Source organism: Magnolia sinica, chromosome 15, assembly GCF_029962835.1.
Source record: "Magnolia sinica isolate HGM2019 chromosome 15, MsV1, whole genome shotgun sequence".
In the NCBI taxonomy this organism is placed as follows: domain Eukaryota; kingdom Viridiplantae; phylum Streptophyta; class Magnoliopsida; order Magnoliales; family Magnoliaceae; genus Magnolia; species Magnolia sinica.
This window is the reverse complement of record NC_080587.1, coordinates 27,326,166-27,398,254: the sequence shown is the minus strand read 5'-3', so window position 1 is coordinate 27,398,254 and position 72,089 is coordinate 27,326,166. Positions and strand designations below refer to the sequence as shown.

At 39.8% G+C, this 72,089-nt stretch overlaps 1 protein-coding gene across 1 annotated transcript; it reads left to right on the top strand.

Annotated features, from left to right (window-relative positions):
* The first annotated feature begins 25,720 nt into the window (after nucleotides 1–25,720).
* LOC131226678 (acetylornithine aminotransferase, mitochondrial) lies at nucleotides 25,721–54,896 on the top strand. The gene is made up of 3 exons (XM_058222306.1): nucleotides 25,721–26,405; nucleotides 47,774–48,208; nucleotides 54,157–54,896. Exons 1-3 carry the CDS (start codon nucleotides 25,977–25,979, stop codon nucleotides 54,694–54,696), a joined length of 1,404 nt encoding a protein of 467 aa, XP_058078289.1. The 5' UTR covers nucleotides 25,721–25,976; the 3' UTR covers nucleotides 54,697–54,896.
* The last annotated feature ends 17,193 nt before the right edge of the window (nucleotides 54,897–72,089 follow it).

Sequence of the window (72,089 nt, the reverse complement as noted above, 5' to 3'; positions counted from 1 at the left end):
ATCCATGCCCTTCATCTATTTTTACAGATCATTTTAGTGCTTGATACCAAAAATGAGGGGGATATAAATCTCAGGTGGACCACATCACGGGAAAACAATAATGATTGGATATCCACCATTAAAATCCTCCTAAGGCCCATTGTACTGTTTATTCAACATCCATTCTGTTGATTACATCATACAGACCTAGATGATGAAAAAAAAAAAAAAAAGATCAGCTTGATCCAATACTTTTATGGCCCTTAAAAAGTTTTTAATAGTCGACGTTGAATCAACACTGTTTTGTGTAATGTAGTCCACTTGATATTAGGATATACCTTATTTTGGGGTCATATCGTAAAATTATCTAGAAAAATAGATAGATAGCATGGATTAAACATATACATCATGGTGGGGCGCACAGAGCACCGACCACCAGCCATTGGCCAGTGGCAAGGGAGTAGCCAAACCGTTTCCCTGATTAAAGGGCTGGTCAAAGATACATGCCATGGTGGCTCGACAGACAAAACTACGGTTGATTTCCCATCTCCGTTGCAGATAACTTTTGAATTAAGCTATTTTTGGACCTTGGGCTTAAAATCAATGATAGAACCTGATGGACGGCGTGTTACCACACTCTGCTCTCCATTGTGGGTTACACAGGATGTGGAGTGTTCCGGTCCATGTCATGATCAGCAACCGGAATATCATCAGTCACCGACCATCTGATTTTCCGCCGTCAATCCGTCGCCCAAGAGGACACACAGGAGGCGGATTGCATAAGCGTACTGTGTAAACTCTGTGTGGCCCACCGTGATGTATGTATCTTATTCATGCCATCCATCCACCTTGCCAGATCATTTTCGCACATGAACCTAAAATTTTAGTATATCTAAAGCTTAAGTGAACCACGTCATAGGGAACGGTGGGAACTGAATGCCTGCCGTTGAAAACCTATTGGTGGCCATAGAAGTTTTGGATCGAGCAAATATTTGGTTATTCCCCTTCATCCATGCCCGTGTGACCTTATTAACAGGTTGGATGACAAATAAACATCCTTGTGGGCCTTAGAAAGATTTCAATAGTGGACATTACTATCCCACTGTTCCCTCTTGTGTGGTCCACTTGAACTTTGTTTATACTTATATTTTGTTATCATGCCCAAAAATGAACGGGAAAAAAGGGAAGTACATCATAGATAAGGAGCATACCTGACAGTGGACACCCGGAGTTTACTTAGTACGCAACCGCGTTGCGCACACGGATGTACTGTGCGATTCATACAAACGCGGATTACTGCTGACATGTTTTGATTAGCGAGGCTTGCTATTAAAGTGACGCTACAAGTTCCATGGGACCACCATGATATATGTGTTGTTGAAGAAAATTACAGATGTATTTTCTATAAAATATGAAAACTGAATATTCAAGATGGAATATAATAAGGACAGGTTGAAGCACGTTTGGAACGCTGTCCTTAAAGCATTATTTGCCCCCACTCAAGGGAATTGAGTATGCTGAAAGATTATAGGCAAACTGCTTATAGGATACGACGAGCCTAATACGGGTTTGCGTTCAGCAAACACGAAGGCCCACTAATGGAACTTTGTTACACAGTCTGGCAGAAATAAAGAAAAGAAAAAATACCCAGAAAAAGAGAGAAGAAGAATTCTGATATTAGACTACTGCATTGGTCTGTACTTCAGATATTAGTTCAGATGAACCGTTCTTAGACCACTCTTTTGGTCTGATCTTCAGGCAATGGTTCAGAAGAATCTTGTTGTATTGCTGGAGTATATGGTCAGTGGGCTCTGATTCGTATGGGTCTGCTGGAGTGAGTTGAGATGTTTGGAAACCCATCCAGACTCTCTATTTATAGGGTATGGTGGCTGGGAGGTTATGGTCCAGAGACATAAATTTCATTAAGCCATTTCTATCTGTTGGAAAACTGCTATTTTCTGACTGTTGTGCATGGCTCATAACAGCAGCTGCATGCTGATTGTTGTGAGAGCTGGCTAGCCGTTTTCTAGCTGCAGCAGTTACAGCATGGCTCTGCAATGAATTACATAGCTGTTACACATCTGCTGTAACAGTCATTTCCAGCCTCTCTATATATACTAAGGGATCTCTCTCTCTCAGTCATCTAGTCTCTCTGTCAACTAGCCACATGCCTTAACCACTTAGCCGCACCGCGACTCGCACACGGCTCACGTAAGGTCGCGAAAGAGCGACCCTTTGTGACACGATGTGGACGTGCGAAGTACGTCTCTACAGCCACACTGTCTCACATGCCCACGCTCTCACACCGAGCCCGTGACCGAGACCAAGATCGAGCCCTGCCTCACATGCCCACGCCCTCGCACCTAACCCATGATCGAGACCGAGCCCGTGCCCGTGCCTGTGCCTGTGCCTGAGCGCGAGTGCGCCCGCGGGTGTTTCAGTGCGTACGCAAGGTCCATAGTCCTTGGACTAGGTGAGCAAATATTATAGTACTCGACACTTTTCATTTAAACCTCAAAATCTTCTCCTCTTTTTCCAATGTAGGACTATTCCCAAAACCCATAAAAAGTGTTTTTTCAACAATTTATATAATATATATATATATATATATATATATATATTATATTTTATTATTAAAATATATTTTAAAATCAATATTATGCAACAATCCTGCACTTGATTTTAAAAATGTATTTTTCTCGATTAAACATTTCTACCAGAATAATCAGCTTAAATGCAAAAAAGAAAGATATCTTTCGATTTAATCTTCCCTTAGTGTAAGTATTCTCAAAACTCTATCGAAATGACTAGTAGCCGAAGCGTTGATCCAGTTATTCCTAGATAACAGAGCCGGAGAAACTACACACATATTTGCTATATGTTATTTAGAGTTCTCACAATCTTGTTCAACACATTTAATGACCATGTGCTTTATCCTAATTCATAAACGATCTCGAGAGAAGACTCCTAACTCTCATGAGAGACGGCACCATCTCTACGTTCATATAAGTGAAATTCTTCTAGTGTCTTCTTTACTATAAGACACTTCTACCTTAGACTGGATTTCATTAAAAGTTCTAAGACTCAACCATCTTTCTAAACGCTCAGCACTTATCTATTATGGATGAGGTTTTATAATTTAGTACTGAAAACTTTCCAAATATCAATGACTTATTCTTACCCATTAAACCCGAAATTAGACATTTTCTGACTTTAGGTTGAGTTACCATCACTGGTGAAACTTTGGTTGAAGAGTTTTAACCCCATCCCTCTACATGTAGCCTTTACTACCTCTCTCGGTAGAGGTTTAGTAAAAGGGTCTATCAGTTATTTCTTGATTTCACATATGAAATAGCAATGATTCCATCTCGAATCAATTGTCTGACATAATCATGTCTAAGACTGATATGTCTAGACTTACCATTATATGTGTCACTATAGGCTATAGCTAATGTGGCTTCACTATCACAATGTAGTGAGAAAACCGATATAGGCTTTACACAGAAAGGGATTTCTAATAGAAGATCCCTTAGCCACTCAACCTCTTTGCCTGTTGTAGCCAGGGCTATGAATTCAGACTTCATAGTCGAGTGCGTTATGCAAGTCTGTTTCTTGGATCCCCAATATACAGGTGCACCTCCTAGAGTGAATACCCACCCTGTAGTAGACTTGTTGTCCACTGCACTTGATATCTAGCTCGCATCAGTATATCCTTCCAATATTGAAGGAAACTCTGAATAAAATAGTCCTAAGGCTTTCGTTGCTTTTAAGTAACAAAGGACTCTACTGATTGCATTCCAGTGTTCAGTACTAGGGTTACTAGTAAACCTACTAAGTTTACTCACAACATATGCTATATCAGGTCCAGTGTATTGCATAGCATATATAAGACTCCCTATAGCACTCGCATATTCTAATTGTGCAACTGTTCTTCCGGTATTCTCTTTTAGTTTGATACTTAGATCAAATGGGTTTTTTGCTTCTTTTACATTTAGATGGTTAAACTTGTTTAGTATTTTCTCAATATAATCAAACTAACATAAAGCATAACCCCTACAATATTTTTTTAACTTTGATACCTAGGATGGTATCAACTTGTCCAAGATCGTTCATTTTGAATACGGAAGATAGAAACCTTTTAGTTTCAGTCACACCTTCCATTTTATTACTTATTATTAACATGTCATCAACATACAGACAAATAATAATCATGCAACTACCATCTACTTTAAAATATATGCATTTATCAGCTACATTATGCATGAAATCATGATATAGTATTTTGGAATCAAACTTCTCATGTCATTGTTTTGGTGCTTGTTTTAATCCATACAGTAATTGATTAATCTACATACTTTATTTTTATTTCTCGGTAGAACGAATCCTTCAAGTTGTTCTATGTATACCTCCTCATTGAGGTCACCATTCAGAAATGCGGTCTTTACATCCATTTGGTGGATGTGAAGATGATATATGGAAGCTAGTGCAAATAATATTCTAATGGTCTTTACATCCATTTGGTGGATGTGAAGATGATATATGGAAGCTAGTGCAAATAATATTCTAATGGATGTTATCCTAGCTATAGGAGAATATGTGTCAAAGTAATCTATCCTTTCTTTTTGTCTAAAACATTTACCTACTAGTCGAGCTTAAAAGGTTCGGATAGTCCTATCAATATGATATTTCTTTCTAAACACCCACTTGCAACCTATGGGTCTAGAACCTGGAGGTAAGTTTACTAGTTCCCACGTTTGATTTGACATTATAAATTCCATTTCATCATTTATAACTTTTTTCCAGAAAGCTGAGTCTCTAGATGATACAGCTGAAAAGGCCGAGCTAAGAGTCCTAGAGGAGGGGGTGAATAGGACTATACCAAATTAAAAATTAAATGCGGAATTTAAATAAATATAAATAAAGATAGCAATTAAACAATCCCACAATGCAGAAATGAATAACAACCTCAAGTGTACAAGTATTGAAAGGTTGATACAGATGTTGTTCTAAGGACAACTTTACACTAAAACCTAATGGCTTATGGTAGGACAACCTGATTCCTAGAACGGTCTATGTATCAAAATCTCAAACCGATGCAGATGAATAAAGAATAAATAACAAATAAAGAAATTAAACTATTACAACATTCTCACACTTGCATAAAAAGAATTACAACATTCTCCACCAATGTATAAAGGGAAATTACAACATCCACACAATGCCACATTCAAATAATCACCACAAGACCAGAAGTTATAGTGGTTCGCTTGTGTGTACACCAACTGTTTAGAAAAACAGTCACACAACTGCTCCACTCCCAATATCCTCACACAGTGGATATCGGCGTTCACTATGAAATAGGTTTTTCAAGGTTCACCTAAAACCCTCATAATTGTGTCTTTCAAGTGGACTTACACAATTCAAAAACCCCACACTATGAGTTTTCTAGATCACCTCAGACAAATTAAAAGAAAGATATTTTTCTAGCACAATCTCAAAGAAACCAAAAGAATAATTGATTTACAAAACTGTAAAATACTTATCTGGATATTCTCCTTTGTTATAGCCCGGTAGAACCAATTCGGAGTAAAAGTTCAACGTAGATGTTCAATGTTCACACTCACTTATGAAATAGTTCAAAGTTCTAAATTAATTTTAAATTAAATCACCTTGGGCTAGCTTGATTTGATTTTGATTCCAAGAAATGGAAAAACTTCAATCCCTTTTTTCAAATAAGATTGGAATGTATAATGCAAAATCAAATGCAAAAAGCTAATTAAAGATAATATAAAATGAGCACTAAATAGCTTAAGAATATCACTAACTTATCTCTCAGAGCGGTGTCTTGATTTTGCTTGAATTGGATATCAAAATCTGAAAATCGTGCTCTATTTATAAGTGCAGAAATCGTTCCTTCGACTGGCCTAGAGGACAGCTCGACTGGTCGAAGGACCAACAAACTTTTGAAAATTTGGGCGCGATAAGATCAAGTCGTTCCACGATTGGTCGAAGGACCTGCTCTACCGATCGAGTGGCCTCCACGACCAGCGAGTCCTGTCCACGACTGGTCGTGTGAGACTCATTTTAGTTGCCAGACTTTGAGTCGAGCCTGCTGGACTGGTCGAGCAATGTTCACTCGACCGGTCGAGCAATCTCCAGGATTGGTCGAGGTAATAACAAAAAATCCTGAAAATTAGTAAGAAACTTAGGACTGGTCGATGATTTCTTGGACTGGTCGAACCAGTACTAGGACTAATTGAACATAATCTAAGACTAGTCGAAAAACAGACTATGCACTTATAAAGTAACCCAATTAAATTATATATTCAAAATGACTTATCCTATGGTCAATCTAAGGTCAGTCATACCTTATAAGTGATATATGAACATTGAATCTTCTTTTGCTTCAGTTGATAATTGTTCTTTGAAGTTCACGAAGCTTGAGATCTTGACATATGATGAAGCTTGAACTTGAGACATTTTGAAGCTTGAATTTGAAATACATTGAAGCTTGAGCTTAAGGTACTCGAGTTGTATTTCAACTTGAGCTTTGAGTATCAAAGTAAAGACTATTGTCTTGCCTTAGATGAAGCTTTGAAACCTTGAACTTTGAAGCTTGAAGGAGTGAACTATCTCATGGTATTATACTTGAGCATGTATATCTCTTGATCTTGCATTTGAAGTTCTTGAGGTAAAGACCTTTGAACTTGTACATAAGATGCACAGTCTTGAATATGTAGATGAGCTACACAAGACACAGATTCCAAGAGGTTTTGGCACTATAAAATTTGACAATCATAGGAGCTAGAAAATATAGCACTAACAATCTCCCCCTTTGTCAAATTTGTGACAAAATATACTTCATTAAAATAAGATAAGCATAACACGCATAATAAAGAATCATGCACCATATGTGCATAATTGAAAAGGCCAAGCTATATTTCCTAGAGGGGGGGGGGGTGGGTGAATAGGACTATGCCAAATTTAAGCTTTAATAGCGGAATAAAAGAATATGATAGCCAATTAAAAGAAATCAATTCACAATGCTAAAAATGAAAAGCAACCTCAATAATCAAGAATTGAGAGGTTGATACAAATGTTGTTCTAAGGACAACCTTACACCATAAAAACCAAGGGTTTATGGCAGGACAACCTTATTTCTAGAACGTTCTTTGTATCAAGAACTCAAACAGAAAAGGAATGAATAAATAGCAATGAATTGAAATAAATTGCAAGAATTTAAATCTAAATTATTACAACATTCCCCACTGTACTTGAAATGTAAATATTACAACATTCACATCCACACAAACATTCCACAATTTTGAATGATAAAAGATAGGAAAAATTAAACGAACATTCAAACCACAAGACACAAGAAATTATAGTGGTTCGCCTGTGTGTACACCAACTGTTAAACAACAGCCACACAACTACTCCACTCCTAATATCCTCACACAGGGGATATCAGCGTTCACTATCAAAATAGGTTTCACAGGTTCACCTAAAACCTTCACAATTGTGTCTTTTAAATGGGCTTACACAATTCAAAAACTCCCACTTTTTGAGTTTTCTGGCTCTCCTCAGATAACCAACACAATGAGATTTTTCTGACTTAACCTCAAACAAAACCAAAATAATGGAATTTACAATAAATGTAAAATACTTGGATTTCTCCTTTGTAGCAGCCCAGAAGAACCAATTGGAGTAGAACTTCAAATGTAGAAGTTCAATGTCCAATACTCACTTTGAAATGGTTTTAGGTTCTAATTGATTTTAAATTAAACCAGTTGAGCTAGCTATATTTGATTTTGATTCAAAGAAGAAGGAATACAACAATTCCTCTTTTTAATTTAGATTGGAATATAGAAACAAAATCAAATTAAATAAGCTAACAAAAGAGAATTTTAAATATGTACAATGTAGCTTAAAATAAACACAAACTTATCTCAGAGTGATGCCTTGATTTTCCTTGAATTGAATTATCAAACTCTGAAATTCGTTGTCTATTTATAGATGCAAAAATCACGTCTATGACTGGTCTTGGGAACCCTTCGACTGGTCGTAGATGAAACGGATTTTTGAATTTTTAAACGGGATTAAATCAGACAATTACACGACTAGTCTTAGGGTGTCTACGATTGGTCGTAGGACTCAAAGATTGGTTGTTGTAGTTTGAGTCGAAGAACTGGGACTGGTCGAATGACTAGTCGACACTGTTCACGCGACCAGTCGAACAGAGTCTAGGACTAGTCGTAGATGAATCGAAAATTCTGAACAATTGCAACAAACTTAGGACTGGTCCTGGATTTTCTAAGACTGGTCGAGCCAGTGCTAGGACTAGTTGAACAAGGTCTAGGACTAGTCTTAGAACAGACCAAATACTTATAAAGTGATTCAATTTGAATTATGTATTCAAAATGACCTACCCTAAGGTCAATCTAAGGTTTTTCATACCTGGAACATGGAGTATAGACATTGAAATACCATTTCTTCAGATGATAGATGACCTTGGAAGATTATGAAGCTTGAGATCTCTATTCTTGATGTAACATTGAACTTGAGATCTTTTAGGGCTTATATTACACTTAATCTTGAGTTGTACTTCCTGTAGCTTGAATTTCACTTGACTTGGGTCTTGAACAAGATCACCTCTTTGTAGCTTGTACTTGCATTTCTTGAAATGGATTGAAGTAGTTCTTCGTTCTTGACTTGAAGCAAAGTGTTTAGAGCGGTGATCCAATGTCTTGATCATATATATCAATGAGCTACACAAGACATAGATTGATGTTTTGGTACCACAAAATTTGACAACCAAAGGAGCATAAAACCATAGCACTTACAAGAATAAAGAATTATGCACTGGTTACAACAACCAGATTAAACCAATATGCATCAGCATCAATACTCCACATCAATATTTTCCCCCTTACTTACTCCCCCTTACAATAAAAAAATGTGGAAATAAATGGTTAGCTATCCACAATTCCAATTCCACTTACCTATCCACAATTCCAATTCCACATTTCACAAGCATGATAAAATTCTCCCCCTTTTAGTCAGTACATGACAAAGGAAAGAAATAATAAATGATAATGAAAGTAGATAAATAAGGAAGTAAATAGAAGAGTAATGAAAATGAAGTGCATATAAGATCAAGATTACCAAGTAACTAAAACCATAAGAAAGTATGTTCAAGCATGTCCAAGCTCATAAAACAAGAAAAAGTCAAGTATCTCAAAAGTTATTACAAACCACATAATGAAATACTAATCTGAACCCGATGAAGGAGCATGTATGGTAGAATCAATTTGATGAAGTCCCTTGTTAATGCGCTTCAGATACTTGGGTATATATTTAAATTGCAAGTCATGGGACACATTCATACTTTCAACATTCTCCTCAAGAGAACGCAAACGCGCATCAAAGTCAGATGGCTAATAATCAGGATCATCTGTAGAATCGGATTCGATTTCGTGAAAAATATCATCCATATTGATCATCTTTATTTGCGGCATCAGCTCCACCAGTACCCACATTAACTTGGCCTGGGGCCAACTTCAAATTCATCTTGTTAATATTGGAGTTGTTGAAGGTTAAGTGGTGAATGGGAGCTTCCCCAACAGGCATAGCCACTAAACTATGGGTGGCCAACACAGTCATAAGATAAGCGGAGGGAATGTCACTGTGTCCAGGATGGAGACGGAATTGAATGATGCATTGACAAATTAGAGAAGGAAGATATACAGAGGTCCCAGAAATGATGGAATGAAGAATACGAACCATGAACGTGGTAAGTTCAGTTTTGTCACCAAAACGAGGATAAACATTTGAAATGAAAATCATGTGAAGGATTCTGTATCTGGGTAACAAAAACTTGGAGGCAAGCGCATTTCCAGTAGTATTCCATTCCGCATCTATATTACATAAATCTCTAGTGAACATTCGCTTCTCAGTTTCAGATCGTTTTGCCATTAGAGTACTAATGGGAATACCTTCGCCATTGACAAGTACATCCATTAATCCAGAGATAAGATGATGGTTTACATCAATTGGACCTTCTCTGGTCACAATGGTAAATGTCAGATTTTCAGTAGAAAAATTAGTAATGCAAGCATACATAGCCTACACAATGGAGCGGTATGCCGGCCCACCCCAATATAGTATGTTATCCCATCCTACAGACTAAAGGAGAGGAAAGATACTAAACGGAGCCAAATGACCAACATTAACGGGTCGTTCTACTATAACATTGAACAGCCAAATATCCCACACATTAGTGGGATCATCTTCGGGCGACCGAAGGTGGCGCACTATGATAGGAGTCGACCGAGATGTAAAGGAACCACGAGATCCTTTCTTCTTAGTTCTACCTTCCATTCGCAACAAGTATATCAAGAAAAATGGAAATTGCAAAAGAAGTAAAGTGGGTTTCTAGTAGATCAGATTTTTGAGTAGAAAACCCCAAAAACTAACATAAAACATGAAATAATTCACATAAATGATGAAAAGGAAGTGCAAAGGACTAGAATCTACAAGAAAATCGAAAACAACGCACTAACCACAAAGGAATTGAAGATGGGTTCGACCAGTCGACGTTGGGGCTCGTTGGAGAAGACAATCCAAATGAGGAAAAAGTGATTTTTCTCCCAAATAAAGCATCAAACCCGCGGTTCACGGCTGGTCGAGTACATGCTCGACCGGTCGTGCCACTACTGGTCGAGTATGTACTCGACTGGTCTTGCACAGCCCAAAATGTACAATTTTACACAAAATTTAAAATTTAAAATTTTAAAATAATCAAATATATACATTACGATACAGAAATACATGAATCAACAATTCATATTGCACATATCAAGATCAAATTTCAATTTAACAAACCTACTTTTGTTGAGCGGTTTTGTGAATATGTCAGCAAGTTAAGTCTCGGTTGGAATATATTCCAAAGAAATTGTCTTTACTTCCACTAATTCATGAATGTTGTGATATCTAATGTCAATGTACTTGCTTCGTGAATGCTGGATTGGATTTTTAGATATATTAATTGCACTGGAATTATCACAATATAAAAACATAGAATCTTACGCAATTCCGTAATCACTTAGCATTATTTTCATCCATACAAGCTGAGTACATGCATTACCTGCCGCAATGTATTTAGCCTCAGCAGTTGAGAGCGATACGGAACTTTGTTTCTTACTTTGCCAAGAAACTAAATAGTTTCCTACATAGAAACAACCACCACTGGTTGATTTTTTATCATCAATGTTACCAGCCCAATCAGCATCCCATGTAACTAGCTAATTGCACACTACTATCATGTGGATACCAGAGACCAAGATTTGCTGAACTAGCGACATATCTCATAATCCACTTAAAACAATTAAATGTGACTCTTTAGGGTCAGATTGATATCTAGCGCATATTCCTACGCTAAATGCAATGTCAGGTTGGCTCGTAGTTAAATAAAGCAAACTTCCTATCATGCTGTGATACAGCTTAGGATCCACACTCTCACATGTAGAGTCCTTTGAGAGTTTTAAAATATTACTCATTAGAGTATCAAAAATTTTCCCACTGTCAAATCCAAACTATTTAACTAAGTTCAGAGCATATTTAGTTTGAGAGATAAAAAAACCATCAGGTAACTGTTTTACTTGCAACCCTAGGAAATAATTCAATTCTCCAACCATGCTCATTTCGAACTTAGACTTCATAAGATCCGCAAACTCAATAGTCATGTTAGCACAGGTAGATCCATAAATAATATCATCAGCATAAATTTGCACTATTAAAATGTAATCATTATGTTTCTTTACAAACAATGTCTTATCAACACTTCCCATTATAAAGTTATGACTTAGTAGAAACTTAGTCAACTTTTCGTACCACGCCCTGGGAGCTTGTTTCAAACTGTGGAGTGCCTTTTTCAGGCGGCAGACATGATTAGCATTCTTAGGGTCTTCAAAATGCGTTGGTTGTTCAACATACACTTCTTCATGCAAATCGTCATTTAAGAATGCACTCTTTACATCCATTTGGTATATTTTGAACTTTCTAAAGCATGCAATGGATATAAATAATCTAATTGATTCAAGACGAGCTACTGGGGCAAAGGTCTCATCATAATCAATGTCTTCAATTTGAGTGTACCCTTGTACAACCAGCCTTGCCTTGTTTCTAATAATATTACCAAATTCATCAGACTTATTTTTGAAAATCCATTTTATTCTGATAATATGTTTATCTTTCGGTCTTGGAACTAAGTACCAAACATCATTTCTGACAAATTGATTGAGCTCTTCTTGCATCGTAACAATCCAGTTTTCATTAAAAAGGGTTTCTTTTACGTTAGCCGGTTCTATCTGAGATGTAAAGCACACGTAATTACACATATCTTCTAGTTATTTACGAGTGCGCACACCAGTGAGAGGGTTTCCAAGAAACTAATTAGTTGGATGGTCTTTAACAGTCCTCAGTTCAAAGTTATTTTGACTTGATGAAGTATTTGGTTTATCAATTAGAAGAACTTCATCATTTTCTGAACTTGCGATAGGTGTATTCAAGTGATTGTCAATAACCACATTAATGGCCTCTTGGATTACGTCGGTCCTCTTATTAAGAACCCGATACGCTCGACTATTCAGAGCATACCCTAAAAATATCCCTTCATCACTTTTGGTGTCAAACTTACCCAGATTTTCTCGGTCACGTAAAATGTAGCACTTGCTGCAAAAAACACGAAAGTATTTGACAGTAGGCTTCTTATCAAACCACATTTCATAAGCCGTTTTACCATTTGATTTTCTAGTATAAACACGGTTAATTATATAATAAGCAGTATTTATGGCTTCGGCCCAAAGATTTTTAGGGAGCTTCATACTATTTGTCATTTCTTGAAGCACTCTATTTTTTTTTCAACTATACCATTTTGTTGTGGTGTTTTGGGCGCAGAGAATTCATGTGATATTCCCTGATCACTGCAAAATTTCTCAAAACTGTTATTCTCAAATTTTGATCCATGATCAGTACGGATCTTATAGATCATTTTTCCATTTGGATACGTTTAAGTACCCTTTTTACTTCATCTAGAGTTTTTGATTTGTCCCTTAAGAAGACTACCCATGTATATCTGGTAAAGTCATCAACGATTACCAAAATATACTTCTTGCCACCTCGACTCTCCGTTCTAGTTGGTCCAATAAGATCCATGTGGAGAAGTTCTAGTGGTTTAGATGTGGCATTGGAGTTCACCTTTTTTGTGAGTACTCCTGGTTTATTTACCAATCTGGCATTTGCCACATATTTTGTCTACTTTCTATAATTTAGGTAGACCTCTTACCAACTCTCTTTTGCTCAATCTATACAAGTTACGATAGTGTACATGTCCAAGATGTTTATGCCATAATTCGGTCTCATCGGTATGGACCATGTAACACGATAGATTAGATGAGCTTAAATCACTCACAATATAGCAGTTTTCGGAAGTTCTGCAACCAGTTAATATTACAGAACCATTTTTATTTAGGATTTCACAACCTTAGTTAGTAAATTTTACACTATGATTATTATCGCATATTTGAGAGATGCTTAATAAATTGTGTTTTAACCATTCTACATATAAAACATTCTCAAATAGAGGGATGTTAAAGAGTTGAACCGTACCTTGGCCAACAATTCTGCAGCTGCTACCATCACCGAATGTGACTGAACCATCAGTCATGTCTTTAAGATTGGTGAACAGACCCTTGTCGCCTATCATATATGTGGAGCAACCACTATCTAGAGAACCACTTTGAATGGGTCGAAGCTTTGAAAGCAGTGTGGGCAACCAAGCAAGTAACCTTAGGGACCCATTTCATTACAGTCTTGGGTTTAGGAGTATAGTTGGTCTTCTTAAGTTTGTAGTTGTTATAAGACCGACCTACTGAGTTAGATTTTAAGAGCTCCTTAAGTAAATCAACAATTTTCTCAATTAAAGGATTATGATTCTAATTTTTATAGTTGATATGGTTGCTTTTAGGTTTTAGGGTTTGAAAAGTCTTAGTATTTTTAGAATAGTTTTGATTCAGACTTTTCCTTTTTGAGTTAGAAGACTCCCCTTTCACAAATTTAGGTGGAGTATTCTTATGTTTGGGAGGAATACTTTTATCATAGCTTAATCCAGATCGATCGCCACATTTTCTGGATCTAGATAAGAGTTTTTCTAACTTAGGATCACCTTGGGCATAACTCCAAGTGTCTTTTAAACTCAAAAGTGAAGAGACTTCTAGTTTTAGCTTTTCATTTTCAGATTTTAGGTTTTCAACAAGGGAGGTTTTGAAATCTAAGTCGCACTTAGTTTTTTCAAAACAATTTGAAATGTGAGATTTTTCTAAAACAAGATTATCAAAATTTTCTTTAAGTTTTGAAATCTTTTCTTTCTGAAGTTTTAGTTTTACAGCAATTTTACAACTTTCCTTGTGTAGGGCATTATAAGCATCATGAAGATCTTCTTCATTTTCATGATCACTATTCAGATTTTCTTTACTAGTTGAATCATCATTATTTGAAAAAGTGAACTTGGTAGAGTCATAAAGGCTTTAACTTCATTACCCGACTTGGTTTCAGAATCTTCTGACTCAGAAGAGGCTTCAGAGCAGGAAGATTCATCCCAAGTAGTTAACATTCCTTTCCTTTTAGGTTTGTCCTTTTTAGGACATTTGTTTGCTAAATGCCTATATTCATGACAGTTGTAACATCCACTTTCTTTTAAAGATTTCCAGGTTTTAGATTTAGATTTTTTCTTTTCATTAGGTTTTTGCAAATCAACCCTCTTTTTACTTTAGAAAATCTTATAAAACTTTTTAACTAAAAGGGCCATATCATCTTCAGAATTTTCTAAATTAGAATTATTACTATTTTTTTGAGAAATACTTTTAGAAGATTTAAGGGCGATGGATTTACCTTTAAGAGCTTTAAAGTTTAACTCATAAGTCTGTAAGGAACCAACTAATTCTTCTACCCTTATATTATCCGTATCACGAAGTTCCTAGATCGCAGTCACCTTTGAATTGAACCATTCAGGCAGTGAGCGTAGTATCTTTGCACAGACTTTATTTTCTGGGATTCTATCACCAAGACCCCACATAGAGTTGACAATGTCATTTAATCTTGTATAGAAGTCCATGAAAGTTTTCACTTTCTTCCATACGTATTTTCTTAAATTTGGTTGTGAGGATTTGGACATTAGATTTCTTGACAATTGTTGTTCCCTCGTGTGTCATTTCCAAAACATCTCAAGCTTGCTTTGCAATATCACAGGATATAATTCTCTTAAATTCATCCGATGAGAGTGCGCAGGTGATTGCATTTAGAGCCTTTGCATTGGCACTATTTTCACTTTTCTGAAGACTGGTCCAAGTAAAATAAGGTGTTACTTTTACAGTTACAGATCCATCGGTACCAGTCACTTCAGTGGTAGAAGGGGTCCAATTGGTCATTGTGGCTTGTCACACACTCTCATCTATGGATTTTAAGAAAATCTTCATTTTGGCTTTCCAATAAGCATAATTGGAGTCATCAAATGGTGGAGGCCTAGTGACTGAAAGGCCATCAAAATTTGACATCTTAAAAAGCTCAGATCGATTAGCTCAGGAAATAAATCCAAAAAAATAATTAAAGTAAGCTATTAGGCTTTGATACCACTTGAAAAGGGCGAGCTAAGAGTCCTAGGGGGATGCAGAATTTAAGCAAATATAAATAAAGATAGCAATTAAACAATCCCACAATGTAGAAATGAATAACAACCTCAAGTGTACAAGTATTGAGAGGTTGATACAGAGGTTGTTCTAAGGACAACCTTACACCAAAAACCAATGGCTTATGGTAGGACAACCTGATTCTTAGAATGGTCTGTGTATCAAAATCTCAAATCGATACAGAGGAATAAAGAATAAAATAGCAAATAAAGAAACTAAACTATTACAACATTCCCACACTTGCATAAAAAGAATTACAAAATTCTTCACAAATGCATAAAGGGAAATTACAACATCCATACAATGCTACAATCAAATAATCACCACAGGACCAGAAGTTATAGTAGTTCGCTTGTGTGTACACCAACTGTTTAAAAAAATAGTCACACAACTGCTCCACTCCCAATATCCTCATACAGTGGATATCGGCATTCACTATGAAATAGGTTTTTCAAGGTTCACCTAAAACCCTCACAATTGTGTCTTTTAAGTGGGCTTACACAATTCAAAAACCCCACACTAAGTTTTCTGGATCACCTCAGACAAACCAAAAGAAAGAGATTTTTCTGGCACAATCTCAAAGAAACCAAAAGAATAATTGATTTACAAAACTGTAAAATACTTATCTGGATATTCTCCATTGTTGCAGCGCGGTAGAACCAATTCAGAGTAGAAGTTCAACGTAGATGTTCAATGTTCATACTCACTCAAAATGACCTATCCTATGGTCAATCTAGGGTCATTCATACCTTATAAGCGATATATGAACATTGAATCTTCTTTTACTTCAGTTGATAGTTGTTCTTTGAAGTTCACGAAGCTTGAGATCTTGACATATGATGAAGCTTGAATGTAAGACCCATATCCTAGCCCATATTGTTCCGTAGGCTTCCGCGGTCCTCCCGGTCAAATTTCGGTGACCTGTGACGCGTAGACAGCAGTTGCGCGTGATCCTGAGTCGTGTCTTGTATATCAGAGTCGGCTCAACTTGAGACTTATACCATTGCGACCGCACCGTCCAACGCCGTATCTTATGCACCGATCCAATACCCTGGCAGGAAGATGCGGGCCAGCATTTATTTTAAAGAAATGCCGCGCATTTATAATCCCAAGAGAATCTCTATAACATGTCAAATCAATCCCATCAATCACCTCATGTCAGGTACAAAGCAACCCATGCTTTCTTTCTCCACAAGTCAAGCAAACCCAAAAGTCAACCAATCCATCACCTCACCCATCACTCACATCCATCACCCATCTCCCATCACTTCTCTTTCAACCACCCTCTCTCTCTCTCTCTCTCTTTCTCTTCACAAATTCCAAGCAACCAAAATGAGCTTACGTCCAAGCTCTTTCATGAGAGAAAAGTGAGTTGTGTGGCCCACCTTTCTATCCCAAAAATCCATCATCCTAGCCCTTCATTTCTCATCCTCTCCATCAAAGTGAAGCACAAGGAGCGGACCGAGAAGATCAAACAGTGGGTGCTCATTAGGCTAGATTTTTCATGTTTTGATGATGGGCCAAGTGGGGCCTACCGATTAATGGTATGGATCTCACTTTGGACCCTAGGTGTGGTCGATGGCCCACCTTGGTGCTCATGATCATTCCATGATGAGGCCATTCTCCATGGACCCCATCATGATGTTTATTTTCCTTGCATGAAAAGAGGTCATCTAGACCGTCCATTTTGGGTGGAGAAGGGATCTCCACCATTGATCCTTGATTTGGTAGGCCCACATGTTTTGGGACCCACTTGATGTATGATTTCTTGCAAGGGAGGGCTCATAGTGGTGAAGCCCTCCATCACACGCGTCCCACTCTCTTTCTCTCTCTTTCTCTCTCTCTCTCTCTCTCTCTCTCTCTCTCTCTCTTTTCCTTTTGTGTGATGGTGTAGTTGAGTGGCCCACTTGGATGGACCCCACTTGATGTATGTATTTTCCATGCCATCCAACCCTTTCTTTTGATGGCCCACGTCCATAGGTGGGGCCCACCTCAAATGTATGTACCATGCCAAAACTGTCCAGCGTCCAGGGACGATGCTGGACATTAAAAGGATAACATAAATATTAGCCTTGGTTCAAGGCTATTTGGAGTGAATCGCTCACACAGGCCCCACCCTGACGCATGGATCCAATCCACGCCATCTATCTCATTCCCTGGATCATTTTAGGCGTTGAGCCGAAAAATGAAGCTGATCCGAGTATCTGGTGGGCCATAGCATGGGAAACTGTGGTGGTTACCGTTGAAAAACCAATTGCTGTTTCTATTCACCAAAATATATTCAATATTGGGCTTGTTTGGCTTGTATTAAGCCATGGGACCCAACGGTTGGGTCAGATTCACTTGAAGCGAGCCCCATGTATGGAAAACCGTGATAAAACTTGATTTAAAAATAAAATAAAATTAAAATACATGCAGCAGACGCTGCTGCTGGCGGGCGGGTAGACGATAGTAGACCCACGACCCTAGCCGTGGGCCCCACCATGATGTATATTTTCCATCCAACCCATTCTTATGGTGGACCACTTTCAGCAGTGAGCCCTCTCCAAATTTCAAACACATCCAAGACTCAGGTGGCCCACATCAGAGGAAACAGTGGCGTTGAACTGTCTGCCATTGAAACCCATTTTTGGATCCACAGAAGTTTTGGATCAAGATGAAATTTTTTTCCTACTCAGCCAAGTCCGTGCGACCGTATTAACGGGTCGGATTACATACAAACAAAATGGTGGGCCCCACGTGGGACCCACAGTGATGTATGTGTTGTTTCCCACCGTCCAGCGGATGGTGGAGTCCACTATGATTCATGTGTTCTATCCGCACTGTCCACACTGGGTGTGGGACGGTGTGTGTGCGTGTGCAGTGTGTGTGTGTGTGTATATACATATATTATATTAAATATAATATTGTATTATATTATATATAATATTGTATATATTATATATATTATATGTAGATTATATTATGTTATGTTATATATAATATATACTTGACGATGGGCCTTCATGTGGACCCCCACCATGATGCATGGGTTGCATCCAAACCATCCACTATTTGGCAAGCTTGTATTACAGGCTTGAGACTAAAAATAAGACAGATCTATAGTCCAAGTGGACCCCACCTTAGTATATGTATGAGGCCCATTTTGATTTATTTGTGGCTGTCTATTGAGGCCCACCTTGGTGCATATATAAGGCCCAAGTGATTAGGCTCATCTTGTCATATTTATAGTCGTTGTTGAGGCCCACCTTGATGTACTTTGTGGCCCATCCGTTAGGCCCACTTTGATGTATTTCGTGGCCTAATCAAGGGGCTCACTTTGATATATATGTGACTCATCAGGATATATCTTTGACCCATGAGCGGGGCCCACCTGTTGTGTGTTTTGAGGCCCAGGTGCAGGGCTCACCTGTTATGTATTTGAGGCCCGTGTATTGAGGCCCATTGTGTGTTTTGAGGCCCAGGTGCAGGGCTCACCTGTTATGTATTTGAGGCCCGTGTATTGAGGCCCATTGTGATGTATTTGGGGCCCATGGGTCGAGGCCCATTTTGATGTATTAGGCCCATGGGTTGAGGCCCATTGTGATGTATAAGGGCCCGTGGGTTGAGGCCCATTGTGCTGTACTTGGAGCCCATTGGGTTATTTGATGTATTTGAGGCCCATGGGTTGAGGTGCAATGGGATATATACAAGGTCTATTACATTGTGTGATTCCACCATGGGTTATGTAATGACATTTATGGCGGACCGTGCCTTGGGAGCGATATTGGTTTGAAGTCCACATTGTAAGAATAATGTTGGTTAAATGTCCACATTATAACTCTCCTTAGGGCCCATTGATAGGCCCATACTTGTTGATAATTCATCACTTTATAACATGCTTAGTATAGCTCCATGATTCATGCCCATACGCATCATATGTATGCTTGATATGAGAAATGTTTGATCATAGCATAAGCCGTTGGGCTGAAACATTTATGGGACTCCTTATGAGGCGGAGTGCCCCACATGATTGCGTGGTACGCGTAGGATTGTTGCATGATTGTACGGTGTGACTCATGCATCTCGCATATATGTGACTTGATCATTGTGCGCCCTAGCGACATCAGGGTCGTGGCCTCCACAGGTACATCGTGGATGGCCAAATGGGACACCGAAAATATTTGGTTCTAACACTATGATCACTTAGGATGTCCTTGGGTGAAAATTTCAGAACCTCCAAGGCCAGGAGTAGCCCTAACATCTAGACCGAGTGGAACATGAGCGCCCGGGTGTCGAATACCAATAGGTCGCGTCTCCCACTGTGTTGTGGTCGGTTGGGAGGGGGTGTGGCCTTATCCGCCCAAGTGAGAGGGTTATAAGCTAAGCTGAGTATGACCAGCTCGTAAATGGGTCCGCTATCGACGAGCCGGGTAGGTATTGGAGACTACTGATCAGGCGGATAGTGAGGTCTATTCCGCTCTCTAGGCTGTGCAGCTAGGGAGGAGGCAGTTGGTGTCGAGTATAATAGACCCGATGATTTCCCTAGAGAGCAACCGTACTGATATGTGGACTTATTTGAGTAGGAATTGCATATCCATTCATTCATTCATTCACTATCCACTCGGGCTGGTGGTGCGTAACTATTTGTTACGTGTACCATCACATGGCTAGGATTTCGGTTGGGCGCACGACTAACCTAAGATCAGGAGTTTACCACATTGTGTCTGACTATCCAAATTTAGGTATGAGACTGGTTTAGATAGAAGTCTCTTGTGATGGACCCTATAGCTTGTGATACTCCGTACTATAATCCTGACTTCATATTCCAGCATGGTCATTTCATTCGCACCACATATTACATTGCATCTGCGCACATGATCGCGCGACACACGTAGGTTTGATGTATGGCCTAAATGAGGTTAATGGTATTCGTAATTCGTCAGGATTTGCATATTGCATTACATCCTCGGCATCTGTTATTGTCTTATTATGTTTTGCATTGCATAGCCTTGATATGGCTGTTAGCAATCATGCCTTTCATCGCATAGCCTTGCTTACTCTGATATCGTATGATTCATGATCTTGTCAGTATTTCTGCTTATTCCGTTGATGTATGATTTATGGGCTTTATGGTATACTTGACACTTATCTTGTGCACACACTTTCACCACCCTCTAAGCTTTTGTAAGCTTATGCACGATAGATGCGTGCAAGTGGTGTTAGGTTGCAGCAGCATTGAGCTTGGAGCATGCAGTTATCCTCTGGAGCTTGATTTTGATATATGTATTCCCCTTTCAGCATTGTATTCAAATGATTATATTAGTGGATATGTGGTGATGATGTTGCCTTTATGATTTGGGTATACTTGTGGTTATGTTTCTTATGAGACAAATGTACGTTGAAAAATCCTCCTTGTAGGATCCCAGGATCGGAATATGGTATATAAGTGCCAGAATCCGAGAATGGGGCACTACGGAGACTGTCGGCGCTAGATTCGACGATCGAGAATTTTGTGAGCCCGGTTTCTGAGTTTATGGCGTAACATTGAACTTGAGACATTTTGAAGCTTGAATTTGAAATACATTGAAGCTTGAGTTTGAGGTACTTGAGTTGTACTTCAACTTGAGCTTTGAGTATCAAAGTAAAGACTATTGTCTTACCTTAGATGAAGCTTTGAAACCTTGAACTTTGAAGCTTGAAGGAGTGAACTATCTCATGGTATTATACTTGAGAATGTATATCTCTTGATCTTGCATTTGAAGTTCTTGAGGTAAAGACTTTTGATCTTGTATATGAGATGCACAGTCTTGAATATGTAGATGAGCTACACAAGACAGATTCCAAGAGGTTTTGGCACTACAACAACCTCTTTATATGTTTTAAGATCATCTTTTATAGTCATTACTATAGGTATTTTTCTTATACATTTTCTCTATTTTCTTCTACAATATGGAAAATGACGCGTTGTGAGTGTATATAGTTATCTCCTAGACTCTTCTTTATTCTTGTCATTTGACTCCTACGAGGTTCAACAGGAGCTTCCACTATCTGTGGAGCTGTGCTATCTAGTTCTCTATCAGGAGTTTAGACTTCATTATCCTTTGACTCCAAAGATAGTGAGTTCTCAAAGAACTCAACGTTTCTTGATTATATTATTGTATTTGACTCTATGTCTAGAAGTCTATAAGCTTTACTATTTTGTGCATACCATACGAAAGCGCACTTAATAGTTCTGGGTCCTAACTTAATTCTTTTTGGATCAGGCGTTCTACAATATGCAAGACACCCCCACACTTTTAGATATCCATGTTAGGTTTTCTACCTCTCCATGTTTCATATGGAGATATTTTATATTTTTAGATGAAATTTTATAGTATATAGCACACTGCAAGCAATGCCTCACCCCATAGACTTAGTGGCAACTTTGCTCTTATTAGCATTGAGTTGACCATCTCTATTAATTTCTATTCTTCCTTTCAGCTATTCCGTTTTGTTGAGGTGTGTATGACATAGTACATTGATGTATTAGTCCATGTTCTTCACAGAAGTTATCGAATTCATTGAAGAAGTATTCTCCTCTTCTATCGTTACGAAGAATTTTTATCTTCTTATTTAGTTGATTCTCTACTTCTACTTTATATATTTTAAACATGTTCAATACTTCAATTTTGCTCTTTAATAGGTATACATACACATATATAGAGTAATCATCAATAAAGGTTATGAAATACCTTTTGCCTCCACGAGTAAGAATGCCGTTTAACCCACAGATATCACTGTACACAAGATCCAATATTTGAGACGATCTTTCAACACTTGGAAAAGGTTTCTTCGTCATTTTGGATCGTATGCACACTTCACATTTATCGGTTTCATTATCTATGTATGAGATTAAACCATTCTTAGCCATGAATTTGAAGGTATTATACCCTATATGGGCTAGTCTATCATGCCACAGTCCAATGGATTTAACCATATACGTAGAAGTACTACTTTCATTCAGAGAAAACTTGACCATCCGTTACAAGCATATCCCTTTCCGACAAAATTCTCATTCTTAGACAGAATCAGTTTTCCTGATTCATATACCACCCTTATCCTTGGTTTCCCCAGAAGGTCCACAGAGACTAAGTTTCGCCTCATATCTGGGACGTGCAAGACATTTGTCAGAATCACTTTTTTTTTTTCAGAGGTGAATATTAGTTCAATTATTCCTTTGCTAACAACCTTCGATTGGACTTCATTACCCATTTGGACTTTTTGACCATCGGTCAATTCCTCATAGGTTTTGAAGGCTAATTTGTCGTATCACACATCTACGGTAGTGACAGTATCATACCACTAACCGGGAACCTTTCCTTAGATGGTATTCACCTCAGTGATCATGGCCACAATATTGCCTTCTCCTACTGCACTTGCCTTTTTTTTAGATTTGCGATATCGACATACTCGAGCATAGTACCCGATTTTTCCACAGACATGGCATGGGCCTTTGAAATTTCTGTTCTTCTTTTAAGCGGTTTTCTTGAATTTTTCTTTATTGGGTTTTAGGGAATTGTCCTTCTCGGGATTCTTGTTATTAATGTTCTCTACTACATGTACCTTGAACGAAGCATTCCCGTTGTCATTCTTTTTGTCGCGATTACGGGATTCTTCCTCAATTCGAAAATGTTTCTAGATTTGTTTCAATGTATAGTCCTCAGTCTTATGCAGCAACTTCTTTCTATAGTCTTTCCACATCGGTGGCAGTTTAGTGATTATAACCCCGACTTGGAATGATTCAGGAAGATCAATTTTGATAGCTTTGATTTTGTTTACTATTAGCTGCAGTTCTTGGATTTAGGGTAGCAACGGCTTGTTATCTATCATGTTGAAGTAAAAATACCTGGCGATGAGGAATTTATTAGTACCTTCTTCTTCAGCTTTGTATCTAAACTCCAGAGCGGCCCAGATCTTTTTTGCTGATGATGTCTATTGGTAAAGATTGTACAGGCGGTCAGAGAGCGCGTTTAGAATGTGTCCTTAACACAAGAGTTCATCTTCAGCTCATTTGGTATGGGTAGCTATATGTTTAGGTGTGTCAGCTTCAGTTGCTTTAGGCAATGGCTGGAGACTAAGATTTAGGATGTAGTAAATCTTCAACACCGTCAGAAGAAATTTCAACTTGTCTTGCCAGCTCATGAAATTGGTTCCATTGAACCGATCAAGACGAATCAAGTCTTGATTCATCAACTTGATGGATGATACACTATCGGCTTCCATTATACAAAATAACGCTTTAAGATTGTTGAAGAAAATTACAGCTGTAAAGTATGAAAACCGAAATTCAAGATGGAATATAATAAGGACAGGCTGAAGCATGTTTGGAACGCTGTTCTTAAAGCGTTATTTGCCCCTACTTAAGTGAATTGAGTATGCTGAAAGGTTACAGGCAAACCGCTTTTACGATATGACGAGCCTGATGTGGGTCTGCGTTTAGCAAACACGAATGCCCCACTAATGAAACTCTGTTACACAGTCTAGCAGAAATAAAGAAAAGAAGAAATCCCAGAAAAAGAGAGAAGATGAATTCTGATATTAGACCACTGCACTGGTCTGTACTTCAGATGTTTGTTTAGATGAACCGTTCTTAGACCACTCTGTTGGTCTGATTTTCAGGCAATGGTTCAGAAGAACTTTGCTGTATTGCTGGAGTATATGGTCAGTGGGCTCTGATTCGTATGGGTCTACCGGAGTGAGTTGAGATGGTTTGGAAACCCATCCAGATTCTCTATTTATAGGCTATGGTGACTGGGAGGTTATGGTCTAAAGACATAAATTTCATTAAGCCATTTCTAACGTTGGAAAACTATCCATTTTTTGACTGTTGTACAAGGCTCATAACAGCAGTTGCAAGTTGACTGTTGTGAGAGCTGGCTAGCCGTTTTCTAGCTATTGGGCTAGCCATGCAGCAATTACAACGTGACTCTACAATGAATTGCATAGATGTTACACATCTATTGCAACAGTCATTTCCAACCTCTCTATATATACTGAGGGATCTCTCTCTTTTAGTCCTCTAGTCTCTTTGCCAAGTAGCCACACGCCTTAGCCACTTAGTCGCACCGTAACTCGCACACGTCTTGGGTAAGGTCGCGAAGGAGTGACCCTTTGTGATACGATGCGGACATGCGAAGTGCGCTTCTACAACCACACTGCCTCACATGCCCACGCCCTCGCACCGAGCCCATAATTGTGCTCATGCCCATGCGTGAGCGCTGGTGTTTCAGTGCATACACGCAAGGTCCATAGTTATTGGACTAGGTAAGCAAATATTATAATACTCCACACTTTTCATTTAAACCTCAAAATCTTCTCTTCTTTTTCCAATGCGGGAGTATTTCCAAAACCCATAAAAAAGTGTTTTTTCAACAATTTATATAATATATATATTATATTTTATTATTAAAATATATTTTAAAATTAATATTGTGCAACATGTGTTGTATCACACTGTCCATTCTTCTGGAGAGATCATTATAATGAATGAGATAAAGAATGCGTCAGATCTCGAGTGGGCTAGGCCACGGAAAGAAGTGAGTGCTTCTACTCACCGTTGAAACCTTCCTAAAGTCCACTAAGATGTTTACCTGTGATTTAACCTGTTTATAAGTTAACTTGGAGATGAAAGAAGGCAATGTACAAATTTAAGCTTGATCAAAAACTTTTGCTGCACTGAGAAGTTTTTAATGGTGGGCGTCACTTCTCAACCGTTTTTTTTTTTTTTTTTTATAGTGTCCACTCAAGCTTTGGATCTAACTTATTCTTTGATTCATGCCTTAAAATGATCTCTCCAAATGGACTGACGGTGTGGATACAAAACATACATCATGGTGGGCCACACGGAACTTGATGACGTCAGTTGAGCAGCGAGTCTCGTTGCTCAACCTTTCGGCAGCTAATCCTCGTCCGAATCATACGGCGTTTTACGTCGTCCGTCCAAAATTGAAAAGAAAAAAAGAAAAAAAAAGAGAGAAGAAAAATGACAAGTTTGGCGGGCGGAAATCGTCGCCGTTTTTGAACGAAGGCCTCTTGTTTTGCTCTCTCCAACTTTTTCTTTTCATCTAAAATCTAGACAGCATCAAATCTCTTAATAATTATTGCCATTTCCTGCAATAATTTCAAAGAATCTCATTCTATTATTCGATTCTTCCAAACGCTTCCTCCCTACAAAAACCTCACCCTACCCTTCTCATATCCCATCAGAAAACGAGCTTTGATTTCCCTCCGCAAATGACTTCTCTCCGAATTTTTCTTGGGAACCCCATTTCCCCTGCCCTAGATCTCTCTCGCTCGTTCAAGCTAGACAATCAGCGATCCGCCGTAGGACGATCCAAGGGTCGAGATCGAATCTTGGCATGTCTTGTTTCAGAAGCAGAGTCGAAGAAATTGACGCCTCAGGCTCCTATTGGGGGGAGGAGTAAAGAGGTGATGGAGACGGAAGGGAGAGTGTTTGTGAGGACTTATGCTAGAGCTCCTGTGGTTTTCGAGAGTGGCAAGGGGTGTAAATTGTATGATGTAGAGGGGCGGGAGTATTTGGATATGACGGCTGGGATTGCGGTGAATTCACTGGGCCATGCCGATCCAGACTGGGTGAAGGCAGTCGTCGAGCAGGCGAACACTCTGACCCATGTCAGCAATGTATATTATTCGATCCCACAGGTACGGAGTTTTTCAAGTTCTGATCTTTCAGGTTGTGGTTTTTGGTAGCTAGGGTTTTGTAGTTACATTAATTATAGGTAGGATCTGATGAAACTAGTTGCAGGGAATTGAAAAATACATACCAGATTTAGAGCAAAATGTCATCCAGAGGAACATGCACACAAGATAGATAAATTTCCCACATAATAATCTGCTATCGTGCTTAACCATCTGCTACAATAGAGAAAATCCTTCTCTGCAAAATTTCTATTCCATATTCATAATCCTGTTAAGAGATCCAAGAATGACGAAAATTGATACATTTCCCAAAACAAGGTGGTGGAATTTCGAAGTAGAGAAAATAATGTTATTCAGTAATAAATTTACAGAGGAAGGAAAGTGAAATGTTCAGGAAGAAGTTAATGTTATGCGGAATGTGATGGGTGAGTGCATTAGGAAAGTGGCGAAAGATGTGTTAGGAATATCTAGACGGAAGAGCCATTCATATAAGGAAACTTAATAGTGGAATGAAGGTTGTACAAAAGGTTTTTACTGAGAAATGTTCATGTTTCAGAGCCTGTTGAGAGACTAGAAATGATGAATTTTAGAATAATATAGAAATGCTAAAAAGAATGCTAGGAAGGTAGATAGTGAGGCTAAATTTAAGGCTTATGATGATCTCTATAATCGATTGGAGATAAGACAAGGTGAGAAAGATGTATTCAAACTTGCAAAAATGATAGAGAGGAAGGGTATGAACTTACATCACTTTAGATGCATTAAGAGTGGTGACTAGAGGTATTGGTTAAGGATGATGAGATTGATGAGAAGTGGAGAAGCTATTTCCAGAACTTATTAAACAACCAACACTTTGAGAGCCCAGGGATAGAAGGAATCATTAACTTAAACAAGGCTGGAGGCCATAATAGTTTCATATTATTATGATATATGAAGTGAAAGAAGCTTTGAGAAAGAAAGACCCCAAACCAGATGGTACACCATTAGAGGTTTGGAAGTGCATGGGAAAGATTAATTTTGGTTGACAAAGTTGTTCAATAAGATTATAAGATCGAAGGAAATGTCAGACGTGTCGAGGAAAGGTATGGTGGTACATGTTTTTAAGAATAAATGAGACATACAGAGCCGAACTATAACACCTCGGATTTCGTAACCCGAATTTAGTACTCATTTTCTGAAATCTCGAGTGTTAACCTTTAAAGATAGCCCACATTTTGCCATATAATTTTTTAGTTTTTATTTGTAAGTGAGCACCGCAATAGAAGAAAGACAAATCAAGCATAAAGGATGGGTAGCAAGCAAGGTGTCCCGTATTGGTATCGGTTGGTGTAACGGTGCCCTCCGAAACCGATACGGATACGGGGGCGTAACGGCCGTAATGGCGCAAAATTTTTTTTCCCAAAAAAATATGAAAAAATATGGATTAAATCCGAAATATTCTAAGCATTCCAAATATGCATTCATTTATAAATTGGAACATGTTTATGGTGGTGTAACGGTCCACTCTTTGGTGAGAAGTTGTATCCTGTCTGATGAATTTATGAACCAGATAACCTGAATTTGACTACAAAATTCATATATTTAATTTTCTAACTATCTACTATCAATGATAGATATATTAGAATGAATGTAATATGAAAATATCTTACATTTAGGTGTTTGCAATTATTTTTTAGGGCCAAAATTCATGCATAAATAGAAAAAATATAAATATAAATATAAAATGGCACCCCAAATATGTAAAATGCACATTAACATGTTCTACTATGATTAACACATCATATGACATCATTAAAACAGCAAAAGAATCATTAAAAAAATGATTTTTCAAATTTTCAAAAAAAGGGCCGAAATAAATGCGTAAATAGAAAAAAATATAAAAAATATATAAAATGGCACCCCAAATATGTAAAATGCACATTAACATGTTCTACTATGATTAACACATCATATGGCATCATTAAAACAGCAAAAGAATCATTAAAAAATGATTTTTTGAATTTTCAAGAAAAGGGCCGAAATAAATGCGTAAATAGAAAAAAAAATTTAAAAAAAATATAAAATGGCACCCTAAATCTGTAAAGTGCACATTAACATGTTCTACCATGATTAACACATCATATGGCATCATTAAAAGAGCAAAAGAATCATTAAAAAATGATTTTTCGAATTTTCAAAAAAAGGGCCAAAATGAATGCGTAAATAGAAAAAAATATAAAAAAAATATAAAATGGCACCCTAAATCTGTAAAATGCACATTAACATGTTCTACTATGATTAACACATCAAATGGCATCATTAAAACAGCAAAACGACCATTAAAAATTGATTTTTCGAATTTTTAAAAAAAGGGCCAAAATTCATGCGTAAATAGAAAAAAATATAAAAAAAATTATTAAATGGCACCCCAAATCTGTAAAATGCACATTAACATGTTCTACTATGATTAACACATCATATGACATGATTAAAACAGCAAAACATATTAAAAAAAGTATAAATACTTATTTTTGACGAATTTCTGAAAAATGGCCCACCGAGCTTTGATTCAAGAAAATCCGTAATATAATGTGTTTTTATCTCAAATACCTAGCCAAGGTTGGTCGAAATTAGTAGTAGAAGGAGTGAGAAACAGTTTGGAAGCAAGAGGTTTAAAAAAAAATAGCAAAAACAGAGCTTAAAATGAAAAAAAAAGTTACCGTTATTCGGCTGATACGGGCCCGTAACGGCCCGTAATAGCCATTATGCGCCGTAACGGGCTTGTATCGGCCGATACGGGTACAAAATCGGGTAACGGCCAATATGACCCCGAAATGCGTAACGGTTCCCGCCGTTACCGTTACTTATCGGCCGTAACAGCCGATACGTAACCGTTTTGGCACACCATGGTAGCAAGGACCTTTTCATCAGCATACTCAACTTCATATAAAAACTCATATTTATTGGCACTAAAAGACGCAAGAGGAAGAGACTTAGTTGAAGAAGAAGAAGACAAAGACGAAGGACGAGCCGTAGACATGCTAAAACAAAGGGCAGTATGTATGGTCAGGAAAGGGCAACCATAGGTACTCAACGATCTTCAGAGTGCAGGTCATAGTTTGATACAATTCAAATTCCTTTTTATCAAGAACATATTGGCTATAAAAGGGTGACCTTAACGCCTACCACAGGCTCAACGGTTGAAACTCACCAATTGGATCTTGATAGCTAGAAGAAGGAATTCTATATCCAACTTGTTCAACAGATACTACCAAACCAAGTGTTCTGATACAGAAGATCGCACGAAACGCAACTGTAGAGCATACTAATCATGGCGACTATGTATCTATCTACTATTAAAAGGAGATAGACTATGCCAACTCTGAAGAAAGCGGAGATACCTGAAGGTAGTCCTGTCCATAACATACACCCCGACCAAAAAGTTAGAAAGCCATGGCTCTGATACCACAAAACCAACCAGGTAGACACATGGGCAAACCCTAAACCCTAAATAATGTTAAGAACCCCGGTTAAGTGGAAGAATACCTGAAAAATAGAAATCTAAACCCTAATTGTGCAAAAAGACTGTGTTACTGTAGCATCATTACTGTAGCACGGAACATAAAAATTATGATTTAGAAAAAGATAAGAACATGCAATGACATAAGACAAATAAACACATAATTAATAAACCTAGGCATACTAAAATAGCACCAATAAGCTCTGGCGAAGACATGGAAGGGACGAAAGTTGATGTGGCCTTAAATGAACAGTACGATGGAATGGTGTGGTAAAGATAATATCAGTAATCAGTAAAAACCGAGAAAATCTATAAGGAAGTAAACACTTAATTTGAGGACGGAATTTAAAACAAACATGTCGTTTTAACAGCATAGGAAACACACTAAGAAGTAAAAAACTAAAAGAGACAAGTCGTTATCAGAAGACTTTAATAACAACTATTTGCATAAGTCGTTTTCACATATCACATCGCTATTTACAAAACTCTCGTAAGAGCTTAAAAACTTCTCACTCTGTATTACAAAACAAACTCTAGCTAAGCTCTGTGAACTCTTAAGTTCTGTCTTACAACAAACATCACACTGGTATTTATAGAGGGGAGAGACTCATTGTGGCGGATCTGAACGAGGACTTCAATGGATAAAATCTTATCGTCTTGAAATTGCAGATCGTAGGTGCAGGAGGTAGAACACGCGGAAGACGGAGAACAACTGCAGGGGGGTCTCTTTTCTGTAGATCAGTTCCTCTGGGAACAACTGTTGGGACACGTTTGCTTGAGGAGTGATGAGAGTGGACAGCTAGAAGACCTTGAAGTAGCACCGTGTTAGATATTTACACATGTATTGATGAAAACACTATTGCTGATAGTGACATGTCGAAAGTGACTTGCTGGAGAGGAGATACTTCTGTCTGTCAGGCTTTGATGGCGACTTTTATGACTTCATGAGAACTAGTCAGAGCCTGAGTCACTGGTATGAGCTGCTTGGTAGATTGAGTGAGGAGACTCATTATCACTGGAAGAGGGTGTTGGAGCCATTAAAATTTCTAGATTCCTTTCAATGTAGGTTGTGAAATGGTCCAAGCACGGATCACTGTTAGCTGTAGACATGAGAGTGAGGTAAATGGAACTTGGGATGTTTGCCTGGAGAACATTGTTCAGTTCACACATTTGTCTTTTGAACAAATGGAAGGGTCCTTCAAAATAATTCCAATGCTGGGAAAGGTTGTAATTTCTGTATCCTCGTATCATAGCTTTATCTCGAGAGGCAGATGGCACGTAGTAGTGCGAATTCGTAGCAAGCGAGGAGTGGAGTTCTCTGGGATTTTGGAAGGTAATTTCAACAAACTCACTATGATGGTGAAGATACGAATGCCAAACTTCAAGTGGATGAAACCATTCGAGGAATACTTTGAGATTTTTGTTGGTCTGAGTCAGCTGGTCGGAACCAGTAATTTCGTTCCAATTGAGACGAGCAATATAAGCATGGAGCGAATTCGTAGCAAGCGAGGAGTGGAGTTCTCTGGGATTTTGGAAGGTAATTTCAACAAACTCACTATGATGGTGAAGATACGAATGCCAAACTTCAAGTGGATGAAACCATTCGAGGAATACTTTGAGATTTTTGTTGGTCTGAGTCAGCTGGTCGGAACCAGTAATTTCGTTCCAATTGAGACGAGCAATATAAGCATGGAGCGAGGCCACTGGGAAGATAACCATGATGGTGAAGCTTTGTACAAGATAATACAAAAAACAAAGGGCTTCATTGGACAGGTAATAGAGATCTCTGAAGGATATGGGAGTTAGGTATGGATATTGAGGATGAGGGATGTGCCGGAAAACAGGTTCATTTCGAAAGAGGTGAATTTCAAGAAAGGTTTTGAGATTATAGGTAGGCCTGTTTGCAATGTAGATATCACGGATAATTCGCTGGAGTTCGAGAGGACCAGTTGGGATCCTATCTATGGGAAATAGACAAGGAATGGATAATTCATGGATGGCTGGGGAGGCTGTGGCTGTGGGTGTGGGAGGATGCTTGATAGGGAGCCGAGACAAAAGTGAGCAAGGATATTATCCTTTCCTTTGATCTTTTTTACCGTAAAGCTCCATTGTGAAAACCAATTTGACCAACGTAACAGCTGGGGTTCTGGAATCATCTTTTGCCTGAATTTAAGCATTTTTGGAAATGCAGAGAGATCCATCTCGACCAAAAAGTGATGGCCAAGAAGATGGAACTGGAACTTGGAAATAACATTTTTGACTACCAGAATTTCCTTGTAGGTAGAGTGGTAATGTTGTTCGGAGGGCTTGAACTGACCACTACGATACCCACAACTGAGTGCCATTAATCTCTTGGAGGAGAACAGCACCCCATTGGGTGTCACTGGCATCTGTCTGGAGAATGTGTTCACCATGTCTGCTTGGAATTTGCAGTGGAGGAAGATGAGGAATAATCTTCTTGAGTGAACGAACGGCAGCAGTATGAGAATCGTTACAAGAATGAGCATCGTTCTTCAATAAGACAGTGAGAACATCACGATACTTGCACACATGCGGGTGCAACTCGAATGAACTGAACAATGTTCTCCAGGCAAACATCCCAAGTTCCATTTGGCTCACTCCCATGTCTACAGCTAACAGTGATCTGTGCTTAGACTATTTCACAACCTACATTGAAAGGAATCTAGAAATTTTAATGGCTCCAACACCCTCTTCCAGTGATAATGAGTCTCCTCACTCAGTCTACCACATAGCTCACACCAGTGACTCAGGCTTCGACTAGTTCTCATGAAGTCATAAAAGTCGTCATCAAAGCCTGACAGACAGAAGTATCTCCTCTCCAGCAAGTCACTTTCGATATGTCAATATTAGCAATAGTGTTTTCATCGATACATGTGTAAATATCTAGCATGGTGCTACTTCGAGGTCTTCCAGCTATCCACTCTCATCACTCCCCAAGCAAACGTGTCCCAACGGCTGTTCCCAGAGGAACTGATCTACAGAAAAGAGATCCCCCTGCAGTTGTTCTTCGTCTTCTGCGTGTTCTACCTCTCTGCACCTACGATCTGCAACTTCAAGACGATAAGATTTTATCCATTGAAGTCCTCGTTCAGATCCGCCACAATGAGTCTCTCCCCTCTATAAATACCAGTGTGATGTCTATTGTAAGACAGAACTTAAGAGCTCACAGAGCTTAGCGAGAATTTGTTTTGTAATACAGAGTGAGAAGTTTTTAAGCTCTTACAAGAGTTTTGTAAATAGCGATGTGATATGTGAAAACGACTTATGCAAATAGTTGTTATTAAAGTCTTCTAATAACGACTTGTCTCTTTTAGTTTTATTACTTTTTGGTGTGTTTCCTATGCTGTTAAAACGACATGTTTGTTTTAAATTCCGTCTTTGAATTAAGTGTTTACTTCCTTATAGATTTTCTCAGTTTTTACTGATTACTAATATTATCTTTACCACACCATTCCATCGTACCGTTCATTTAAGGCCACATCAACTTCCATCCCTTCCATGTCTTCGCCAGAGCTCATTGGTGCTATTTGAGTATGCCTAGGTTTATTAATTATGTGTTTATTTGTCTTATGTCATTGCATGTTCTTATCTTTTTCTAAATCATAATTTTTATGTTCCGTGCTACAGTAACTTGCTACAGTAATGTTTGGAAAATCAAAGACCCTTCTGGTCTTCAATCTGATGGTACCCCTTCCTGAGCTCAATTGTTTCACTCCTGTCAACCCTCCTTCGGGCCGCATTATTGAAGGCAGATATGTTGCCGAACTAGCTCCCATTGGTCCTGATCCCACTGGACGCCGTTATACAGACTGGCGTCGGCGCAACAATCTCCATATTGGATGGGATGCTTGTACATGTGATGATTGTTGTGAGGATGATTATGATAAGCCTCGCAAATCCAAGTCCTTTCAGGCACAGCTAAAACATAGACATGAAGCTGGAGAACCTGAAGTTGGTCTTCTCGGTGAACCTTCTGGCAAATTTGACTACTATGTTCTTTATCCTAAACAGAAGCCTATCAGTGCACCTCCTCCAGCCTGCAAACCCTCATCACCACCATTTCCACCTCAAAAGCCTTCACCACCATCTCAGCCTACACCAAAACCCCCTCTTATGCCCTATTACAAAAAAGCCTTGTCTCATCTCCGGTGTTCCCCAGCTTTCCCTCAAAAGCCTCCTCTAATTTCCACTCCACCCATGGTGGGTGCTTATGAGCCTACGGATGACCCGCATTTTCCAGCCACAGACGACTTTGACTACCTGGCAGAACGTACACGTTATGTTTGGAAAATCAAAGACCCTTCTGGTCTTCAATCTGATGGTACTCCCAAGCGTGTCTCTGCTGCTGAAGCGGCCCTCAATTGGCAAGCTGAAAATGCCGCGCAACAAAATCGTGCTTTACAACAACTTCTGTATCACCAGCAACAGCTCACTGCTACTGTTCAGAAGCAAAGTCCAGTGATTCCCCTTCTTCAAGCTCGAATCGCTGCTGTTGAAAAGGAACTGTATCTGATTGCTACTACTGTTCATGATTCTAACCTTCTCTTGCAAAAAGAGATGGAAAGAAAGTCGCTCAAGGCTCAACTTCATGACATCAAGAATCCACCTAGACCAGCTCCTTCCATTTATCCTGACAATCCATTATTTCCTTACCCTAAACTTCTCCCACTACCTGCTCCTCCTCCTTTACCTTGGATACCCTCCTCGCCACCTACTGTCCCATGGGCTACTCCACCCACTTCCTATCACTTCTCTCCTTCACCATTGTAGCCCTTAGTCTCACAATCTTTTCGACCTACTCCACCTTCTAATCCAGCTCCAGCAACCTCACACCCGTCAGTTCCCTCCTCTTCTAAAGGCAAGAAACCTATTGAGTCAGATCGTCCCTTCACTTTTGATCTGATGGCCTCGTCAATCCCTTCTGCTGAATTTATGCCACCTGCACCATTGAATCCGATTGCCTCGTTTCTCCGAGCCAGTGCCTTGGTTCCTTCAGAAGATTCTGATCTATCTGACAGTGTTGATTCAGAGGTTCCTGAAAAACTAATGCACCAACCCCATGGTGCCATGCCTACTCCACATCCTCCGGCTCCTCATCCTGACCCTCAGGTTGACGAAGCAGCAAGTGATGTTGATGAAGATGATAGGCCTCCGCCACCGCAACCTCCTTGTGTCGTTGTTTCTGAGAATGATCATAAGAAGCTCTTCACTCTTGATGACATTCCACCTCATGAATGGCAACAACGTCTTATGGACATTTATGCATGGATGAAAGCTGGCCTTCAAGCTCCACGTGCCACAGCAAGGCATACTTGCGAAAAGGTCGTTGCCCGTTTCAGTAGTACACTACGTGAATGGTGGAATATGCTTGGTGAATATCGCCAGCTCCAGCTCTTGCAAGAAAACAGCCTTGAAGCTTTTATAGGCTTCCTCTATCTTGAGTTCGTTGGTGATTCTACTTCTTATACTTGAATCGCGCGAGAAGAATTTTTGCAAATGAAAGTTTGCTCCTTTGAGAAAACTGATTTAGATCGGCATTATAGCAAGATGTATAAACGGTTCTACATCATTGGCGGTAAAGATGATGTAAATCTCAAGCAAGTCTATCTCAATTCGCTCCTAGAGCCTCTTGGTGATGAAACCACCAAACTACTTGAGTAGAGGAATCTTCCCCTTCAAGCAGCTACGCTAGGCTAATTACGCTAGATGTCCCTTCAGGCTGTTCAAAAATTATGCAACTAGCATACATTCCTGAAGCGCGCAGAAAAGATGAATACTCGTCTTGGCGTCCAGATATACATTCCAATTGCACAAGATATACAAGTGGCTGCCCATAGGGCTTATACAAAACAATATCCGAAGATTTACAAATATAGGAAAGCAGAAAAATCAACATAAATGAAATCTAAAATCTAAAGCCGTAAGGTCATCCAGCTCCTCATGCTCCACATGTGTACCAACCCGCACATCATCTACATCTCTTACAACAACTAAATATGGTTCGATAGCGTTAATGGCTATCCCAGTGAGGTACAAGATTTATCAAACTATCACAATGGTTAAACATAGTTCGCCAAGATAGGTCTACACTAAACCATTCATAATGATCATAATAAATGAGATTACAATCCTTTAATGATAGTTTTAAAATAAGAATCATACAAAACAATCCATAATACAATCTTATTTAAATGCGTGTTGTATGCACATGCACATCAGCCTGGGGATGCTCATCCAGCTGGCTTTGGGCAAAAACCCACGAGTGGAGCAAAACCCACATGAAACCTCAAAGTGTCTAGTCACCAGTGAAAGTAAAACAAGTATGGGCTCAAGTGACCATTTCACACAAATTGGGTTGATCGACAGTGGTCTGGGAGCCAGTGAAAATACCTCAAGAAAGAGTACATGCTACCGCGACATCCAGATTAGCCACCAAATATCGCCTGTATGCTATGAATGCATGACTAGTCCAAACCGTTATTATTCCAATTACAAACAACCATTTTAAGGAAGCTTAAAGGTCATCATGAGGGGCTCGTCACCCAGCATAGGCCGACAGCTCAAGCACAATGTCCCATACCACCATGCTTGGCTCACGAGACTTCAACAAGTATGATGTTAATGGTAACCTCTACAACTAGTGGCTTATCATGATACAATAGGTAGAACTTACCATCACAGGTTTGTACAAAAGTAGTCCATTAAAAGCCACATTGGGTAAAATGTCTATTCAAGGATACGACAAAAAGGGGTCAACCCAAAATCCACATAGGCACAATGATCCATGAGATGGTAAATCTACAATAAAATTCCATCTAATCCAATTCACAAAATGGTCATAGTTTGAGGACCTCCAAAAATACCATCTAGTAATCTCAGGTGGCAAAACAAGGCACGTACAATATCGATAACAAATACACATGTAAAGTGCTCGTCTGAAATATGAATATAGATATTTGAGATCCATAACATGTTCACATGAATTTAAATCCAATCATCAATCATATATGAAGAATTACTCAAATAGAAACTAACAATTATCATTCATTCCAGTATTCCACTGAATACTATATTAAGTGAGTAATAGAAATAAATGAATTAAACTAACTATCATAATGTTGGAAAGCTTGAAGGGTGATCCTCACCTTCAATCGGACCGATTAGATATCAAATACCCCAAGTAGGATGTGGCTCAATTGAGGTGGGTCCTTGACGCAGGGGAGGACGTGAGGTTAAGCACCGTCTTCCTCAAGAGGATAACTATTCCGAATCCACGGAACTTCTCTAGACTCCTCACAGAGACTTCTCGAATCCACGAAGAAAGAAAGCAAGAAAATAGAAATAAATTCTAATAAATTCAAAATTGATTGATGAATGAAAAAAAAACGAGTTCACAACCCTTTAAATAGGGATACCAAGCAATGGGAGAGAAATCGGAATCAAATTACGACTAAAACTCCTAGAATTTGCGACTTACTATAAATAGTAAACTCACTATTTATAGACGGTCGTGATGTCTACTAGTGCGCAAGGTTTTCGGCCAAAAATAGTAAGTGTCCTATTTGGCTTCACCAAGCTGTTCTCCTAATTTTTCTAAGCTCTTTTCGCGTTGGGCACAACTGCTAAAGCCCAACGAATGAAGAGTTATAATCAAACTAAAACTTACTATTTATAGTAAAAACAAAATTAAAATAGGGAAACGACCGTCGATCTGGCGGTATTTCGCAAATCCGGCTTGCGCACCCGGCGTAGCGGGGTTGGTTGGCTAAAGTAGCTCGTTTTACCCCAAAATCATATATTTACGTCTGATAACTCATTCCGGATTACAAGATATGCCTGATCTAAGGTCCGACGGTCTGGATCACTTCCGTCGTCGACTGGGCCTTTTCTGATCCATCTTGGCCATGTAACTATCCGCGACCCTCTCTATATCAGTTTCCTCCACTTCAAAAGAACTCGTCCTTGAGTTCTTATCTTGCTCTGATTCATGATACTCGGTCAGGTCCGCGACGTTGAAAGTCTGTGAGATCGCCGTGTCATCTGGAAGATCAACAACGTAAGCATTGTCATTAATCTTTCGGATGATTAATATCAGTCCAATCTTCTTATTTTTCAACTTGTTGTACATTCTGATCGAAAATCTTTCTTTGTGGAGATGGACCATTACTTGGTCGCCCACCTCGAACACTTTTTGTCACCGATGCTTGTCCGCTTCCTCCTTGTACTTTTCGTTTGAGGCATGTAGCTTGGTTTGTACCTCCGCATGAATGCCCATGATCTTGTTTGCCATATGTATTGTTGCAATGCTCATGCCTAGGAGCTTGGGCAGATGAACCAAGTTGAGTTTGTGGCGAGGTACTCGTCTGTAAATAACCTGGAACGGGGATTTCCCTGTTGAGCGGTTCACCATGTTGTTGAATGCAAACTCCGCTTGAGACAAAGCCAAATCCCATTGCTTCGGTTTTTCTCCTGAAATACATCGAAGGAGGTTTCCCAACGTGCGATTCATAACCTTGGTCTGCCCGTTAGTCCGTGGGTGATAGGTGCTGCTGAACTGAAGTTGTGTATCGAATCGAGTCCGTAGAGTTCGCTAAAAGTGGCTAATGAGCTTTGTGTCACGGTCAGAAGTAATAGTCTTAAGAACCCCGTGTAGCCGCATAACTTCTTTGAGACATAGATTCGCTACGTATGTTGCATCGAGAGTCTTCTTGCATGGAATAAAGTGCGCCATCTTGGAGAAATGATCTACTACCACGAACACCGAATCTATGTCGTGTTGTGTTCGTGGGAGACCAACTACGAAGTCCATAGATAAATCCTCTCAAGGGCTGTCAGGCACGGGTAACGGGGTGTAAAAGCCCGTATTCTAAGATTGTCATTTGGAGGTCTGACAAATATAACAACGTTGGACTGCCTTTTCCACATCACGTACCAATTGTGACCAGTAATACTGCTTTTCCACAAGAGTTTGCGTCTTGTCTCGCCCAATGTGTCCATTAAGGCCACCTCCATGTAACTCTTGGATTATCTGTTCCTTTAACGAACTTTTGGGGATGCACAGTCGATTCCCCTTGAAAAGGAACCCGTCTTGCTTATGTAAATCGCTGGGGTGACCTTCTTGGTATGTAACCCATGCGTCCTTGAAGTCGTCGTCATCGGCATATATGTCCTTGAGGCACTTAAACCCGACAACTTCATTGCTCATAGTGACTAACAAAGTTGTACGGCGACTTAGTGCATCGACTACTTTGTTCTGTTGCCCAAACTTATGTTTTAGCACGAACGTGAATTCCTGCAAAAATGAGATCCATCTAGCATGCACACGGTTAATGTTAGCTTGACTATTAATGAATTTGAGAGCTTGATGGTCTGTGTAAAGTATGAATTCCCTTTGAATCAAATAATGTCACCAGTGTCGCAGTGCCTGGACCACTGCATACAACTATCTCATATGTAGACTACTTGCGTGCATCACTAAGTTTCTCACTGTAGAAGGCTATCGGCCTACCTTCTTGAGACAAAACTCCCTCAATCCTGACATATGAGGCATCACATTCGACTTCAAACAGTTTGTCGAAGTTGAGAAGTATAAGATCGGGGTTGTGGATAACCTGCGCTTAATTTCGGCAAAGCTCCTGTCGGCTTCGTCAGTCCATTGAAATTGTCCTTTCTTCATGCAATCTGTGATTGGTGACACAATGATACTGAAAATTTTCATGAACCGACGATAAAATGTCGCTAGTCCATGAAAACTTCACACTTCGTAAATATTTGTGAGAACCAGTCATTCTCTGATTGCCTTCACCTTCTCCTCATCCACCTGAATGCCCGTGGATGTTACGACAAAACTCAGAAATAACAGGCTATACGAACCGACGATAGAATGTCGTTAGTCCATGAAAACTTCACACTTCGTGAATATTTGTGGGAACTGGCCATTCTCTGATTGCCTTTACCTTCTCCTCATCCACCTGAATGCCCGTGGATGTTACGACAAAACTCAGAAACAACAGGCTATCAGTCATGAAGCTGCACTTTTTTAAATTGAGATACAGTTTATTTTCAGTGAGCACTTGAAGGATCTTCTTTCGGTGTTCTATATGGGTGGTTTCGTCTTGACTGTATATCAAAATATCATCGAAATAGACCATAACGAACCGCCCAATGAAATGTTTTAGAACTTGGTTCATCAATTTCATGAATTTGCTAGGCACGTTCGAAAGACCGAAGGGCATGACCATCCATTTGTATAATCCTTCCTTGGTGTTAAAAGCCGTCTTCCAGTCATCACCCAGCCGTATTTGAATCTGATGGTAGCCGCTTCTCATATCCAACTTAGAGAATAATTTCGCGCCTTCAAGCATGTCCAACATATTATCTAGCCGTGGTATGAGAAATCTGTATTTTATGGTGATTTTGTTGATGGCCCAGCTGTCAACACACATATGCCAACTCCCATCTTTCTTAGGAGTTAATAGAGCAGGTGCGGTGCATGGGCTCATGCTTTCTTGGATGAGACCCTTACGGATCAGTTCTTTCACTTGCCCTAGAAGAATTTTGCACTCTTTCGGAGTCATCTGATAATGAGGACGATTTAGTAAGCTGGACCTAGGGACAAGGTCGATATGGTGTTGGATATCTCGCATGAGAGGTAATCCATCGGGAAGGTTGGCAGGACAAATTTCTTTAAACTCGTGCAGTAAGGGTTTTAGTTTATCAAGGATGTTAGTGGGATCGAGTTCTTTACCTTTCACGATTAGTGCATAGGCATGTTCTATTTTTTTGGATTCCTCCACAAAGTCCTGTATGGTTAAGAGAAAACGACCTTCTAGAAGTTTCAGGTGGTCCCTCTGGATCCATAGGGGCTAATATGGTCTTCCGGCCGTCCTTGACGAAGATATATATGTTATCTCGCCCCTTATGAGTGACGTCACGGTTAGATTGTCAGGGTTGACCGAATAGTATGTGACATGCTTCCATATCAACCACATCGCATACTACTTCATCCTTATAATGTTTGTCAATTGAAAAGGATATGGTGCACCGTTCAGTTACCTTTGTTTCGCTGACCTTCTTGATCCAACCGATTGTATATGGAGAGGGATGACGCTCCGTTTTCAATTGCAATTTTTCTACCATTACCCTGGAGACAATATTCTCGTTGCTCCCGCTGTCAATGATCACATCACAAACTTTTTGATTCACCGTACACCTAGTTCGGAAGATGTTATGCCATTATGGGTGTACTTCTTTCCTTGGCGCGTACAATTGTCGCCTCACGACGAGTGATTCGCCATGATCCTGCCGAACCCATCCTGACGCATCCGCCTTGTCTTCTGTGGCGTGCTCTGGTTCCTCAATACCTGGATCTTCATTAGTGTTTTCAGCACTACCATCATTGATGGTGAGGTTCGCCACTTGTCGCTACGGACAAGTATTTGACAGGTGACCCGGCTGGCCACAACGAGAGCAATGGTCTCCCCTTGGCCGAGCATAGGGGTTTGGGATCCTGCTTGGGCCAGCGACAGTCGATACGCCCCTCTGAGGCTTAGTTTGCCCACTTCCTTGATCCTGGTTCACGGGTGTAGGAGGTTGAGTGTGTTTCTACGGGCTCCTTTCCCTTGGGCTGTGGAGCTCCCTGGGGCGGACCTGCCGCAGGCCGCAGCGACTCTTGCAGTAGGATATGTCTGTGTGTTAGGACGCTCAAGTTGCGCTTCCACCCTAGTAGCCAACTTGATTGCATCATTCATTGTCCAGACAGACTACGTCTGGACCCAATCCTGGGTCGTCATATGCAATCCATCATTGAATCGGGCGACTTGTTGGGATTCAGTCTCAACCAAATCGTTACGCGCCGCTAGGCGGTAAAATTCTTTGGCGTATTCTCTCACCAACTGACTACCCTGTCGACAATTTTGGTATTATTGGAATAATACCTGATTGTAGTCGCTTGGGAGGAATCAGGCACATAGTAGTTGCTTCATCCGCTGCCATGTGCGGATTGGTGCTTTCGTTTTCCTGGTTTGTGCGAGTTGCAGTTGTTCCCACCAGGCTGAAGCTCCGCCCTTCAACTTGTAGGCCACAAGCTTGACTTTTTTTGCTTTAGGGATGTCCATATAGTCGAAGAATCGCTTAACTTCAGAAAGCCAATCGAGGAAATCATCAATGTGTAGTTGGCCATTGAAGCTAGGAATATCAACTTGCATCTTAAATTCCCGATTTGTTCGATCTACTCGATCGCTGCCTTGTCTGGGGTGTTGGAAGATTATGTCATCGATCTCCTCCTCGCTGGTTTCCCCTTCCTCAGGAATGACCCTTGGATGCACTGCCGGTACTATCCTGCGATCAGGGCGATCACGAGTCTCAACAATTGGTGGTGGAGGATTACCATCAGCAACAGGGAGCTATCTTAGGGCCTTCGCTATGCGATCCGCCAAGCGATCTGTCATGCGATCAATGGAAGCCTGCAGCCCTTGCATGGCTTGCCGATTCTCTCGCCGCGCTACTTCGAAGGCAGTTAAAAGCTGATTCCATGGAGCACCATCCATGGGATTATTGCTCGACTAGTCGTTAGAAGCCATCAATCCGAGGAAAAACCTCGCTCTGGTACCAAACTGACGCAGGGGAGGACGTGAAGTCGAGCACCATCTTCCTCAAGAGGATAACTATTCCGAATCCACGGAACTTCTCTGGACTCTTCACAGAGACTTCTCGAATCCACGAGGAAAGAAAGCAAAAAAATAGAAATAAATTCTAATAAATTCGAAATTGATTGATGAATGAAAAAAACCGAGTTCACAACCCTTTAAATAGGGATACCAAGCAATGGGAGAGAAATCAGAATCAAACTACGACTAAAACTCCTAGAATTTGCGACTTACTATAAATAGTAAACTTACTATTTATAGACGGTCGTGATGTCTACTAGTGCGCAAGGTTTTTGGCCAAAAATAGTAAGTGTCCTATTTGGCTTCACCAAGCTGTTCTCCTAATTTTTCTAAGCTCTTTTCGCATTGGGCGCAACTCCTAAAGCCCAACGGATGAAGAGTTATAATCAAACTAAAACTTACTATTTATAGTAAAAACGGAATTAAAATAGGGAAACGACCGTCGATCTAGCGGTATTTCGCAAATCCGGCTTGTGCAACCTAGCGTAGCGGGGTTAGTTGGCTAAAGTAGCTCGTTCTACCCCAAAATCATATATTTTACGTCTAATAACTCATTCTGGATTGCAAGATACGCCTGATCTAAGGTCTGATGGTCCGGATCACTTCTGTCGTCGACCAGGCCTTTTTTGATCCATCTTGGCCATGTAACTGTCTGCGACCCTCTCTACATCAGTCCTAAGGAAGAGAATTGGGAAAAAAAATCAATCACTACCCCCAATTTGATTAAACTTTAAGTTAATTATCCTAATTCAATTCGAAATAGAGTGCCAAAGAATGTCTAGAGGTTGATTTACCTCAACCAACTAAAACAGCTCGATTTGTTCATGAACTTGGTCCTAATTGTACTCGACAAGGTGGATTTAATTGAGAAAATTTTGGAAAACTCTACATTTGATCAAATCAAGTAATTAATACTCTAAATCTACTTTAATTAAACACTAATAAAATGCATTTTGAGTTTAAAAAAAGAAGAGAGATCAACTCACCTACTCATTGACTCCATTCATCTCTACTCGATGAGACCTAGGTGCAACACGAGTTGAATCCGACTAAGAACCTGAGCTTCTAAACCAACAATTGTGGCACTGCAATGTTTTTGCTGCACTCAAGTTTGTCTCAACCCCGGACTCGGTGAACTCAACCGAGTCAACTCAGCAAAAACTCAGTGAAACCACAATCTCTTTCTTCTTCCTATTTCTTGAAGGGGCCCGTTGTGATGTGTATGTGAGATCCACTCTAACCATTAGATGTGTAATCCCACGTTAGGCTCAGGGCAAAAAAACAAGCTGAGCTATGATTCAGGTGGGCCACACCAAAGGAAACAAATGGGAGAGAGACGTCTGCCCTTGATTTTTATAGGGCCCACCGTGATGATTATATGAAATCCACTCCAAACATTAGATGCCACACCAAAATTTAGGTCTGAGGTCCAAAAATCAGACCCATTTGTGATTTAGTTGGGCCACACCAAGGGAAACAATTTAGAGGGTGAGTGTTGCCCTACACATTGTTTCCAATCATGTGGTCCACTTGAATCATGGATGGAGCTGAGTTTTAGGCCCTGATAAGGGGTGATGCGCCTAGTGGTCGAGGTGGATTCACATAAGCATCATGGTGAGGCCCACCCGAGCCGCTGATCCCTTTGCTCGACAAGGCTAACCCAACATGCCATTAAGAAATCCAACAGAAGGTACTCTAATGATAATTATTTGGATTAATGAGGTACTTATTGAAAACCTTTTTGCAAAAAAAAGGTACCAAAATGTAAATTCTATATTAAGTAGGTAGTTTTTGTAAATTTCCCTAATAAAACAAAGAGATGTACAAATCCTAAAATCACTGGACATGGATATCCAAGGGATTTGAGGTATTTGGGTATCAAGGAGTTGAAGGTTTTTTCACTTACCACATTTGGAATCAAGGAGATAATAAAAACAAAGCAATGTACAAATCCCAAAATGATTCAGTGTTTGCATAGAATCAATCAAAAAGTGGATAAGAGAGACTAAAAGTCTGTGGAGATCCATTAAGAATAGATCAGTGATGCTTGTTAACAAGCACTATGTTGATGGTTCTATTATAATATGCATTTCAAATAGAAGAACCACCATTTTTTATTTTTTTTTCTTTAGGTTCATTTAAAACAACAGCCCACTTGTTCCTCATGCTAATCACCACATATTGTTGCTGTTAAATATCCTAACAAAGCTTTTTTTATTTTTTTATTTTTTTTATTTAATTTTTTGAAAACCTTTTTTTCATTTTGATATTTGTGTGCATGCATCGTAAGACAGATTCACGCTCTTAAAGGAAATGGTTCCTTCATAATATGTCAAAGAATAGTGCATATCTTTTGTATATGTACTTGTTGTTGTTGGTTGTCAAAGAATGGTGCATATATTTTGTAAAGAATGATGCATATCTTGCATGTTTGAATTGCACTTGTCTTCTGGGGAAATGATTTTTTTCATGGACCGTAGTTTGCTTGTCTGTTTGTATTCTGGGTACAGGCTTGGTTCATGGTTCATGATTCACTACTAGTGGCAATGACCTAGCAAGTTAGATTAGGCTTTTGGTTAGTTCACTTTTGAATAATTTGATTTGTTAATTTGGTATTTCTAGTTCCATTTTGCATTGTCTCACTCTGGTTATAGTTTTTTTTTTTTCTAAATTATATTCTATTATAACAGTGAGCCTCTTCCATGGACAGTCCCACAGCCTCCTGGATAAAAGAGAAAGGTTGATGTCTAGTTGGCAGCCTATCTCAGAACTTTTGCCTATCAACCATCTAAAAAGCTGAACTCAAATTGCTGAGAAAGGCAACAGTGATGATAGTCGATGATTTCTAATGGTAGAGGGTGACATCTAGAAACTATCATTTTCTGTTAGTAATTCCATTCAGGTTTGTAGTTTAAGGACTGGAAACCTAATTTAAACTTCTTTGTGGCTGAAGGGAAGTGCATGAGAATTGAGAAACCATATACTGACCCCCACCATTCATAGGGTGTATCAGTCAATCGAGAGATCAGAGCAATAATATAAACCTAGTTTCAAGTTCTAATTTTTTGAAGGGAAGTGCCTAAGAAGTTATACACTCATCACCAACTTCCAAAGATGAAACTCACATTGAGAGATGACTGTGAGAGGGAGGCAGCTTCAGTTGGTGCACACTGGTGGTCTTTAGTGATACACAGTTTCATTCATTTTCCTGATTCTCTGCTGCGGCCAGCAGAAAAGCTTAATGAGAGTTAATGACAGATGACTGTGAGAGGGAGGCTGCTTCAGTTAGTGCCCACTCGCTGTCTTGAATTAGTGATACACAGTTTCATAACTTCTTTTTTTTTTGACTCATTGATACTTCAAATAGGTTAAATATCACTACTATGTCATGTCTAGTACTCAGATTTTAATGTGCAAATGCTGTCTCTATGCCACATCTATTGTGTATTTGTGCCATGCCTGGATCCTCAGGGTATCACGAGGTCATACAGCAACCCTTTACAGAAGAAACCAGTACATGCAATTATATAAGATCTATAAGCTAGTATACAACAAAACATATAATCTGAATCTTTGAAACATATATCTTAGAGTGCTGAACATGTCTTTGCATTGAGCAAGATGCATTTTGTGAACTTGTTGAGGCTTCTGTTAGGTTACTTTTGTTTTTATTTTTTCGTTTTTAGTTGCTTCGTGTTAGTGGAGACTAGTGTTCGAAGTATCGGTATCGCTAAAAGTTTCGCTGGCCAGGGATATGGAAACAATATCGATATTGCTGATAATATCGCTGATAACCGGAAATGTGGGGAAACATGGGAAAAACGGTAGAATTTTCAGCGAAACTTCAAGAGATATTAAAATGTACATATTTGTATATTTAGAAATAAAAAAATAATTGCAAAAAGAATGCATACATAACAAGCTTCCATTTAATGGGGCCTTAAAAGCATGTGTTATTGTAAGAAATCAGTCCAACTATCCCATCCAACCTATTTAACCATCCAACCTTCCATCCAAACATCCATCGATATTGCAAAATATCAACAACACATAATATTTCACTATGAAATTATCAACAATTGGAAAGGAAAAGAAATATTGTGGTTTCAATGTTACGCATGTTGCGATATCGATAAGATTGAGATATTATCAATATTATCAATGACGAATTGAACACTACATACAACCATGTGCCCATGAAAAAAATTGAAATAATTTTTTTTCTAATAAACAAAAATTTGATGATATCAATACGTTGGCAATATTATTGAAATATCGTCAAAACTTATGATACAAGCATTACCTAGATTTTACATCGTCGAAAATATTGGCAATGCATTGGCGATATTGATGCATTGGCAATACAAGCGACACTTAGAATTTACATAGTTGAAAATATTAGAGATTATATTAGCAATATTGATATGTTGGCAATACTTAGCGATACATTGCTAATACCTGGAATTTCTGGTACTACCAGCATTATCGGTATCGCTGAGCTGGAGATAAAGATAATATTGGAGATAATTCGAACGCTGGTGGTGATGTTGTTGTCTTCCAAAGTCCTATTCCACATTCTGTCCTATACATAATCATTTTCTTTACTAGGAAAAGTGTGCATGATAAGTTTGGTGCCATGAGAATCATATTATTAATGTAAGATTTCTCTTCAGTGACTTAATAGCCTAAGAAAAATGATTTCTTTCTTTCTTGAGGAATAAAAATGAAGATATGCATAGTATCCTTGGTTTTTCAATTTGTGCCTGTGGAGGTCCATGGTTTTGTGATCTAGACCATTGGTCTGTTGGATCACACAGTGGATGGACTATGACAATAGGAAAATCCTATCCTTTCAATTTACGGCCTATAAATAGATGGTGAGAAGTGAAACAGAAAATGTCTACTTCTGGAGAAGGCCAAAAATTGGCAGTTAGGGTCTTCCAACTTGATACATTTTTGGGGCATGGTCCATCCATGATGAGTTGGCATCAGACCAGCGGTTTGGATGGTTGAACCAATGGTCTCTACTTGTTCAAACTTCAAACTGAAAACCCATTGCACGTCCTGAGGTCGAGGATCAGACTCATTATCTCGATGGTCCATAGAAGTTAATTTGTTGTTGTTGTTGTTGTTGTTGTTTTTTTTTTCCTGGGATTTTAAAAGCAACTACTGTTATGCTGAAGGTGGTTCTTGGACAACGTCTCGTGGAGTGTTCCTTTGCCGACCGTGTCTTTTTCTCCAACTCTGGAACAGAGGCAAATGAAGCTGCTATCAAATTTGCAAGGAAGTTCCAAAGGTTCTCAAAGCTTGATGAAAAACAGCCGGCAACAGAATTTATTTCTTTTACCAACTGCTTCCATGGGAGGACAATGGGAGCTCTTGCCCTGACAAGCAAAGAGCATTACAGGACCCCTTTTGAACCGGTCATGCCTGGTGTCACTTTCATAGAGTATGGGAATATAAATGCGGCGAAAGAAGCGATCCGACCTGGAAAAACAGCTGCAGTTTTTGTGGAACCTATCCAGGGTGAAGGTGGAATATACAGTGCTACAAAGGAATTCTTGCAGGCTCTGCGCAGTTCTTGTGATGATGCGGGAGCACTCTTGGTCTTTGATGAGGTAGGCAGTTGTTAACTTGTTAGTTTGTTCTTTTGTTTTTCGAAGGGTTCTCTCTCACTCTCTCCCTTTTTGTATGATGAATTATATGATCCTCGATCCATGGACATACATTATGTCCATGATATTTTAGTTTGTGCAAGCTGGATTAATTGTTCAGTGATCTGGGCCCTTGATATGATGGGCCCCACGGCGGATGGACCATATTCCCAAGAAATCTTCTTGATAGGACAAGCTGAGTTGTTTGTTGGTGGCTTGCAAGTATGCAGTTTGGATAAGAAATACAGCAATGACCCATATTCAAGGGAAAAAAGGCCAAAGATCAGATGGCTTATGGTTAGGTTCGTAATAAGGGAAATTGTTAGTGCATAGTTCATACACGGTGATGCCCATTAGAGCAATTGCCTGGATTGTGGAACCAGGGGCCACAATTGTACAAACTTGAAACCTGAGAATATTATGAATAGCCTCTAGTCGAGGCGCACATTATTCTTCTTTCTTTTATTATAGATAAATAGGTGTTCTATTACATGCTAGAACTTATTGCATCGGCATTTTCACACCAGGCTTGAGTGGGGTGGCCTGTGGGATGCAGGGGCACACTCGGATAGGCGGCCTATGTGGGGCGGGTGGCTCATGCGAGGCAAAACCCATGTGATTTGGGGCCCATGAGGAGGTTTCGGCTGAAGACCTATCCCATGGATGTGGGGCCTGGACTATGAGATAAAGAGATTAATTCGTCATGCTCTATCAATTCAAGCTTTTAGAGCAAGTGGTTAATTATCCTGCATCAAATTGGTATCAGAGCAGGAGGTCTCGTGTTTGAGATTCTTCACCGGGGGTGATTAATGCAAGGGCATTTTCACACTGGGCTCGAGTGGGGTGGCCTGTGGGATGCGAGGGCACACTTGGGGTAGGCGGCCCGTGTGAGGCGGGTCGCTCGTGTGAGGCGGAACTTGGGTAGGCGGCCCGTGTAAGGCTGGTCGCTTGTGTGAGGCGGAACTCATGTGATTTGGGGCCCATGAGGAGGGTTTGGTCAAGCACCTAACCCATGAATGTGGGGCTTGGGCTATGAGATAAAATGATTTATTTGCTATGCTCTATCAGTTCGAGCTTTTAGAGCAAGTGGTTAATTGTCTTACATCAGAACTATTCATATCACCAATTGTATGGTGACATAACAATTAGCAATGCTCTAATTCCACCATTTGCTATCTTCTTTTCTTTAAGGTTTATACTCTCTTTTATATGATTTAGAATAGCAAGTAATATCTTTTGTTGATATATGCATGTGTAACAGTAGTCTTCTATACATCGACCATGCCTTATATGTAATTCATTACTCCTTTTCGAAAAACCTCCAGTCACATTCAAATACTTTCAAAGACACACATACAACAATGCACAACAAGTGACTGAACTACACTCACAAGGTTGAGAGGGAGATAATGCCCACAATGACTTGTGAATACATATGTGAGAAACACTGCACAACTTGTGACCGAACTGCACCCACAACCATGGTGTGCCATAATGGCCGTTACATAAAGGTAACGGTGGCAACCGTTACACGTTATAGGGTCATAATGGCCGTTATGGAAAAAATAATCCATAATGGCCGTTACAGCCCCCATAACAGCTCGTTACGCCCCTCGTACAGGACATAACTGCTTCGTAACGGTCCATTACAGGGCCAATACAAGTTTTTCATTTTTATTTATTTATTTATTTTTGTGAGAGATACATGATAATGGTTATTACAACCTGTATCGTAAAGGTAATGGTGATGGCTGTTATGACCTCCGTTATTGTTACAGGATACCTTGTCCATGATTGATAAGAAAGCCCTAATAAAGGAAGAAAATGAATATAAAGGGAAGCTCCAATTTTCATAGGAATCCTCCATGTTAGGTTGGGTCGAGCATTACGTCAAATTGTTTGTGTTTATTGTACCATACCCAGACCACTTCATCTTCACTTGGCACATATACACCTGCCATGATGCTTCGAAGCATGAAAGAGAACACCAAGAACACTTTTAAGTTATAACCCACTACAATACCTTAGCTGCTAGTCATCATTGAAAACAGCCCCAAACAATTTTTAGAAAATTGCAAAATAACCCGTGTGGTCAACGGTGAGAAGCTCTCTCAACCAGACACAACACACCCTCAAATATACCCAAGCAACCATCATTCATCACACTTTACCATATACGGTCTGGAACAATAAGTCAAAACAATCCCCAAAACATAGTTATTTATGCTTAAATGGCAAAGTTATTACATTAAAAAAAAAAAAAAAAAAAAAAAACCCCTTCATACCTCACTGCATTCTCATCCAAATCATACAGTACTTGTTTCTATAGTTGGGAAATGCTCAATTGCATTGGATCCATGCAAAGAAGCACCATGAAACCCTCAGAAAAAACATTACAACAGAAAAGGAGGGAGGTGGCTTGGATTGAATAGATCTCAATGTGAACATATGCATGAGGCCTGCTTTATCATTATGTATGCTCTTCAAATTGATGTAATTCGTTGAGAATCTGGTGATCCTTGGTTGAAGCAACTCTCAATCCTCCTCTCATCAATTTTTTTTCTTCTTCTTCTTGTTTTTTCCCCATTTGCTTTTTAAACACATGTAAAAGGCCCTTCCCCATTAAAAATCCTCAAAATTTTCTTTTGAAAGGGAGGAGATTAGGGTATTTTTGACATTCCAAAAACCAAACAAAGAAATCAAAGTATCTGATTCGCTGGTCACCAAAATTGACTGCCTCTTTTTCCAACTTGGTTCTAGACTCAAGAGAGGTGCAAAGAATATTATTACAGATTGCATGTTTTTTAAGGTAATTACTTGAAAGTGAAAGCATAAAAGGACAAGAATCATTTAACACCAACAAGATATGCATACTATATACAAGTTCTCAGTTGCCAAAATCCTGATATGTATTACTTCTCTTGGTTCATGTTGATGGGGAATGGGTGATTGATGAGTTTTTTTTTTTTTTTTTTTTTTTTTTTTTTTTTTTAATTTAATTTATTGTTCGGGTTTTCTTTTCAACTTTTTAAAGAAAATCAGAACAAAAAATCTTTAGATTTACTATACTTTTGCACTTCAATATCAACCCCTAAATGATATATATATATATATATTATATTATATTATTATATATTATATTATAATATATTAATGATGGCATTGATGAGAACACTAAACCATGGACCCACCTGTTAGAACTGGAAACCTGAGTACACTGTGCGAGGCTTTTGGCTCAAGGATCTTATGATTCATCATGCTTCTAACCTGATTGGAACAATTAACTCAAAATTCTAGGTAACTAGTAGGTCTAGATTCTAGAATTCAAAACAGGAGTACATCCAAGTTGGGGCATGGAAAGGGGATCGCTTCTCCAAGTCAGCTATTCTAGTTTATTGTTTCTATCTTTTATACTCTAAAAAGTTCTATTCATTATGGCAATTGACTTGGTGTTGATGAAGGACAATGCACCATCTTGCTTGCTTACAAATAGAAGTTCTACTTAACGAGGAATGCTATGGTGATTCCCGCCAGTTGAGATTGAGGAGATGAATTGTGGCACATTTCCAGGCCAATCATTAGGTGGGTTAACATGCCCAGTCCCATAAATTATTCTGATAGATGTGGCCCATCTGATGAGTGGACCAGCATGGATTTTGGGACAGGGCATGCCTAAATAGAACCACTCCTGGTACATGGCTTGGATCTCATGCGTGTTATGGCTTGGCATGCATGCTTTGATATACCTCTCTAATCCCTCTTTGAGGAAATCACTTTAGCATTTCTCCTTATTTATTTCAACTTTCCACTGGGCACTGAAACAGATTCTACAAACCAGACAGTACTAGTAAAGGACGGTGAGATTAATGAAAGGTGGAGAAGCTATTTTCAAAACTCATTATATGACAACAACCTCGAGATCATAGGGATAAAAGGAACTGTAAACTCAAATTACGTCAGAGACCATAGATACTTCTGTCATATTAGGATAGCTAAGTGAAAGAAGCTTAGACAATTGATCGAAAAATACATGGAGAGGGGGAAGGATTTCCACATGGTTTTTATTGACTTAGACAAGGATACGATAGGGTCCCTAGAGAATTAATCTAGTGGTGGTTGGGAAAGAAAAGAGTTTCAAGAGAATATATTGACATGATTAAGGATACGTATGGAGTGGTAACAAATGCGAGGGCCCCTAGTGGAGAGGTGAGTTCCCAGTTATTGTAGGCTTACACCAAGGGTTGGTATTGAGCCTATTTTACCTTTTTGGCATTGGTTATGGACAAGCTAACGAGGCATTTGCAGGAAGAGATCCCATGGTGTATGTTTTTTGCAAATGACATAGTTTTGATTGACAAGGCAGGGGATGGCGAAAACACAGAGCTAGATTTATAGAGGGTGCTTTAGAATCCAAAGGATTTAAAATTAATAGGACTAAAACATATATAGAGTGCAATTTTAGCAACAATAAGATTGAAAATGAGGGATTAGTTATATTGATGACAAAGAAGTTTCCAAAATGACAACTTCCGATAGGTTGGGTCAATAATTTCATGAGTGGAGAAATTGAGAAGGTTGTTGCCCATAGAATTCAAGCTGGGTGGAAGAAACGGATATCTTCCATGGGAGTTTTATGTGATCATGTACCACTCAAACTGAAAGGAAAGTTTTATAGGATAGCTGTAAGGCCAGCCATGCTTTATGGGATAGAATGTTGGGCAATCAAGATGAGGAAGGATAGAATTAGAAATAGTCGCATTCCAGGGAACTTAGGAGCAATACCGATAGGTAATAAGAAGAGGGAAAGTAGACTTACATGGTTCGGTCATGTGCAACGGAGACCAAGAACCGTGCCGGCTAGGAGTGAGTTGGTACAAGTTGGAAGGAGCTAAAAGGGAAAGGGGAAGGCCCAAAAGGACATGGATGGTGGTAGTATGAAAAGACTTGATAACCTACCATCTAACTGAAAGTATGACATTTGATAGGGTGGAATGGCAGAAAAGGTTTCACATAGCCAAACCCATTTAATTGGGATGAGGCTTAGATGATGATGATGATGACTGAATAGATTCTGCCTTCACCATATGGCGTGTACTAACATTTGAAAATTTACTGTAATTTTTTAGAATTTCATGAAATGAACATTAATGTTTGTCTCCATTTTCTATATTTTCCAGATTAATTAAGCACATTAAATTCAGGGAATTGCATTTGCTGTACAGAAAAAAATATTACAATTATTCCTGATAGGATTACCATGTAGAGCTTTGGTAAAGCAGACTCCTCAAAATATATCTAGGTACCTGTTCAACATCTAAGATGTGTGTCAGGTGGGCTCTGCTATTAGACAACCTGGCCCAAAAATCAAGCCAGCCCACTCATCAGGCGGGTGACAGTTGTACGTTGAAAAAGTCAGCAATATTACCTGAACCATCCATTGTTTTCATACACTAATAAGTGCTCCCACCCGACCTTTGGGCTTTGGACAACTTCACATTGCGACCCACCTTATGCATGGGTATTATATTCTTAGTGCCATCCGGCACATGGGGTCGCATGTAGTCTGGGCTTAGCAAAGCTCTAATTTGCAACTATTTCTGTCAAATGCATATTTTCTTTCATAATTGAGTTATGATATGCTTCTAATTTGCAATTATCTATTTCTGTCAAATGCATATTTTCTTTCAACATTGAGTTATGATATGCTTCTAATTTGCAATTGTCTATTTTCTTTCAAATGCATATTTTCTTTCGTAATTGAGTTATGATATGCTTCTAATTTGCAATTAGCTATTTCTGTCAAATGCATATTTTCTTTCGTAATTGAGTTATGATATGCTTCTTTCAGCATTGAGACACAGGATTATGGTGTTACAAGATACAATGATTTTCTGTGTGTTGTGAATCCATAGGTTCAATGTGGACTAGGGCGAACAGGATACCTGTGGGCCCACGAGGCCTATGATGTTTCTCCAGATATAATGACTCTTGCCAAGCCTCTCGCTGGAGGTCTACCCATTGGTGTTGTCCTGACAACAGAAAGGGTTGCTGCTGCTATAAGTTCCGGCGACCATGGCAGCACATTTGCTGGCGGGCCCCTTGTCTGCAATGCCGCACTTGCAGTACTGGATAAGATCCGGAAGCCTGGCTTCCTGGCCAGCGTATCCAAGAAAGGCCAATATTTCATGGATCTGTTGGTTCAGAAGATGGGAAGAAACCCACATGTGAAAGAAGTTCGTGGGGTTGGTCTCATTGTTGGGATTGAGTTGGACGTGTCCGCCTTGCCGCTTGTGGATGCATGCCGGGATGCAGGCCTTCTGATATTGACTGCTGGGAAAGGCAATGTTGTGAGGCTTGTGCCACCGTTGGTGATATCGGAGCCGGAACTGGAACGCGCAGCTGAAATTTTGTTGGAATGCATACCTGTACTGGATGGTAATACATCAAACTAGTTAGAAAGGCGTGTCATTCGGCATCTAGCTATGCTAGATTAGAATTTGTAGCACATCAAACAAGTTAGAAAGGCGTGTAATTGGGCATCTAGCTATGCTAGATTAGAATTTGTAGCTTTTTCTCCTTTGGCTTTACGTATTTATGTTTGAATTGTAGAATGAATGTTTAATCTTTAGGAATGCATGTGTCCAGTCGTCCAGTCTTTTGATGTTTCTTATGTTTCAACTAAGGGAGGCAGGGCAGGATTCCTTATTGGTGGGACCAGTGTAAGGATGGTCAAAAGGGCCAGCCTGGGTAGGGTTCCTGGGACAAGCCCGTTATGGGCTGCTCTTGGGTTTTGTTTTCGGGCCCACAAGCCCAACTTGGACCCGAGTTCGTGCCCAGGCTAGAGAATGCTGGGTTAATGTCTGAGTTAACAGCATTTCTTATAGTGGGTGACTGAAGCCCAATTCCATGGCCCATCTGTGGTTGTCTTCAGCTGGGATTGGGCTTAAGTTTGATGCCCAAACAACAATAGATGGGCTGAAAGGCTGTTTATCAGGTGGGTTTCAACGGTTCTGCCTTGTCCTGGTCAGACTCAAAAATCCTCTCTAGACATCACATTTCTCCCATGAAGATGACAGCTGAAATTTGCATTACAAGCTACTATCGGATCTAGTTCGTGTTTACCCTGATCGTGCCCGTTGATTCGGGCACTGAGTTACTTTAAGCGAGACTCACATTTTTGCAATTGAGACCGTTGATCTAAGTTGCCCAACTTAAAAAAGGATCGGATAGTTGTGGAGCTAGACGGCATTTCAGTGGAGCAGGTTGAGCTTCATCATTAGTTAGATTTTCATTTGGTGTACTTCTAGTATTTGGATTGTATAAGTTTTGTGTGGGCATTATTACATTTGGATTTTTGTTATGAATGGGAAACTTTTACTCAATGCACAATTTACTCCACTAATAAATGTTGCTAACTCTAAATATTGACAAGATTGTTAAATTTAGACTTTAATTTTTAAGGTTAATGCTCGAGTTTTCGAAAAACAAGTTGTGTACTCAAGTTATGAAAACTGGGGTATTACAGTATCTTTGATCGGTGCAGTTTCAATGGAATCGGATAGAACAAGTCGGGACAAAAGATCCGTTATTACATTCTCTAATCCTTTCTTATCGCCTATCTCTAGATTAAATTCATGGAGGAGTATCCATCTAAGCAGACGAGGATTATCATAATTTTTTGAAAGAATATATTTAAGCGTTGCATGATTAGTAAAGATGATGATTTTAGATCCGATTAGGTAAGACTTGAATTTGTCTAGAGCAAATACTACGACAAGTTCTTTTTTTATGGTGGAGTAATTGATTTGGGCACTATTCAACGTTATACTTGCATAGTAGATAACATTTGACTTCTTGTCCTTTCTTTGGCCTAACACAACTAGAGGTGTACATGAGTTTATTCGAGTCGAGCTTGGCACAACTCGACTCAGCTCGAACTCGGCTCGACTCAGTCCTCGAGCCTAACTGGCCAACTTAGCTCAATTCGGTCGGTAGCTCAAGCCAGATTGAGCCAAGTTCTCTTGTACGGCATTTTCACAAACACATGGACTGCATCTTCAAATTCTCACTGTATGTAAAATACTAGCAGTGGTTTTACAGGTAGAGATGTACACGAGTTGATCCAGTCGAGTTTAACACAGCTCGACTCAACTCGGCCACTAGCTAACCCTAGCTTGAACTTAGCTCGGCTCAGTTCTCGAGCCTGACTAGCCAAGTTGGCTCGGTTCGGTCAGTAGCTCGAGCCAGTTCGAGCTGAGTTCGAGCCAAGATCAAGCCGAGTTTGCCTGTGCAGCATTTCCACAAACACATGAACTACACCTTCAAAATCTCACTATATGTAAAATGACAGCAGCGGTTTTATAGGTATTTCATCAAACACCTTGTAAGCAACATCAAAATCAATTAAAAAAAACGTATTTGTTGCATATACATACCTTCCTTGCCACCACCCGACACTTCGTTGAGTCATTTCGTCAAACACTCGGTGAGTAACATCAATATCAAAGTAAACGAGTCACCAAATTGGTTCGATAGGAGTCGAGTCGAGCTTGGCCAAGCTTGAACTCAGTTCAAAATTTTTTCGAGCTCAAAAAATCAGCTCGGCTTAGCTCGAACTCAGTTTTGATCCGAGCTTTTTCGAGTTGAGTTGAGCGAGCTAACCGAGCTAAATTGGTTCATGTACAACCCTATTAACAGGTATTTCATCAAACACTGGTATTTGTTTGATGAAACATACCTTCCTTGCCACCAGTTGATACTTTGTTGAGTCATTCCATCAAACACTTGGTGAGCAACATCAATATAAAAGTAACCGAGTCACCAAATTGGTTCGATCCGAGTTCCATTCGAGTTGGGTTCGATCCAAGTTGAGTCAAGCTCGGGCAAGCTCGAATTCGGTTTGAAATTTCTTCGAGCTAAAAAAATCAACTCAACTAGGCTTGAACTCAGTTTCATACCAGTCGAATCGAGCTTTTTCGAGTTGAGTCAAGTGAGCTAACCGAGCTAACTTGGTTCGTGTACAGCCCTAAACACAACCCCAACTTAGTTTATCTTTGCGCACTACATTTGTTCAATTCTGATATTCCATTGATCAATCTATTTGAGAAATGTTGAGGTGATTCACATATGAGAGTTTGATGATGCAATTCTAGGCATGTGTGCCAACGTGCATGTATGGTATAGATCAATATGGTGTACTTCCACCATAAGCATGCTCTCACTGAAAAACAGGTTGGACCAATCATCATCTGGACAAGTGTATGTTTAACATAGGTTGTAGGTCACAATTCTCTAATTGTCCATATTTATTGTACACCCATCATTTTACACATTTTTCCTATCACCATGGGACATTTTTAAGAAGAAGAAAAAAAAAACTATAGGACATAGCATTTCCCTAATTAATCCATCTCAATATCATAATAATCCATCCCTAAAAAATGGGTATTATAGTTGCTTCAAAAAATTTCAAATCTTTTTTTTTTTCCCGAAAAAACCTTATGGTACCCTTTTTTTTTTTTTTTTTGCAAAAATAAAACTTGTTGGTACCTTAAGGTTTTTGGTTGTGAGAAACCTTACGTTGTCAGAAAATGAATCCATTTATTCTAAGAAAAGGAACAGGGCAGAAGGGCAAATCTGTTAATTGCCCTCCCATCCATATAATAAGAGTGCCATTCTCATAAATTACAGCTTATGACAAATTTTCTTAAAATTTCAAATAATTTTGAGGGTCTTTTTTGTAAAAAATCCCTTTCTCATGTGAAAGCATATTGATTTGGCTTTCTCAAGAGCCCAAGATCTTGCGGTCCTGACACTAGCTTAGTGTGTATGTCCGATATACAGGCTTTATATGGCTGTGACAGGATTTTGGGGCATTTTAGTCATTTATTAACATATTTTATTGTTATAGATTCTTTGCATTTAGAATTAATGAATGGTGAGGATTGGATTATGGTTTATTTTGCAATGGGAAAGTATATAGACATGTAAAAGACTCTTCTATGGATATGTGAATGAAAATCACAGCTCTTGTTGTTTTGTCGTATGGTGGGATTTTGTTGAAAAGATTCTTCCATCTTTAGCGGTGAGATTCTATTAAAACTGTTTTGTTGAGACACCCTAACAGATTTTTCCATGTCCTTTATTGATTTCTAATTACTTGTTGGGCAAGTTTCCCTTCACCACTTTTGTTCCTTATTTTGTAGGCTACTTTGTGTATCGAACAATATCGGCATGCCATAAAATTGGCCTTGTTAGAGAGCCTAGCTTTCCAACGAACCCAAGGATAGGTGATTTTGTTACCATTTTCATGACTTATGATTGACTGAAGGAAGAGAAACATTTCTACCAAGGTTGAGGTCTAAATGCATGGATAGGATTTGAATTAATGAATGGTTAATATTAGATAGGGTTTTAGTTTGTTTAGGAGTCCAAATCTTACTTCTTTGTTTTTCTTTTCTTTTCCCTATCCCCGTCCTTTAACATATAGATTGTCTTCACCTACAATTACATCTTTTTATGCATGAGGTAGGGATGGACGTGATGAGGTTGATCACCATCTTCCTCAAGGGGATAATTACTCCAAATCCACTGAGCTTCTCTAAATTGCTTATAGAGATTCCTTAAATCCACGAGGGAAAATAGGAAAATAGAAATAATTTCTAATAATTTCGAAAATAGATTAATAATACTTGTCTAATGTGTGTCCCTTTACACCATTAATAAAGAAAAAAAAAAACCAAAATTCATAATTACCAAAAATAGCAAAATTCTAACTCTAATAAAAATCTTAATTCAGTAAAACTCTTCTAAAACCTAATTTCTAAAAATAAAAATTCTAAATAAGCTTTTGCTAGAAGAATTGTGATTACAAGTTACTTCTAAAAAAGAAGAAAATCTAAAACTCTAAAATTAAGAAAATATTAAAAAATTGGAATGACTAAAATTAGTTATCTTTTTCTTAAAATTTCATTTTTGAGCTGAAAGTACACGTTTTCTAACAAAATGGACAGACACGACCCACTTTGTGGGTCAATTCATCTTGGATGACCCGTTACAGTAAAGATTGATAGGTTGTGTGCCTCGTAACAATACACGGATCAAAAGTTATGGCCAATTTACGGTTCACCTTATTTTGGTCCAACCATGCTATGAATGTATTTGTGCCACGTCCTACATCATTACATCATCACATATGGTACATATTGATGTAGAAATCTAGCCATCCTGGCTAGACCTGTACTTGCAAAACCAAACTACAATGGGGACTTGGCTGCTGCAGAGGACCCTCCGATGCCAAATTTAGAATAGGCACTCTCGGTCTAGTAGAATTCGGGTTTTTGTGCGTACCTTTTACCGTAGTCGTGGTTCCTATTTATAGTTGTTTGGTGCTGGTAGCGTATATGGCAATGCCTCTTTTCAGTAGATGCGTATTATGGAGGGGATCTTTCTCCAGAAGTGTCATAGTTATCTTCCCGAGATCCTTGATGAAGATCTCGGAGAAATCATCTTTTGACAAGATCTCCAAGTGGTCGGCATCCAAGGAGATGAGATAGATGGTCGAAGCCGACCTCTAAGCCGGGTTGGTCAAGGTCCCACGGACCGAGCTAGACTGTTGATTGTGTTCGAGTTTCACTTTTAAAGTCGGGTCAATACTCATAGTTGTTCGCTGGTCGCAATAGTGAGATGTCGATCAAAGCCGTGATCACTGCTCGTGATCGATACTTGGGCTAGTCATGGAGGTTATTCTCGGTAATCGGGCCTAGCTCTTATCTAATCCCCTTTTACTTGCTTTGTGTTCTCTCTCGTTCTGGTCATTTACTCAGTCCATTTTTACCCATAACAGTAGCCCCCTACTTCCGAGTGCTCTTTAGAAGCACGAGAAGTAAGTCTATGTGGACTGGTGCCTTAGCGTGATGCTTTATGCGGAAGAGCTCGAGAGGTCAGGATCCATCTGCCATCATAAAGGAAGTGAGAAAGGCGGCTAGTGCGGGAATCGAGGAGGATCCAGTGAGTCAACTCGAGGAGGCGTGTGCTGAAACGATGCCTCTTCAGCTCTCGGCAAGTAGCATGTGGACACCTGTCTGCACCTCAGAAGTTGGGTCGTTTGCAAACCAGCAGTTGCCATGTTGAGGGTGGCGTGAGCTGTAGCATCTCTTCAGGCTGCAACATTGAATGAGGGGCAATCAATGCCACAACCGTTGTGGTTATAAATAGGGGGAATGCCCCCAAAACCATCTCATTTGCTTTTTCTACTTCTGCTGCTCTTTGAGATCACTAGACCAGGCGATTTCTGGTAAGTTGGAAATCCTACCTCCTACGAACTTATTTCTTCCTCAACCTTCCCTACTCCGGCCAATTTCTCTTCTTTCCTTTTTGCATTCCTTTTATTTTTTGGTTAGAATGTTGGACATCTCTAATAGAGTGTCAGTGTCTGGGGCATTCCATGAGAAGTCCATCCCGAAAAGTGTGGACTCCCAACTAGGCGCCCCCTCTGGGCCACTATCTCCAGTGCCAGAAGTCTAAGAGCAAGTAATAGTGTCTGCCCCAGTAGTAAGGGCGGTAGCTTAGCCTGCTGCGGAGTGACCTCTGGACGTCAGCCCCTTTGGGTCGAGGTTGTAGAATGCTGACCTGGTTCGGATTAGGGCAGAGTACCAGATTCCAGAGTCGGTGGTACTCCAAGCTCTTGAACTCGGTGAAATCCCAAGCCAGCCTCGCGAGGGCGAGGTGGTTATTATGTGGTCGCCCTACAATGCATCCTTTGGCTTCCCGTTCACCCTATTGTACAGAGGTCGTTCACCGCCTGAGGTTGGCCCCAGGCTAGATCATCTTGAATGCCTGGAGGGCTTTGCTCGGGACCTACATCTTGTGGCACCAGCTCAAGTTCACCGAGTTGTCTACTGATGAATTTTTATATCTGTATAGAGCGAAGACCAGCCCTAGCCACTAGGGTTGGTATTATTTTTCTGCATGGGCGAACAAGGGCCTGACTCTCATCACTGACAACACGTCCTCCAACAAGGGCTAGAAGGACAAGTGGTTCTGAGCGTCGAGAGAGTGGGAAACCTCAGCGGCTAAAGTGGTCAGACTGTGCTCCCGAGTCCCCACCAAATTTACATGCCTAGGTCAGAAATAGCTAAGCTATAGACTTATTCATTTTCTTTAGTCTTGTAGCTTTGTTTGCTGACCATAGTTATATTCTTTGTAGCTCTTCCTCGGAGACAACTTCAACTCTCCAAGCTACAGCTTTGCTAAGTTAATCGCGCGAAGTTGCGAGACGCTGCTTAGAGAAATTGGAGGAAGCTGATCATTCCCCAATCTCTCTATCAGTCTGGCTTGTCTCTGATCAAGCTGAGAGGTAAGTAGTAGTAAGTAGATTATTTTCTATAAAAAAAATTATGTGTTCGGATCTTATTCTTGTATGTCTTACTTGAGTACTTTGTTAAGAAAATATGGCTGATCTTCCTCATCTTACAAAGAGGATCAAGCTTCCCTCTGGGACCGACATTGACCAACTGAAGAAGACGGTCAAGAGGAGAGTCCCTGTCCTCCTGCAGCTCATCGAGAAGGGTCCTCCACCACTATGGAGGATCAACCAGAGCCCATCGTTGAGGGGCCTGTAGCTGAGCAGCCGACTCCGATCGCTACAAGTGGGGAATCTCAGGAGGCTTCCCCATGTTAGATTCCTCCTCTTTAGCTAGTGAATTTGGAGGTCGTAGATCTAGAGCCATTCCCAACTCAGGAAGAGACTCCCCCTACTGAGGGGCCCTCCACTACCCAAGTCCAGCAGGTCGAGGAGGGTGGTGCCTCAAGGCATCAAGCTTCTGAGGCCAGCAGGTCGGGCCCCTTATCCCCGGGCTAACATATGGGTCTCCACTCCCAATGGGTGGCTCGACATACGCCAGAGGACGAGATCGCCACCCTATTGGATGTCCACCAACGTCTCTTCTGGGCAACTTGGCGGCTACCTTCTACAAGGTAGACCTCCCTTCCTTTACTTGTCTCTTTCGAATTGTCGCTTTCTTCGATTTCCTAACTGGTTGTCCTCTATTTTTAGTTCTTCTTTCAGGCCGTTCCCGCCCTTCTAGCTACCCGCTGATCGTTCCAATGAGTGGGAGAAAGCTTTGAGAAGATAGAGGCGGACCTTTAAGTCAAGGTCGTCAAGCTCAAAGCCGTCGCAACTGCAAGGGACACGACTATGGCCCAAGCAGAGGCTCTTTAGGGGACCTTACAGACATCTGGGGAGAAGCGAGCAACTCTGGAGATCTAGCTAGACGAAGCCCAGTGGAAGGAGCCTGCAATGTGGGCCGAGTTGGAGGGTGTAAGGGTGTGCCTCTCAATCTTTGAGGGGAAGCGGACCGAGGTAGAAGCCAAGGCCACAAGGTTGGAGGCTGAGCTATCCAAGGTGGCGACCAGTTTAGCGGAGACCGTGGCCAAGTTAGCCAAAGTTAAAGCCTCCATCTCAGAAGTTCGGGCTGCTGCGGTGGAGGAGTACAAGACCTTTGCTAAGCGAGCTGAGGAGGAAGAAGGGTACTTCAACTTCAGCTACAAGCGGTGCTAGGAGGACGTCAACTGAAATTATTCAGAGCTTGACCTGACTGGCTTGGGCGAGGAATCTCCTGACGACCCGGCCTCCACTAAGGTCGAAGTCGAATAACCCCCCTCTCAAGTAAATGGAGCCTCGCCACCCACTCTCATGCTTATAAAAATATTTTTAATTTCTTGTTATAATGACTCTTCTTACTAATGAAAAGATAACTTTTTTTCCATGATTGTTATGTGTAATATTCTTAAGTAATTTTAATAAATCAAACAAAGTAGAACGAGTAGACCAAGCAATGTAGGATCTGTAAGTTGATTGTATAGTGATAGATTGTGCATGGTAGATTTAATATGCTGACCACTTGGTTAGTGGATCGAGCACTCAATAGGAGGACTTTCTTCCCTTAAGACTAAAGGAAGTCTCCGTAGTCAATCGTGTAGCTCAGATAGTTGAGAATAATATTTAACAAAAATTCAATTCCCCTGACCTGGGGAAGTTCTTTTATTATAGAATTCACAATCATAGAAAAAAAATAGCAATGTCCTAAGCACCTTTTTTCCTTTGAGAAGGGAGGTTGCCCTTGTTGAGTAGATCAGTCAATTGATGCGCTCTTAGTCGAAGGACTCTTCGAGTCTTTAGGGATAGTAGATCTTCAAATGCTCAGCATTTCATGGTCGAGGGGAAGGCTATCCATCCATGTCTTCGAGTCGATATGCTCTTGGTCTTGTCGTGCCTATTATCTTGTAAGGTCTCTCCCAGCTTGGTCCCAATGTCCCCGAACTGGGCTCCTTAGTGTTTTGGAAGGTTTCGCAAAGGACTAGGTTTCCCACTCGAAATCTTCGTACCTTGACTCGAGAATTGTAGTATTGGGCGACACATTACTGATGGGCGGCTATTTTCAATTGTGCTCATCCTCTTTCTTCCTCAAGTAGGTCTAGCCTTAGGGCTATCTACTTGGCATTTTGACTTTTGTCAAAGGATTCGTCATGTGCCATCGGAAGCCCTACTTCGATCGGTACCACGACCTTTGCGTTAAAAGTCAAGGAGAATGGAGTCTCTCCAGTTGATGTCTGATCAGTCATTTGGTATGCCCAGAGGACATGCGGCAGCTCCCCAACCCAAGCTCCTTTGGACTTTTTGAGCTTGGTTTTGAGATGCTTTTTTATGATCTTGTTAAATGCCTCTACTTGCCCGTTGGCCTGGGGATGTCAAGGTGACGCGTAGGCGTTTTGAATCCTGATTCCTTCACACAGACCTCAGAATCTTGTGTTTATCAAATTGCTTGCCGTTGTCCAAGATAATAGTGTACAGGATCACATATCTAAAGATGATGTTCTTCCAGACGAAGTCAATAATCTTTAGCTCAGTGATTTTGGCTAATGGTTCAGCCTCGGCCCATTTAGTGAAGTAGTCAACTGCTATAACAGTGAACTTGGTTTGACCCTTACCCATTGGCAGTGGTCCTATGATGTCAATTCCCCACTGGGCGAATGGCCAATACCAATCATAGGGGTTATCTACTCGGATGGCCTTCGAGGTATCGCAGTAAACTGTTGACATTTTTCACACTTCCTTGCATACTGCTTGGCGTCCTCATGGATGGTCGGCCAGTAGTACCCTTGTCAAATCACCTTGTAGGCGAGTGCTCTCCCACTCGAATGGTTGCCACAGACCCCTTCGAGGATCTCCCTCAGAACATACTTGGCTTCATTGCATCAGAGGCACCTCAGGTATGGTAGGGAGAATCATCTTTTGTAAAGAACATCCCCTATCATAGTGTACCGAGCTGTCCTGCTCCGAATTCTCTGCGCTTTGAGCTTGTCGTCTGGTATCTTGTTCTATTAGAGGTAGCCTATGATCATGTCCATCCAGTTCGGCGTAGAGTTAATGAGGAGTACCTCCTCCGGTTCAGGTTGGGGCAGGAACTCAATTGGAATTGATTTGGCGATGTCATCGCCGCCTGCTACAACTAATTTTGCTAGAGCATCTGCTCGTGAATTTTTCTTCTCAGTGTACCAAGGTTACTTTGCATTTATTAAATCTACCGATAAGTTCCTTCACCTTTTAGAGGTAGGCGATCATCTTCTCTCCCTATGCCTGATACTCGTCAGTGACCTGGTTGACGATGAGCTCAGAGTCGTTGTGGATTGTCAAGGCTCGGGTTCCCATAGCTTTCGCTAGCCTGAGCTTAGGGAGGAGGGCTTCATACTCTGCTTCATTATTGAACGTCAGAAGCCCAAATCTCAAGGCATACCATGTGCAAGTCTGGTCAGGTGCCACAAGGATTACTCTAGCCCCACTGCCTTTTAAGTTGGAAGACTCATTGACATGAAGGGTCCACGGTTGCAGGTTGCTTTTTTCCTTGGTTTCCTCATCTTTGACTTCTTCAGGGAGCCTGGTATTGGTGAACTCAACAATGAAGTCGGCCACTGTTTGGCCCTTAATAGCAGTTCGGGTTCAGTACTCGATGTCGAATTTCCCGAGCTCGATTGCCCAATTTGTCAATCTCCCTGTTGAAATTGCGGTGAGGACCACTTTAGTTGAAGTAGAAATAGCTCAAGGTGTCCTAGAGGGGGGTGAATAGGACTCTATAAAATTTTATGCTTTATTTTAAATCCTATTACCTTAATCTTGATTTAATGTGCAACTATCAAGATATCCCCAATTTAACTCGAATGGCTTCCAAGCCAAGTAGAGGATCCAATCACAAGACTATTCAATATTCAGCATGATACAATAAATAGTCTAAAATGGATGAGAAGAGTGAATATGTGTGAGATGTGATTCAAATTAAAGCATTTATATTATCAAGCTTGCATGTAAAAGATTAACATAATGAAAAATCAAGCAAGAATCAATCCCAAACACAGTCATTTATAGTTGTTCGGCTATGTGCCTACTCCACTCCCGGTGGACGCACTCATCACATGAGTGTACCGGATTTCACTAACAGAGGTTTCAAATCAGGTTCACCTCAAACCGTTACAACCAACACAAGGTTGACTCTAAGACCTACACAAGACACAAGGTTATACCCTACACAAGAGCAAAGGTCAACACGAAGGAGCAAAGGATCCACACAAGGAACCTCCATTTTAGGCCACACAGGCCAAAGATCCATACAAGAAACCTAGGTTTAGACCACACAGGCCAATGATCTATACAAATGACCTAAGTTTATGCCCAACACAAGATCAAGGGTTAACACACAACACCCAAACGTACTCTCCCGTCGGAGGCCTCCTATGAGGACTGATAAGGGGTGAGATGTACCTGTGATCCAATCCTACAAAAGGAATGATCAATATGGTCTCTAGACTCTAATAACTTCAGATAAGTAGATTGAGCCCCGTTAAGCACGTTGATGAAGATCTCCTCCTTGATGATGAAGATTCTTCAGCTCCCTTGATCCGCAACACTTGATCATGTTCCAATAAAGGTGACAGGTTGGGTAAGGTTATGTTGGAATCCTTCTCTAATAAATGTTTTCCTATTTTAGGGAAGGAGTGATTCCAAGCTTCAAGCATTCAAGGTATCCCAGCTCAATGATTTGCCATTAAGATAGTAGCTGGATGATCCTTGAATGAGGAAGTTCATTCCTCAATCCACTCTATTGAATATCAATGATGAAGGTGGATTGAAGGATGAATTCCATGAGAAAATGAGCTTAGGGTAAGTGATATGCAATTACTCTCTCAAAGCTCTCTCTGTTTTTCTCAATACAGTAACCAAGAACAAGCTCTCCTTATATAGCCAAAAAGTTCCAATGAAAATAAAATTGTCAGGATTTGACTGAGTTCGATATCATCGATCCTGATTCGATGTCATCGAACATATACTTTCGATGCCATTGAATCATAGTTCGATGATACGAACTCTCTTAAAAATTATTCCGGGAACTTTTTATGGACTAACGATGATATCGAAACCGATTCGATTTAATCGATATTTGAATTTCGATGTCATCGATTCATGTTTCGATTCCTTGACATTATAACATAAGAGCTTGCTAGACATTTCAGAGTTGATCACGATGATATCGATACTGTTTCGATGTCATCGAAATTCAAATTCCGATATCATCGAAACCACTTTCGATTCCTCAATCGTTTTTGGAATATATTCCTTGAAAGCTCGCTAGACATATTTTATCCAGATTCGATATCATCGAGACTTCCTCGATATCATCGAAGTTTGAATATCGATGTTATCGAGGTTGTCTCGATTCCTCGATCATTTCCATTTGATTTTCCTGTTAAGCTCACTGAACACAATCTGTCCAGATTCGATATCATCGATCAACTCTCGATGTCATCAAAGTTTGAATTCCAATGATATCGAGGATGATTCGATTCCTCGAGTAATGTCAGAATATTTTCCAAGAATGTTCAATGGAAAGTACTCTAAGACCTTCGATATCATTGACTAACCTTCGATGTCATCGATATTTGAAATTCAATGTTATCGAAGATCCTTTTGATTTATCGAACATTTTGTCCAAAAATCTTTGTGGTTGCTGGACATAAATCGGCTTAATTCGATGTCATTGAGAACTGTTCAATGTCATCAAACATAGGTGTTTGATGAGAACAATATAGACTTAATGTCATCAATCTTTGCTGAAAAACTCAGAAGATTTTCCCATTTAAAACTTAAGTTTTCAGACTTTTTCATCTTATGTTGTTCCAAGTCTTTTAAGGCTTTTGTTTACCTTGGTGTTTTGGGATTTGGGATGTGAGGCTGATTTACTTGTGATGAGCTCGGAACACATATCCGGTTGAGGCGATAGCTTGATCAATGTTTATATGGGGTACACCTGACTCACCGACTCAACCATCACGCTAATTGACAAACCAGGGCACTTTCAATCTCCCCCTTTGTCAATTACATGACAAAACACAAAACACCTAGAACAATAACTAGAACAACATCCTAAATTGTGTGTACATGAACGTTATATAATTTTACAAATGATCTATTGGAGTTCATACATATAGAAACTTTGTGAAGCTGCTTCCCCTATCTTCTTGCAGCTGCTCCCCCTATCACCTGCATCACCATGCATAGAATCCATACAAACAATTGTTCTCATGGTGGGATTTGTTCTCCCCCTTTTTATCAGTCATTAGCAAAGATTAGTATATACCTATAGCAGATTTGACTGAAGTTTGAACTTGAGGAACATGGGAGAATCAAAGTAATCATATTTCCAAAAATGCATAAAGAGATAGCAGAATAGTCAACATTTCGAAGAGCACATTTGCATTTGAATTTAAGGTGCTGAAATCATCAATGAACATTCACAATTAAACACTTTCACGGGCATGCAATAAACAGTGGTCAGCTTATCATCAAGTTATATGTAGCATTTATCCTGTAAACACTCAATACAAAGCTCGCAAAATAAAAAATAAAAAATCATCATTCATTCATAAGAGCATGCCCGTGAGTCTCTTTGCTGAGTCTTTTCTAGCTTGTGGTCCTTGGCATAGACTTTTCCTTAAATCTTTGCTGATTTTGAAAAATAAAGAAGACTTCTTTCAGTTTTCATTAATAACTTTCCGAAGGCCATAGAAGTTACTGATGATGATTCTGTTTGTTCCTTGTCTCCATCAAATCTAGTACTTGGAGACTTGCAATATCATTACTAGGATAGCGAGAAGTTATGGCATTGGGCCATATAATTGGGCCTTGAAATAAAAACAACTCTTGAGTGTTGACACTGGATCATGCTTCATAATTCTTGGCATATGAATTCTTCCACCACGCATAAAAGATTATTAAAAGACCAAGGCATAGATTACTTTGAAGATCTAGATCACGCCCCCCTTTCCAGGTCAACTTTGCATAAAGATTTCTTAAGAAGATAATACTTTTGAAGTGAAGCCTGTTGATACCCTTGAAGGATGGATAATCTTTGCTGCTCCGTTAACGAATCGAAAGAATATATCTAAATCTTCAAATTGTCCGAGAGAGAATGATGATTCTTTGATAGTTTATTCTCTGCCGCCTTTGAGAATCTAGTGAGATAGTATTTTTCTACATCAAGAAGGCGAGAGACAAAAAGACCTCTTGGCTCTAGTCAATATATTAATTAATCTTGAATATTTAAACTTTTGAGTAAATAATTGTCAATATTTTGAAGGCATTTACTGTTACTGTAATTTGAACCTGATTCAAGAGAAATGCATTTTTGTATGTTGTTTACTCAATAATTAAAATTTTCATCAGGCAATTGCATATTTGAGCATATCTAAAGTGAAATATGTATCTACAGCATTTTGAATGCTACACATAGTTTATGCTTTTTGAGTAGTAGAGCTAGTGTACTTTGACTGGACAAGACTAAACTTGTCTTGACTTGACTAGTCTAGATTGAACTTGATTGGACCGACACTTACATACACAGTTTAGGCTCTTGAGTAGTAGAGCAACACACAGTTTAAGCTCTTGAGTAGTGGAGCCCATGCAGTTTTTTAGACTCTTAAGTAGTGGAGTCGGGTCTCACGTGATGGTCTTTGTAACTCTTATGAGTTCACTGGACTTCTCACAGCTTGGTGAGTTCACAAACCGCGATGCATCAGAGGGGCCCAATGAAGCTACCGGGGCCATGAACTCGGTTGGATTTATGCACAGGGTTGGCCACAGTAACTCTCTAGAGTTCACGGGGTGCACAAGGTGACCTTTGGAGTACCAAATCTAGGGTCGTCAGTCCATCGATCAGTAGGTTTAGGCCCTTCCTCATGAGTTACTACTAAAATCAAGCCAAAGATCGGGGGAGGGGGTGGTCTTATGCATGGTTGGCCTATCTATGGACATGGCCAAAGAGCACACACTGCAGCCCGCGTTTTCTTTGCTTACAAGGTCGGACCCATTCACGAGAGGGCAGTTTCATCCATTCCTCGTGACGCTATTGGAAAGCTATACATACGGCATGGGTGTTACTCGTGACTGGCCATTAAGGACTTTTTAGCCTTTTAAGGCTTTCAGTCGCTGGCTCCATTCGCTGCCCGCATGGGTATGCATATGATGGCCTTCACGGGCTTTTTAGGTCCATTGGCTTCTCACTGCTGCTCGCATGGGTGTTGGAGCATAAAAGTAATGAAGAATGATTGAAAGGGTAGAAGATCAGAAGGGAGTTGGAAGAATGAGAAAGAAAGAAGAAAATCAAGCACCCTGTTAGTAGTTGCGCGGGTCGCGCAACCAGCAGTTGGTTGCGTGGACCACGCAAACAACTTAATTCATTTTATCGGCTGCGCAAGGGATTTCCTCCATTGCGCTAGTCACACAACTAACTCATTGTTGGGCGGGTCACGCAAGCAAGATCAGATATAAATTATTATGGACGGTCAGATCTGATGCAAAGTGGGCCCCATGGCACAAAGATCGAGGGTTCGTACGTGTAGAGGCCTATAAATACTCCACTCCCCTTCTCATTTAAGAGAGAGAAGAATTTTGAAAGAAGAGCAGAGCTTTAAAGGAAGACTAAAGGTGAGAAGGGGAAGCCAGAGAGTGGTTACACGAACCACGCAACCGACAAATTGTTGCGCGGGTCGCGCAACCAGGCCATCATATGGCCAATTATAAAAAAGGTCAAAGTGCTGTCAAAATTGTCCAGCTCGATCTTCATTACTCCAAGCTCTCCTTTTGCACAAGACACAAGCTCCAAAAAGGGAAAAAGTGAATGATCAAATCAGCACAACATTCCTCCTAAGGAGATGACCGAAGCGAATGTCGAAATGTTGCCGAATTTGATATTCGACATTCGAACTTCATTAATTTTAATTTATGTATTTGAAATGTTCTATCTTAGAATCAAGGGATGTAAAAGGATGTAAACAAACTCAGTATGAATAAAATAATGATTATTCTCCATATACTCTCTTTGTCATGTTTGAATAAAATAATTTCTCCAAATCGAATGCATTTGTTTCTTGTTCGAAACATGTACCAAAGATACTGTGGAAAATCTTGGAGGTGGTTTTAAGATAGTTGACATGTAGAGTATTTTCCTCATTCCTATGAACAGAGGTACCTTGGCACAATGCATTCGTTATGTCCCCCCATACTCCCAACCCATTCAGATTTCGCTCAGTGACAGGGATTCGTGTCACTTCGATGTTTAGGAGACGATTAAGTATCACTAGAGTGATAAGTTTTGTTTGATGCATGAACTCCAAGCGGATACATGGTGTATTGTCACGAACAATGTGGCAGCTATTGAAGAATTGATGAATCAACTCATATTCGTAGGGACCACCAAGATTTAGTATATTCTGCCACCCTATTATCTCCAACACGAGATCCACTCTATATGGATCAATAACATTGTTGAGGACAATACGCTCTTTTATCGTGATTTTCTCCGAATCCGGACGAGTGGGAGGAGAACTATCGGCTGCCTATTTGTTATTCCTATATTTCTTTGTTTTTGAAGATTTAGTGCAAGGAAGATCCTTACCTTTGCCTTTCACCATCTTTCCTTCCGTAGTTGAGAAGTATCTTCAAGGCAGAGGGAATGAAGAAGAGAAAAATCCAAAGAAACAAACTCTGAAATTTTTCATTCTCTCGTTCTCCTCTTATAGCAAAGATCGTCGATGACATTGAAACTAACTCGATGTCATCGAATTCAGGCTCATAATGATATTGAAGACTATGTCGATGACCGTTGGAAAGGACCAGCAGTTATTTTCGATATTCAGACTTATCTTCCCGAGAGCCTCCGATGATATCGAAACTGACTTGATATCATCGAACATGTCAAAGTTTGGAATAAAATTTATCTCCCTTGACGTACAAAAAATGGTTAGTACATAGGAATATGCCTATATTGTATATGAACTTTTAACCGCCCCAAAAAATTGAGGACCCTAGTCCTCAAATGTGCCTATTCAGTTTATTCTGATTGACCTTTCTATCAATTTGTGCATAATTCAATTGATTTCTGAAGATCACTAAACCTATTTGCATTAAGGGGCTTTGTTAGGATATCAGCCAATTGTTTTTCCATAGACACATAGTCCAACACAATGATCTTGTCTTCAACAAGTTTCGAATAAAATGATGTCGAATGTCAATATGCTTAGTCCTTAAATGTTAAATAAGATTTTTTTGAAATGTTGATGACACTAGTGTTGTCACAAAAGAGAGTCATCATAGGTTGCTCAATCCCATAATCCAGCAACATTTGTTTCATCCAGAGGAGTTGTGCACAGCAACTACCTGCAGCAATGTATTCGGCCTCGGCAATGGACAAGAATATTGAATTTTGTTTCTTGCTTTGTCCAAGATACCAAACAATTT

Excerpts from the sequence above, each read along its gene's own strand:
- LOC131226678 (XM_058222306.1), top strand. The coding sequence starts at position 25,977 with ATGACTTCTCTCCGAATTTTTCTTGGGAACCCCATTTCCCCTGCCCTA. Across the intron at positions 26,406-47,773 it reads TATATTATTCGATCCCACAG|GTGGTTCTTGGACAACGTCT; the intron begins GTACGGAGTTTT and ends GTTATGCTGAAG. Across the intron at positions 48,209-54,156 it reads CACTCTTGGTCTTTGATGAG|GTTCAATGTGGACTAGGGCG; the intron begins GTAGGCAGTTGT and ends GTGAATCCATAG.